Below are 70,966 nucleotides of genomic sequence, written 5' to 3' on the forward strand. Positions count from 1 at the left end.
CAGGACAATGGCTTGAACCTGGGAGGCAGAGGCTCCAGTGAGCCGAGATGGCGCCACTATACTGCACCCTGGGTGACAGAGCAAGACTCTGTCTCAAAAGAAGAAAAAAAAAAAAGAAGCATTCTCTTTAACAAGAAAAGAGACAGAGACAAACAGAGACCAAAAAAAAAAAAAAAAGTGAATGGGAGGTATTGTCACCATGTGGACCACTGAGCCACGTTACACCAAGAAACACACTTGCCCACAATGTCCAACAATGGCCAGAGAAATTTCTTCCTCAGAAGAAGAGTTTCAGAGAGAATTAAAATAGTCATTTGAAACATTGAGTGTATAAATCAGGAATGGGGAGACATAAACATGAATGGCGGGCTTATACACCTTCATGAGTGTGCTCGCACTTGACATGAGTGTGGACAAAGGAGTGTCCCCACTAGAGAGTGTCCTCTTTTTCCCTGCTGGATCAGGAAAAGGTGCTGGTGTGATTCTGCATACAATCCTTCACCAAAAAATAAAAAATAAATAAATAAATAAATAAATAAATAAAAACAATCCTTCCCAAGGCCAGAAGACACTAGAATGATGACTATACTTTACCTCAACTTGCTTTTCTCAAACCTGATGCAGTGGTCTCAGGACTAGGGATGCAAATAAAAGTCCAGACACAGGAATTATTCCTAAGCAAGAAACCGTTAACATATTTAAAAACCATTATGCACGACTTCCTAAGGGCCTGGAGTAGATGTGCCTTCACTGCATCTGGCAAAGTTGGAGCTAACATTGAATGCAGCTGTATTGCCTGGAAGCCAGATAGCCAACCAGTTCTCTGCCTGCGTAACCCTAACCGCTATGAACTGGAATGGACTGATGGGAGACACTCGCTGTTACTAGCATGGTATAGCTCCCCGCAGGCTAGGCCAGCACAGCAGGAAAACCTAATGTCCCTTCCAAAATGAGAAATATTTGGTATAAATGCAGAAGAAGAAGAATAGTAGCTGAGGTGAAATGAATGAATAAATGGGGTATGTAATGAGGAAAATCCAATATAACATGAACTCCTCAAAAGAGGTATAAACGAATGATGATATTGTCTTTTATCTCATTTTTACCAGCTGTCTGAAAGGTTGCAGCCATATGTTGCTGAGACCATTGCTATTTTTGGACTGCAATGGGTGAATTAATAATGACTAAACAGGACTCTGGTAATGCGCCAGTATCTTTTTACTGTTATGATTCTTCTGCTATAGGAGATCTGTGGTTGGCCAAGCAAAGGGGCTCACATTTATAATTTCACCACTTAAAGAGGCTATGGTAGGAAGATTGCTTTTGAGGCCAAGAGTTGCAGAACAGTCTGGGGCACATAATGAGACTGCATTTCTACAAAATATTTAAAAATTAGTCAGGCATGGTGGTGTGCACCTGTAGTGCCAGCTACTCAGGAGACTGAGGCGGAAGAATCACTTGAGTCCAAGAATTTGAGGTTACAGTGAGTTATGATTGTGCCACTGCATTCTACCCTGGGCAACAGAGCAAGACATTGTCTCTAAAATAAAATAATAAATAAATAAATAGAAATTATAAGAAGAAATAATGTGGTTAAAGATCAGGAAGTGATCTGTGGTCCAATAAATATATTTGGTCTTTGCCCCTAGTCCCTGACAGGCAGGTCCTAAAACCCTTGCAGTCTCTCAGTGATAAGCATGACTTTAATATGGCAATGAGATGACTATGGGGTGAGGGGCTCATAGATAGTTTCACGATGGAGGCTTCTTCCCAGAAACACCAGCTGTGATTAGAGGATTGGAACTTTCACTGCCATCCCCATCCTCTGGGGAAGAAAAGGGGGCTGGAAGTTGAGCTCAGTCATCAATGGCCAATGATTTAATCAATCTTGCCTACACAATGAAACTTCCATAGACACCTCTAGACAGTGGGTTTTGGAGAGCTTCCCAATTGGTGAGCACCTCCGCATGTCCACGTGCTGGGAGGACGGTGCACCCCATCTCCATAAAGACAGAGGCTTCTGTGCTTATCTCTTTCTATAAGGCAGAAACCCTTGTTTCTAGGAGGGACCTAGGGTGGACTGTGGATTCTTTCTCTGGGGCAAATAAAAATGTAGAATCAGAAAATTCAGGCACTTTGCACTCCTCATGGGACACTCCAGCAGCACTCATGTGACCATCCTGAGAATGGACAGGACACCTGAGGTGGGGAAGGGAGCACAGAACCCAGACACCAGCCTGGACACAGGCACCTGGGATAATCTCCTATTCCTTGAAAAGTTCTAGTCTCTGAGGGAGGAACAGTGACTTCTGGTCCTGACCTGAGTGGAGACCGAGGGACTCAGAAGAGCTGGAATCAGACCCCCACACACACTGAGTGTGAGTCAGAGAACAAGGCCTGAGAGAAAAAGTCACAGTGCCCAAGACTGCTGCAGGGGTCAAAGGGGACTGCTGATCAGTATTCCAGGGATTTGCTCCAGATTAATCTGAGTCATGGAAAAACTGCCTTTCTTTGTTTCTAAACAAATACCTGCAAAGACAAAAGACCACATAAATCCCCAGGTGCACAACTTTTTCAGATTTAAAGAAAAAACAACCCCTGTCTTTGCACCTCCATTCCCAGGACAAGCTCACTCTGTGGCATCAAGCTGCCTGGGTGAGCTCTCTTCTAGAAGAGTCCAGGGGGACAGGCAAGGAGTGGGAGGCAGGAAGTCCAGTTCAGGGAGGGGGATTCTGGGATGAAAAGTGAAGAGAGAGGGACTGAGCCCATGCCGAGGGTTTTTCCCTGGTTTCTCAGACAGCTCCGGGGCCAAGATTCGGGGAGACATTGAGACAGAGCGTTTGATATAAAAGAAGCGGGGTAAGAGCCAGGTCCCAGGGCCCGGGTCTTGGCTCTCTGAGCTTCAGGCCCCGAGGGCGGTGTCTGGGGCGGGGCGGCTCAGCTTTGGTGTTTCCCGAGCTCCGCTCTCTTTCTTCCACCTTTCCCAACCTGTGTCAGGTCCTTTTACCTGGATACTCATGATGCGGCCACAGTTCTCACTTCCATTGGGTGTCGGGTTCCTAGATCAGCCAATCAGCGTCGCCGCGGTTCCTGGTTCTAAAGTCCTCGCCGGCCCACCGGGACTCAGATTCTCCCCAGACGCCAAGGATGCGGGTCATGGCGTCCCGAACCCTCCTCCTGCTGCTCTCGGGAGCCGTGGTCCTGATCCAGACCTGGGCAGGTGAGTGCGGGGTCTGGAGGGAAACGGCCTCTGCGGGAAGGAGCGAGGGGCCCGCCCGGAGGGGTAAATCTGCACATATATTTAATTACAGATTACAATTACAATCAAGGCAGAAATGATCTCATTTTTACACAAATGATTCTCCATCAAGAGATGGAGATACAAGAGATCAAGGCAGAGACGGGACCTTGTGCTGTAGTTGGCACAAAACAGCATTTGGCCTGAGGCTATGTTAATAAAGCTATTGCCTTTAGAATAGGGAGGGACTCTACACTGACCATTCATTCAACTGACCTTTGTTGTCTGACAGACATACGACAGAGTGGTTCTGCATCTGGGGAACATAAATGAAGTAAAATCAGAAAAATCTTTGGCCTTGTGGAGCACGTGTTCCAGTGGGAAGAGGCAGACGATAGATACACCATAAGCAGATTAAGGAAGGAAAGTGCTAGAAGGTAGCAAGTGTTGTGGGGCAGGTGATCCCCATAAGTTTTATGGCAGAGTTGGAATGTTTCTGTGGGGAGGTGAGTTTATCTTGGGACAGACATCTTCCAGGCTGGCCGGAGGGGCCAGCTTCTCGATGAAGCTAGCATGTCTCTGGTCAGGGAGGAGTTTGGAATGTTTCTGGTTGGAGATGTTATTTGTGGCTTTTGGTCGTGCTGACCTTAGCCATTAGGCTGATGCCCTTTGGATTTAGGCGGTTTTTTACTGAGGTGAACTTTGGAATGAGGGGCTTATCAGAGATGGTGATGCTCCTGCTCTGTCACAGAGTGTGTTACTTCTTCATGTAAAACAGTCCAGTGGCTCCATCTCAGTCTTGTGAAGCTTCCAGAATGTCACGCACATGAGCATATGAGGGCGCACTTGGTTCATCATAGTCACTAATTTAATTTTTGTTGATTGAATCAATGAAATATGAATGTATTAAAATTTAACTGCATCACCAAAAATTATAAAAATTAAAAGTTTTACCTGTAAAATTTTACATTTTTTATTTGCCCCAGAGACAGAATCCACAGTCCACCCTAGGTCCCTCTTAGAAACAACCGCCCCTGCTGCTAAGCACAGATACCGCTGCTCACACCTCTGAAACCCTGGTGCTGGACACTGGACCCTGAGGCTAGGACAGATGTCACTGCTGCACCTGGCAACTGGACATCACCACTGCCACTCAGCCATCTTTACCAAAATGCATTCTGCACAGTCACGGCCTCATCCTGGGTCAGGGTCCCACAGGTGGTCGTCTGACTGGTGGAGCCTAAGACTCACGTCCATGACCAACTGCCGGAGTGACTGGAGCATTGTCCTGTTCCAGGGAGGGAGGTGGTTTCTGTCTCCTCTCAAGACTCTAAGTGTCGTAAAACAAAAGTAAACTTCAAAGAGCCCCAACCCAACCCCAAACATCTTAATGGACACCATCCTGACCCGGGCACTCAAAATTTAACCAGAAAGACAGATTCAGGCCGTGATGGCAAGGGGGCATTGAATATTCCTCATTATGGTCTCTTCCCTTTCAGAATAATTCTCTCTGAAGCTTGCCACCTGGAGGCATCATCGGCATGATAAACTTTGGTCTCCACAACCTCTTATCATAACCCAGACATTCCTTTCTATTGATAACAGCCAATTGCCAATCAGAACATTTTAAAATCTGCCTAAAACCTAGACACTCCCCACCCCCAACCCTGATTCAAGTTGTGCTGTTTTTCTGAACCAAGCCAATGTATACCTTAAATGTATTTGATTGATGTCTCATATTTTCCTAAAATGTATAAAACCAACCTCCACCCCAACCACCTTGGGCACATGTTCTCAGGGTCTCCTGAGGGCTGTGTCATGGGCTGTGGTCACTCATATTTGGCTCAGAATAAATCTCTTCAAATATGTTACCGAGTTTGACTCTTTTTATCAGCAGTGTGGAAGTCTGATGTAGTAAGAGGGTTCAAGTGCTGGAGTGTGAGGGGTGGGAAAAGAATGACAAATTTTAGTTCTTGGAGCAGTGATCCAAGATGAGAACTTTATCTGGTACCTGGTAGACAGTCAGAGTGGCTGAATGTACCAGGGACTAATAAATAACATCTTTCTACCCATTCCCTTGAGAGTATGATGTTACGTGAAGCTTTTATCTCTCCCTGTTCATACTCTAGATTATTGGAGTGGCATTGTGTGATGGTGAAATGATTATTCACACATCTTCCCTTGGCATTGTCTCTTACTGGGATTAAAACACCCAGGTTTATAAGATCTCAGAGGATCTGGGTGCACACTGATGTTTTCTATTAATATTTATATTTTCTTGTGTTTGGAAATATTTCTGGGGAGAGAATCTCTAACATTTACTAGTTTTTGTGCAACTCCCTCAATACGTGCTTCTAATTTTTTTTTTAAGCAGCCCTATTGTGTTTTCCAGTCATATTTGCTGTTCCATCACTGGTTATTCCTATATAACCTTTTTCTGTTTTAATTTTTTTGACCAACCATGTGCATTTCCAATTCTGTAAAAGTTTAATTTGGGTGTATATGTGGTAATATGTAACACATCAAATCCTTTGCAAGATGAAATTGCCTTGCACATCAGATTGAACATTGTATACCAGAAAATCTAGAGAGATGCCAGTGAGCCAAGAATCAAATGACTTATTTCTAGCCAAGGCCATTTTCATGAAATCCTGGTCCTCTCTGGCACATGCCTCCTTACTATTGGCTATGACTTTGTTCCAATTAAGAAGTCTTAATCAAGTAACTAACTAGGCACCCAGCACTGGCATAAGACACAGAACCTGCGAGACCACCCTGGGCTGCTGCCCAATTTCATCCCCCAGAAAGAGCCCCCGTCCTAAGTCTTGTGATTATTATTTCTTTGTATTTTTATAGAGATTTCTACAATAAGTATATATATCCCCAAACCAAATATGAGTGAGTTTTGCCAGTTTTTGAGCTTCCTGTACAGTAAACTGGTACTGCATTTGTTTCCATGTTGCACGTTCTGTGCAGGCGTCATCTTTGGTGTGGGAGGCTGTCATCCATTCATTTTTAGACTGCTGAAGCTTTACATTTTATTGTTATACTACAGTTTTGCTGCTTTTCTATTCATGTATATGTGGTTGACTCCAGTTTTTGTCATAAACATTAGTGTGCATGTCTCCTGGGCACAAAGGCAGGAAGGTCCCCAGAATATATGATCAGGAGTGGGATGGTTGGATGATATGTTGCATGGGCTTTACCCATAGTAGAAAATAAAAATTTGATTTTTAAAGTGATTGTACCAACTTAAACTTTTACAATGAAACTTTTACATCAGTGGAAGAGCTGATGTTGATGATGTCTTCTGAAAACACTGGGTTAAAGGTGAGGAATTAAGAGTTAAAAGCCACTGCCTTGACTGCAGAATTACAACAGGTATTTTTTATTCAGACTCTGTTAATAACATCCTGCTCTTTACTGGTATCCCATATACACCCGTATACAGTGGCATTATACTTGTAACATAGATTCAGAAAATGCTTCCTTATAGCATTACCACATAGAGTTATTTTATATCTTAGGAATGTTTCATAATAAAAAGGAAAAATGGAGGGAGTGAGGGAGGATGGAAGGAAGGAAGGAAGGAAGGAAGGACGGGAAGGAAGGAGGGAGGGAGGATGAAAATAGAGAAGAGAGAGGGAGAAGGACAGAAGAAAAAAGAAAGGGAAGGAAAAGAAGCAACAAAGAGGAAAAGACAAACAAATCAAGAAAAGGATAGATGTAGAGGAACTGGAAACACCATGTATGCTAGTATTATCAAAATAGAAGGAAATAAAACACACGTAGATAGTCACTCTAGAATCACCGAGACATAAGAGAGCTATATTAGTTATCTGTTGCTATGTAACAGACTTCCCCCAAGTTTAGTGACTTAAAACAACTTAAATGTAAAACAACTTAAAACTGGAGCCACTGCAGGTAGAAGTTATATAAACAAAAGGATTTTACAATTTGGAATAAGTAAGAGGTCACCAGTGTGCAGATGGAAAGCATTTTGTTGGTCCAAGTCCTCCAAGAAGCAGATGCCACCATGGGAAGAAAGCTGCAGCATTTCATTAGGAGAGGCACCTGTTAGACAATGTGGGAAGGGAGCCAGGAAACTCTGGAAAAGGCAGTAGACTGAGATGCAGGTGTGACCCCAAGTGATGGGCAGAAGGAGGGAAGGTGTTTTGGATGCATTCTAGAACACAGGTAATCTAAGGAGAGTTGATCAAGGCCGTGGAAGAGTCCTCCAGCCACCATTGGCCATCAAAGGAGTGCTCTGTGTCCCAGGAATGGTCCTGCTTTGGTGTCCCTGGTGTGACCCATCACCCGTTGGGAACAGCCTGGGGGAAGTAGGGCCTCTGCACCAATGCTGCTGAGGATGTCGGAGCACAGGAATGAGGCCTCAGGAAATTAACTGGAAATACGACTGAAATCTTCCTTCCTGAGGGGTCTGGGCTCTTGGAAATCAAACCCTCTCAGGTTGGGTTGCTGGACGATTCTCCTCACACTTACAATGGGATAAGGGGAATCAGGAGGCCCCCAAGGGGATCCCTGGGTTCCACATGAACTCCTCCTACCCTCATTGTGTGACAGCAGCCATGCCTCCTCCTGGGGATCAGGATCTATTACCTGTGCCTGGAGAGGAGGGGACTCCTCTTCTCACCTGCTGGTCTCTGGGCACATACTGTCCAAAGTTCCCCTGTGACAGCTGTAATGTGTAGTTCAGTGGGCACTCATTTGTCCCCTTTTAAGGGTACCATCCTTTAGAATCCAGGACCTTCTACCCTGCAGAGCGTGGTTTTGGGAGAGGAGAAGTGCAAAATCCCACGACAGGTGAGTTGAAGGAATGGGATATGGAGGCACATCCACTTCCACCCCTTGGTATCTGGACCCGCGTGTTCTTCCTACTGAGATTACAGAACTGTAGAGATGTCTTTGATATTTAAAATGCACCATGTCCTGAAAGATGGCACCCTCCCACCCGCAGAGTGCTTCCTGCAAGCTGGCATTGAGCTGTGCCTATAGAAGCTCTTTTCAGCATTCTTTACGGCCAGCAGCCCTTGGTTGGTGCAGATGGTGATAGGACCAGTGGGTCCCACAGCCATTGCCACACTGCACCTCCTTCCCTGTCAAGTGCGTCCCCCATGAAGATACTGCATGGAGAGCACTGCCAAGCCTGTGGATCAGGAATATCAACAGCCCCCAGAGAGTGGTGCTGGCTGAGGGTCTGAGAGCAGGACAGGAAAACCCACCTATGGAATAGGTGCCTATCCCTGTGAAGATGAACCTCTGGCCTTTCCAGGATGGAAGGAGTGCAATGTAGTCAACTCCTCACTTAGGGTATGATTGGTCACCTAAAGAAATAGAGCCCTACCAGGTAACATCATTGGGTTCAAATGCTGATGAGTAGGACATTTAGAGGTGGCAGCATCTGGATCTACCTTGGTAGCAGGGAGTCAGTACTGTTGGACCCATAGGTAGCCTCATCCCTGACACTGTGTTTGCTCCATTTATGTACCCATCCTACCCGACCTGGGCTGACCCATGGGGAAGGCTGGCTAATTTCAATGCTTCTGCTTCGTTTTTCAGGGCCATTTCAGGTTTGGGTGTTTTCTGGGGATGTTAACATGGGATTCAGGCTCAACTCACATGAAACATTTCCATCTCAAGATGGATGCTGTTGGGCATGTCCAATGTATGACTTCATGAGTTACACAGATGCTAATTCGTAGGGGCACTTGGAATCACATGGTTGTTTTGTGTCCCATGGTCAAGCATTCTATCTTATCAGGGCCAGGAACATGCCAAAAGTTGCTTCCAACATATTTCTCTGCTTTGGATGGGGCATATTTCTCTGCTGTGGATGACATGGCCTTACTCCAGAATCCCAGGCCCTCCATTGTGACTCTCCTACTGGTGCTTGGTTCAGCTCCATCCCAAATCTTACCCCACCACTGGCACTTTCAGCACCAGGGGGTCTGAAGGATGGTGACTGCGCCATGGCCTGGATCTGCTGCAGTGTCCTTTCCTGTGGAGGCTCCACTCAAAGCTGGCATCCTCCTATGTCACCTTGAGTGTGGGCCAAAGCAATATACCTACATGTAGAATGTGATGTCAGAACTCAAACAGGTTCACCAGGCAGTGTGCTTCCTTCCTTGCATGAGAATGCAAGATGCAACAGTTTATTTTTCACATTGGAAGGGACACCCCTGGATGCCCCTAACCACTGGACCTGTAAAACTTCTCTGCAGTGGCCATTTCTGAATCTCTGTAAGGTTTATCTTCATCCTCTCTAGAGAAGATGTTTTACCAAAGCCTCCAGTGTACTTTCCTCCTCTTGCTCATCCATCCCGGTCAACATGATGTTGTCAATGAAATAAAGGAATTTAATATTCTATAGGATATCCAGGTTCTCCAGATCTCTTAAGACTGTACTATAGAGGGCTGGGGAATTATAATAGCCCTGAGGCAAACTATAAATTAAAGTGTTGTGAATCCCACATGAATCACTTTATATCCCCGCCCCCCCCCCCTTTTTTTTTTTTTTGAGACAGAGTCTTACTCTGTCACCCAGGCTGGATTACAGGCGCACACCACCATGCCCGGCTAATGTTTTGTTTTTGGTTTTGTTTTTGTTTTGTTTTGTTTTTGGACAGAGTTTCGCTCTTTTTGCCCAGGCTGGAGTGCAATGGCATGATCTCAGCTCACTGCAATGTCCGCCTCCCAGGTTCAAGTGATTCTCTTGCCTCAGTCTCCCGAGTAGCTGAGATTACAGGCATGCGCCACCACGCCCAGCTAATTTTGTATTTTTAGTAGAGACGGGTTTTCTACATGTTGGTCAGGCTGGTCTCGAACTCCCAGCCTCAGGTGATCCGCCCTCCTCTGCCTCCCAAAGTGCTGGGATTACAGGCATGAGCCACCACACCCGGGCTATATCCACTTCTGATTGGAATGGAAAGGAATGCACTCACCACAACCACAGCTGCACTGTGTGCCTGAGGCCTTATTAATCTGCTCTACCAGATATATCCAGCCAGCATGCTAGCTGCAATCACGACTCCTACTTGGTGACGTCTGGAGTAATCCCATTCATTCCTTAGTAATCCCATTCATTCCTTAGGCCCCATCAGGCTTATTTGCTAGATTACACAGAGATAATAGGCAACCCCAACACCACCCCACATCCTCCAGCTCTCTAATGTTGGTGCTACCCACATAGCAATTGCAGTGCCTTCCACAAGATTCACCCTGGAACATACGATCATTTTTGATTTGGCCAGAATGGAGGCAGTTTCAGAGGTTTCCCTTTGGCCTTCAGCACAATGAGAGCCCTTACTCCACAGACTAGGGACGCAGTGTGGGGGTGACTCCAGTTGCCAGGGCATCAGTGTCAATTATGCACTAGGAGAATGGGGAGATAACCAGGGCTGGGTCTGTGGACTCAGTGATCCCATGATGAGCCGTGTTGTGTCCAGGTTTATTTCGTGGTCTCTGTAATCCCCAGTGTGATGGGGTCATGATGATGCTGTGGGCCTCTGGGCATCAATGTCATCTCACACCCAAAGTCAGTACTCCCCCAAGTTCTCCCTATTCCCTTTCCCAGGGTACAGTCTCTAAAGTAAGTGGCTGTAGGTCCCTTTGCACAATGGCTCAGGGAATTGACCCAGCATACACTTGCCACAGGGTTGCAGGGTCCTCCCTCCTAGGAATACGGACACCTCCTCCGTCACTGGGTTCTGAATCTGAAGCTTGGCCGAGATCTAGGCATTGAGAATGGATCATGATTTTGTATTGGGTCAAACACCCTCAGCCTCCTGCTCCTCAATTCTTGCTTTTTTATCACAGGTATCAAGCAGCGCCCTTGCTGGCTGCCTTTCTGTTCTGACCCTGGAACACCACGCTCTATTAACCTTACCCACAACTGCAGGCAGGTCAAGCTCCCTCGGCTGCTCCTCTGGGGTTGCCATGGTAACCGTATCCTCTGGCTTTTGCAGGTCACTGCAACCACTTGTTCTCTATCTCTTCAGGGCCACACCCTGTCCGTGGATATTAATGAGCCCAACTCTGGGACAACTTTTCCTACCATCACCCCCAGCCTTCAGAGAACAACACAACGAAACTTCTTAGTGATGTAGATCCCTGTTGCCAGCACATTCCTGAGGCTCTGGTGGAAGGTGGGCCGTCTGGGTCCTCTTATAAAGCACGGTTCCGGTGGGCTTTCTGACCTCACATAATGTCTCCATCCCACATGCCAAATTCCCTCAGCCTCATTATTCCATCCTCTGCATGTTCCGGGGCAACCAAGTCAGGTCCAGCTTGTGAGAGTCCGGTGTCATTTTTTCCCAGTCTACATGGATCACCCCAGCAGTGGGTTTGCCCCATGCCCTGGTGTCTTTGAAAAACCCATATGATATGGTTGGCTGTGTCCCCACCCAAATCTCATCTTGAATTTCCATGTGTTGTGGGAGGGACCCAGAGGGAGGCAATTAAATCATGGGGGCAGGTCTTTCCCATGCTATTCTCATGATAGTGAATAAATCTCACAAGATCTGATGGTTTTATAAGGAGAAATCCCTTTCGCTTGATTCTCATTCTTCTCTTATCTGCTGCCACGTGAGACATGGCTTTCACCTTCTGCCATGATTCTGAGGCCTCCCTAGCCACACGGAACTGTGAGTCCATTAAACCTCTTTTGGTAAATTGCCCATTCTGGGGTATGTCTTTATCAGCAACATGAAAATGGACTAATACATCATGCCTTGAGAAAGTGTTCCCAAGTCAAAGGATTTTTATTTATCTAACTTGAAATTCTGTCCCTTTGATCAAATGCCCTCAAATTCTAATCCCAGAAGTGTTCCCCAGGATCCTATGTGGACATGCCAGCTAGTTCCTGCAAAGCTCCTGAGTGGAATTCCCGCTGCATTATAAGGGTGAGGCTTCTGCAGCATCTTCCAGCATAGGAAGTTGGAACCATTACTGGAAAAGGCGAGCCTTCTCTGCATGCCCAGAGGGTACTGCAGGGTACCCATCTGATAATGCTGTCCTAGTTTGCAGAATCTCACGTTTCCCCACCAGGGCCCTGACTTTCCACAACAGGCCTGCCTTAGCTGAATGTCAAACATCTCTGGAGGTCTGTAACCCTCCCAATGATGTCTTCAGCTACCATTCCACACTGTCTACCCTTTCTCTACAGGAAATAAGGGCCTCTCCATGAGACACTGCAGAGGCCCACACATGTAGCCAGTGACAGCTGTTAGAATCCCTCAGATTCTCATTCATCTTTTATAGGTCATCAACACAGCCGAGCAGTAACCAGCCAGCTTCCCTGTTGTAGGTTTTCCCTCCCACCCCGTCATTATTGTGTAGAGGCTTCTATAACCCCACCTGCCATAGCACCCGGTAACCAGGGCATCTTCTCAGGTCAGTGCTGGGGAGATCCACAGCAGCTCAGCTGCACCTTGTGCCATGGACTTTCTGTGTCCCCAACCAACGTGGATGGCATCCTCGGCCTGCCAGGCAGTGGGCAAGCTCAGCCCCAATCCCCGTTTTTGTCTATGTCTGTGGACCACACCTGAAGCCACTTGTTTTGCTTAGCATCCCCTGAGGAGCAGACTGCAATACAGAATTAAATGTGCCAAGATTTATTAGGGGAAATAGCCATGAAAGAAATTGGGGAGCAAGACAGAAAAGACTGGGAAAGCCATAAGACTGTGACGCAAGTGGCTTTTTTATTTTTATTTTTTGAGCAATCTCAGCTCACTGCAACCTCCACCTCCCAGGTGCAAGTGATTCTCATGCCTCAGCCTCCCAAGTAGCTGGGATTACACGCATACACCACCAAACCTGGCAAATTTTTGTCTTTGTAGTAGAGGCGAGTTTTCACCATGTTAGCTAGGCTGGTCTCAAACTCCTGACCTCACGTGATCTGCCCACCTCGGCCTCCCAAAGTGCTGGGATTACAGGCGTGAGCCACTGTGCCCAATCAGACTGCAATGCAAGTTTAAACCCCAGTGAAGGAAAGAGGGAATGAAGTTTGGCTGGAAGTATCCTAGACCCAGTGCAGGTTAAGAGAAGTTCAGTAAGGGTGAGCCCTGGAGCCTCAGTGGGCCTTTAAAGGAGGGAAAATCCTGTCTTTGTTTCTCCTCTTCTCTCAATTATTGAATCGAAGAAGCCAATGGCAAGTATGGTCTGAGAGCAAATGTAGCAATAGATTTCAGGCGGCAGCAGCTGGAGCATCATCAGCTGTGCTTCCTCTAGCTGAGGGGCTGGGATATGCATTCTCAAGACTGTCACAACGATCCAGTGGGGAGAAAGGACAAAGGGTAATGACAAAAGAGAAAAAAAAGTATGAACTGATGAACTGATACCTTTAAGTAGATGAGAAGGGATGATGTTTGGGACACCAGTAGAGGGACTGGCTCTGGCTGGGAGCGGGAAGGTTAACCCACAACAACCATCCATGTGGTAGAAGGTCCAGCATGCAGTGCAGCTGCAAACGCATGAGCAGATGGAATCTGTGAAATTGTCTTCTAATGTGTTCAGTTTTCTCAGTGAAGTAGGAAGCAAGGTCATCAGCTGAAGTAAGAATGCAGATAGAGGGTTGGATGTGTGAGCAGAGAGAAGGTGTGTGAGAGTCACCCAGACCAGTAGGAGGCGAGAGTGAGCCATGCTTGGAGAGGGTGGTTGCTGGCCGTGGTGGGGAGTCCCCATGAGGTTTGGGTAATGAAGTTAGAGAGAGCAGTCAGCGTGCTGTGTGCTGCTTTCCAGCCTCCTTCAGCTCATGGGGGCAGGTGCAGCGTAGGCAGAGGTGGAATCCACCAGCTATGTAGTTTTGCTAAACAAGTATGGCAATGCAAGGGAGGGGCAAGGGAGGGATGGAAATTATTTACAATAGAATTCAAAATGGTTGAAGAGGGAGGAGAGGACATCAAGGGTGAGGGACAGTGAGTAGATGGCACGATCACTGGATTGGGAGTCCCAGGGTGGGTGGAAGGATTGTTGGAATTGATGTACTACAGGGCAGACTCCAAGCCTGGCAAGCGGGCGCATAGGCAATGAGTGGTTCACTGATATTACATCATAGCATATGATAAAATGATAGCATAAGTATCCTCAGAGCCTGTGGCCTCCATGCAAGGGGATGAGTGGAAAGATGGTCAGAGAATGGGAAGTGTGAGATAGACAGTATGGAAGGGCTGGGGTTCTTGGCCATGATGAGACCTAGGGCTCTTTAGGGGAGAACAACAACAAAGCAACAGGATCCTGGTGTCAGGGACACACCATGGCCACAGCGGGATGATAGCAGCTCTCCTGCGAAATAATGCTTATATGACAAGGGCATGAGATTCAGGCAGAGAGAGGAGAAGATCATGGAGGAGAGGAGTCCCAGCATCTGAGAAGCCAGAGGGCAATGCATCCTCTCTGCTCTATGGGTGTTTATTGCTGCCATAAAAATTAACACAAAACAAGTGGCTTTAAACAGCATCTCTTTATCATGTCACAGTCATGTGTGTGACAAGTGTGTTACAAGTTCAACAGTCTCATGGGGCTAAAATCAAGGTAAGGGGAGGTCTGTGTTCCTTCTGACTCTGAGGAAAAATCTACTCTCAAGATCATTCAGGTTCTTGTCTGAATTCACTTCCTTGCAGATAGGACTGAGATCCCCACTTCCTTGCTGGCTCCTGTCCAGGGGCCACCCTTAGCTCCTAGAGCCCTCTCTCAGTTCCTCACACATATCCCTTACAACATATCCAATCCTTCTGCTTGGAACCTCTGACCTCCCCCTTCTGCAGTGTCTCCTCTGCCTTCCTCCTCTGCAGCATCTGACTCCAGCCAGAGCAGCTTCTCTGCTTTTAATGGCTTGTGAGATTTGATCAGGCCCACACAGATAGTCCAAAATAATCTTGCAATTTTAAGGTCCTTAATCTTCATCACATCAGTATTGTCCCTTTTGCCATGTAATGCAACCTGCTCGTGGATGCCCAGGATTGAGATTGGACATCTTTGGGAACCATTACTGAGCCCATCACATCTGAGTATGTTGAAGTCACCGAGGATCAAGGAGACAGCACTGCTGGAGAAGGCGACAGTGAACCAGGAGCTACAAGAGTCAAGACTGAGAGGAACGGCCTGGGGCCCACAGGGAATGGCTGCAATGAGGGGAGTGGGGCCTGAATCTGATGACAGCTTTGGGGGCTTAGGGAGGAAGGAGGCAGAAAGGTCTGAGAACCACAGTGAGGACTGAGGATGCCACCCCACCTCTGGGCCAAGGGTACAAGGTCCCTGTGCAAACTCCTCCATGTGGGAGGACTTTGGAAGGGGCCACATACTCTGGGAGACACAGACATCACTGGAGCTGCGAGGTGCAGGAACATCCTGAGACAGGATGTGGAGGTTTTGCTGATCACGGGCTGAGAATTCCAGGGGGCACAGCAGGAAGATTTCGGGATTTGGGGAGAGTGTATGGGGAGACAAAATGGGGGTGTACAGAGCCTTGTGAAGATGCGAGTGCAGGGTGTGTGGGGGACCCAGTGTGACTGACACAAACAGAGAAAGGGCATGAGGAGCTCAGTCCTGGTGGACTCGAGGGAGACAATGGTGCTGAGGCTGTGGGAAATGAGGGAGGAGGAGCAGGGGTGGCTCTCACCTGGGCTCTGTCCACGGAGGTGAGGACAGTGAGATAGTCGGGCCTTAGTGCTGTGTGGACCCTTTCTTGCCTCCCTGATGACTGGATGGAGGGCCTGGAGGAAGAGGGGTCTTAGAGGATTCACTCTTGTCCCTGGGGGAGGGGGGTGACTCACTCCAGGTCTCAGGTCTGCACTGACGCATTTGTTTGTGGCTTGGGGCTGCCTACTATAAATTACTGGGGGTTAGTACATTTTGGAGTTATAACCTAAAGCAGAAACTCAGATGGTTCAAATGTCCTTTTCATGAAGCAATGTTATTAGCATGTCATTTAGATTGTCTTGCAAGAGTCTCATTTGTTGTTTTGCTAAATGCCTGTCAATATTGTTTTAAAATTTACAAATGTGATAAATGTATCTTCAATGTTAATTGGTTGCAGGTTGTTTAACCTTATATGTACAGTTTCACATATGTATAACAACAGTAGTTAGGGCCTCTTATATTCTAATAATTAAGACTTTAAGCTGTGTCCACATTGCAATGCAAGTATGAGTCATGCATAATCCTAGCACTAAGAGACAAGAGGGAAAGTCCCGCTCCCCTAAAATTTTACAAAGTTTCTGGGTTCTTTTTCCACTGAGTGGGAACAAGTCAGCTAGTGAGGAACATGAGGCCTTTGGCCTTATCTAAAGATGCTTCAGCTACCAACTGTGAGAAGCACTGACCACCAGGAAGGCCTCCCTGCCTGGTTCCTGGACCTCTATACCATGGCAGAGGCCATCTTCCCTCCCAGTGCAGAGTGATGTCCCGGATAGTGAGCTGGCTAGCAGCTGTCCACTCTTGGGCAGTTTTGCCTTCTAAGACATGGGTTTTTGTCTGAGGACCTTCCTGTTTTCAGATGATCAAAACTGGGGCCATCCACTCCCTTCTGAACCACCTCTGCCCAGTGGCCTGTGGCTATGCCCCCAGTCACAACAGGACACCCCTTCAGAACACGCTGCAGGAAGCCGACATCTCTACAAAGGCTCACACATGCACAGTGTGTGCACGGAGCTTTGGTTCTAGTTCAGGAAGAATGGGAGGAGGCTCACTAGTCCAACAGAGCTTGAGCCCTGTACCAGTGTCATATTCCAGGAGCCAGAGTTACAAGGGATACAAAGTGCCCAGACCTACCAGAGAAGGCAAACCCCGGCAGCATGCAGGGCTAGCCAAGGGCAAGAAACAAGGTCTTTCTGGGCCAGCAAGAAGAGGGAAAGGGAAATTACAGTCATACTTCAGATATATTGCAGGTTTGGTTCCAGACCATGGCAACAAAGCAAGTCACACAAATTTTTCAGTTTCCCAGTGCATATAAAAGTTATATTTACACTTGACTGTAGTCTCTTAAGTGTACAATAGCATTAAGTACAAAATGAACTATGTACATACCTTAATGTAAAACTACTTTATTGCTAAAAAATGCTAACAATCACCTGAGGCTTCAGCTAATCCTAACCTTTTTGCTGTGGAGGGTCTTGCCTCAATGTTAATAATTGCTGACTGATGAGAAGGATGGTTGCAGAAATCGCTGTGGCAATTTCTTAAAATAACACAACAAAGTTTGCAGCAAGATTATTCTCCTCACTCGGACACTTAGAGGCCATTGTAGGGTTACTAATTGGCCTACCTTCAATATTTTTGTGTCTCATAGAATAGGGAAGGCCGGGAGAAAGAGAGATAGTCAAGAAACCAGCCAGCTGGTGGAGAAGTCAGAACATACACAACATTTATCAATAAGGTTCACCATTTTATAAGGGTGTGGGTCATGGTGTCCCAAAACAATTACAAGAGTAACTTCAAAGATCACTGAACACAGGTCACCATACAGGTATAATAATGAACAAGGTTGAAATACTTCAAGAATTACCAAAATGTGACACAGAGACATGAAGTGAGAACGTGTTATTGGAAAAATGGTGCCAAATAGACCGGCTTGACACAGGGTTGCCACAAACATTCGGTCTATAAATAAAAATAAAAAAAAGAAAAGAAAAAAGAAAGAAAGATGGAAAGAAAGAAAAAGCAAAGGAAAAAATTCAGTGTCAGCAAACAGTAATAAAGGAAAGCACAGTGGAAGGTGCACCTGCTAAGGGGAAATCAGCACTGAAGCAAAGTCAGGAAAAGCTTTCAAGTCAGGTGAGCCTGGACCTGGGCATGAACCCTCCAGGTCCTCCCACCAGCCAGCTGTAGAGGCCTGAGCACATCTGGCCCAGAGCTGGCCCCGACAGACACTTGTCCAGTGAGTGAATGCTGAATGAAACCATCTGAGCCAGTTTCCACATCTGTAAACCGTGACATAATTCCTGCCTTGCAGAGTTTCAGAAGAATAAGTAAGAAAAGACACAGTGCCAAGAGAAACAGATACAAGACCTGTGGTGGGCTGGACCAGGGCTCTAAAGCAAGTTCTGTCTAACCTGGCAAGAACATTTTTCAGGTCAGGAACAGGCGTTGTTCTGGATTCTGTCTGGGGTCAGTCTAGGAGGGAGCTGGGGGTGGCAGAGTAGGATGGGGGCAAGGGCTGTGGCAGGGCCTGGCACTGAAGGGAGGCCAAAGCCTGGAGAGAGTGGCTCCTGGTGGCTGTTGGGCAGCTCACGCAGCTCCCTGCCTCACCCACTGTATGAGTCAGGGTTCTCTAGAGGGGCAAAACTAATAGGATGTATGTACATATGTAAGGGAGTTTATTAAGGAGAATTGACTCATATGATCACAAGGTGAAGTCCCACGACAGACCGTCTGCAAGTTGAGGTGCAAGAAAGCCAATGATGGATCAGTCCAAGTCCCAAAACCTCAAAAGTAGGGAAGCTGACAGTGCAGCCTTCAGTCTGTGGCCAAAGGTGTTTGGCTGCAGATTCCAGGACAGGACCTTCTTGTCCTCTGCAGTGACCCCCCACCTCGCCTGACTATATCTGTCCAACTTGACGGTGCCACCGAGGGCTCTGATGCAGGGAAGGAGCTGTGTGCTCTGTGTGGGGGGATGCCTTCTGCCTTTCTAGCTGGGCCTCATGTCAGGGCTATGAGCCTGAGCTGGGAGAGGAGATGGAAGGGAGATGGCCTTGGAGCAAACGTCTGCCCCTGCCAGTGCATCTCGTAGGTATCATCCCATCCGCCAGTGCCTTGGTGGGACCCCACTCACTCAACCCTCCCCCTGGGGGTATTTCCTGGTGGTGCCTCCTCAGGACCTCCTGCCTCCAGCTGCACAAATCCCCGAGAATGGCACGTGGGTACGAGGGTGTCGGGAACTGTCATCCTCCACTGCTGACTTGAGTGTGTGTGTGGCTGCACACCTGTGTGCATGTGTGCACAAGTGGGAATTGGAGTGCGTGTGTACACGTGTGTAAGTGTGAGTGTGAGAGTGGAGCACAAGTGTGTGGGTGCCCACAGGCAGCAGTTGGGGTGCCAGTGTCCTGACTCCTGCCTGCTTTCCTTTCTCTCCAAAACGTGACCATACAGCAGCTTAGTGACCATCTAGGTTTAGGTATATCAAAGAGAAGGGAAATACAACTAGGATTCCTGTAGTGTAGGGAAGGGAAATGCCTAGCCCAGCTCTCTGATTCCTCTTTTAATGGATTTGAGCTGGAATGTGGGTGCAGAAGAGCCTCCCACAGTGCCACTGGTGGTGGAGGAAATAGCCCCTCCCATTGGCCCATTTTCACGCTGCTGTTAAAGACATACTGGGAAGAAAAAGAGGTTTAATTGGACTTACAGTTCCACGTGGCTTAGGAGGCCTCCGAATCATGGCGGCAGGTGAAAGGCACTTCTTACATGGCAGCAGCAAGAGAAAATGAGGAGGAAGCAAAAGCGGAAACCCCTGATAAACCCATCAGATCTCGTGAGACTTACTCACTATCACAAAATACCACGGGAAAGACTGGCCCCCATGATTCAGTTACCTCCCCCTGGGTCCCTCCCACAACATGTGGGAATTCTAGGAGGTACCATTCAAGCTGAGATTCGACTGGGGACACAGCCAAACCGTATCACTGGATGACAGCAATTAGATTGATGTCATGATGTATATGGGTCCATGGGAACTTGAAAGACTCTTCTCCTTCCGCCTACTTGAACAAGATAAACAGAGGAAAGGAACTTCCCTTAAGGGAAGATATTGACTCTATCCCTGAAATTAAATCACAAGAAAATAAGAAATGCATGAGATCTAAACTAAGCCATTTGAGTAAACTGTCTCAGAATTTAAAGCATCAGCAGTCACAAGATACCAGGATCAGTGGCGATTCTTTCACTCCGTGGTCTAGTCTGGTGAGACTGGTCAGGGCTTGCCACCTGCTCCTCGGTGCTATCCTGGTACTTTGAAAGTATCTGTGATTCTGTGAACTGCACCCCCAGCTGCCCAACAACTTCCCTTTGCTGATCTGAGCCAGACTCTGCTTTTATGGCTTACACCCAAATAATTCAAGTTATTTTAAAAAATAATAATAAATCAAGTTATTCATTTATGAGTTATACAGTCCCATGTGGGGAAAGGGAAGGAGAGTGAGGTAATACTCAATTTTACTACCTGCTAAGCATTTATAAGTGAGATGCTTCTTTTTAAAGTCATACTTTCGGATTAAAGCAAACTCTGGTATATTTAAGTAAATTCCCTGAAGAATGTGAACACCGTAAGCAGGTGAGTGCATTATTCTCTGCTTCCCCTCCACAGAGCTGTGGTTCACTCTCCTCCACCCTGCCCCCTGCACTGGGAGGCGATCACACAGACAGCACGGCCTGTGCTCCGGCACCACCAGGCTTCTGCTTGGGTGTGGATGATAACAGGCACCTGCAGGAGATGGGAGCGTGGGGGGAGAAGTAACTCAGGGTTTTCACTTCCCTCACTCCCTCTGGACAGCTCTGTGGTTCTGTAATCATTGCTGTCCTCTACCTACAGCCACAGGCCTGCGGGGCTTCCCCTAGTGAAAGCTACAGATTTCCGTGAGTTCTGGAAACTGCTCCCTCTTCCTTGTTCTTTCAACCTCAGAGATGGAAACGGTTTCCTGCCACTGATCATCCCAGGGAGCTTCAGCGCCCCTTGTGGCTTTCTTAGTCCTGCCAGCACCTCTGTAATGTGTGTCTTCCTTCTTTGTCATCTCTTTCCTGCCAGGACCCTGACAGTCCCACAGAAGAAGTGACAAGAATTTATTTATGACATGGCAATAACACATGTATTCATGGTGTTAATTCCATTTGTTTCATAGAGACAGGGTCTTGCTATGTTGCCCAGGCTGGTCTTCAACTCCTGGCCTCAAGCAATCCCCCGACTTGGCCTTCCAAAGTGCTAGCATTACAAGTGTAAGCCATTGTGTCCAGCCCTTAACTTGAAAATCTGACTTAGTATAATAAAAGAAAAAAATAGAAGTATTCTGGAAATGGAACAGGAAAGAAGGCTAAGGTGGAAACCATCAATCTGTGTCATCTGAGAAGCCCCACGTGCAGAGGCTATCCCGGGTCTTTAGGGGACAACAAAAACAAAGCACACAGGATCCTGGTGTCAGGGACAGAGCATGGCCACGGCGGGATGATAGCGGCTCTCCTACGAAATAGTGCTCATAAACATCCCCTCTGAGAAGGATCAGATCAACATATAAAAATATGCCAAATAAAGTGAAATTCAAGGCAGGAGTGGGACTGGCCATTCTCAGCCCGTGACCTCCATGGACTTGGAGAAAGGCTCAGCCTGGTGATGTGTGAGGCCTCCGACCAGGAGCAGCACCTGCCCCTAAAGACCAGGCACAAATCCCAGCACACGGAGGGATCCAGAAAAATACACAAGAAATGACCACAGCAGAAGCTTTACTGAGCACAGAGCGAGGCCGCACACCACTCAGCACCTACCCCTCCACCTGCCCTTCTCTCCCCACCTGCCCCTGCCCCAGCACAGTTGATCCTCAGAATCCAAAAAGAGAACCTAACTTCCATGTTTTATTAATGGTTTCTAATATTTTATCGCATCTTCAGAAAACACCATGCAGAAGATAACTGTAGAGCAAGACATCTATTTAGGGTGAGTGAGTCACAGTGAAGATCTGGGAGGGAGACCCTGTAACCCTTTAATTCCAAGAAAAGAAAGGTTGATCCAAAGAAGGGGACCCCAGGCCTGGATAATGGGATTACATGGAAGGGGTTCTGGGGGCATCAGGGGAATGGGTCCCTCTCCCTTCATCCTCCTGGGGCTGTGCTTGGGAGGACAACAGCTGGGGGAAGAAAAGTCAGGGTCCACAGAGATATAAGGGGGCTGAGAACTATCTGTGTCTTGCTGGTCTGCACAAGGCAGCTCTCAAACTGTGGAGAACATGGTAATGTCCAGATTCAGCTCAGCCACTCTCAGCCTTTACACCCAGAGCATTATGGCTGTCCATCACCATCCTCTACCTTCAAATCCAAAGATCCCTACAGCCCAAAGCTGCTCCCTGGCCTCAACTCCTGTTGTCATCAGGCCCCAAGGAAGCTGTGAGCATGTCTGTCTGGGACCCTGTTGCCATCTGGAGAATGATGGTAAAGAGGACCCTGCAGCCTGCAGGAGGAGATTGTATTTGAGGCAGGACCATGGGATGGGTGAGGCACAGGACTGTGGCTCCATCCTCTCTATTCGAGGGGTTAGAGATGAGCTGCCTCTGCCACCCCTTCCATGGTGATATTTCTAGAATATGCCCCTGTGCTGGAATTCTTATGAGGAAAGAGACCTGATGAGATGCTATGGTGAAGAGGGGCCACAAGGGTCTTGAATACCAAGTTAATATTGCTACCAGCTGAGATTAGGAAGTGAAACCCAGGACCCAGGAGAGAAGGAGGAAGAGATAGCACAGGACCCTGTGATCACTCTCCTGTCCATCTGTGTACAGTGAGATGCTTCCCTTGGGGGTTGGGAGCACCCAGTATCATGGTCCTGAGTGTTGCTACCCTGCTGTTCTCATCTGTGAATGTGGCCAGACCACTTTCTTCCCCTGATATAAATAACTTGGAGGATCTGTCACCAGACACCTCATATCTACATATTAATAAATTCTGTACAGTGGTTTTGTTTAATGTTTTATATGTTAAAAGAAATAAGCAAAACATACGGATGATATTTTTAGTAAAGGTATTTCAGGGTATATGAGAATCAGATTCCTAGGGCCCTGGGTACCTCATCTTGCTGTTTAAAGTCCTCATGGAGGATCAGTGGAGTGCAGAGCCCAGAAATCATCCTGAAGGCTGAAGCTCCCTGGTGAAAAGGACCCTCTCCTGCACCCTGGGGCTCAGAGGGAACAACAAAGCTCCCTCCCAGGGTCTCCAGCCTCTGGCCTATACTGTCAGCCTGCACTTTCTTGGCCTTCCTGGCTGCTAATATTCTGGTTCCCAGCAGCCTCCTCTCTCACTCTTCACCTCTTCTGACTGGGTGCGAATGGTAACTAGACCGGGCAGTGCCCTCCCTCTCAGTCTGCCTGTCTGCCTGGTTCCCTCTCAGAGTTTGTGTCTTCACTCGGTTCATCATCCCCAGCCCCAGCAGGAACAGGGAGAAGTGACTTGGCAAATGCCCCACTCAAAATGGGATCCCTCAACCAGAGACCACGTGTGAAAGTCAGTTTTCCCTGACTAAAGAAACAGGACATTTACCCTGTTAGAAGTTGATGTCTGCCAGAGACCTCCACCTGGGAAATGCTGGTTCATGGCAGGGTCTCTTTTTTAGTAAAGGGAACAATTCCTGGCTAATTGAGAGCTAATAAGTCATTTAGAATCCAGTTCATGTAAAAAGATTACCTACTTAAAGGATTAACTCCATTATAATAAGGACACACATCCCACACCGCACATCCAATGCCATTTGTGAGATTTCTTTGATTCGCTCATGTAGAAAGTTACTCTGCTGCTTTGCAAAGAGGCTTGCCACACATTTCAAATCTCTGCTCCTCATTTCACACCATCTGGCTCATGAGGTGAAGGTGATGAGAAGTGTCTTCAGACAATACTCCAAGGTTTGTCTATCAGAGTCATAGTCATATATTACATATAGAGATTATTTTCTTAGAAGTTGTAATTTATTGATATGTATTTTACTCATGGCATAGCTAGATACTATCCAACAATTTGTTTTTATTACCTCTACATTACACTGCTTAGGTAGCCACTACTGGTACCTCTGCATTTTCTTTCTTGTATGTGACATTAACGTATAAGATTGTATGTACACGGTGGCTTGGTTTCCAGGAATTGCTGATTAGGTAATTTAGACCATTCCTTCCACTGAGTACAATGGGAAAAGGAGGAAAACATAAATATTTGAAAAATCTGGTTGAGCAAATGGATGGGCTAACAAAGCAGTGAAGATTTGCCTGGCCAGGAACCAGGAGAGGGCAGAAATCCAGAAGAGCAACTTGAGCTGTGGGGCTGCTTTTGTGGATCAGAGGCAGTAACACCTGCTCCCTGGCCAGAAGCCAGCTTCCAGGATTCAGGACTCAGGATTCAGAACTTAGACAGTCCCTTGGTCTCTCTAGAATTCAGTGCTCATTTAGCCAGGGCTAAGACCCTCACACTCAATGGCTGGAGGATCCAAGCTTATGGTATGACTGCCTCTGGAGCATTTCATGCTAGAGAGATCCCAACACGTGTAGGTAAACGGTCTAGAGGGCACTAGCCAGCCTTCCATGGAACTCTGTGTAAGGCACTTCTCTGTGTTGTTACTCATGTTGGCCATGTCCTCAGGAATTTAGTGGAATGGGCATGTAGTCTCTGGGTAGAAGTGAGGACGGTGAGGGGGTCCCTGGGCAGTCAGAGATTTTGTGTCTCTGCGTCCTTTCCTTTCATCTCAACCAGAGACCACTTGTGAAAGCCCAAGAACAAATGTCATTAAATGTCCAAGGCGAATCCAAGACCACCGATCCATTGTGCCCAGGAGCCTTGGGCCATGTAGCCCAGCAGTAATGAAGTCTGTGAGGCCTTGGTCACCCCCAAATTGTTGCCCCAAGAGCAGCTGCCGCTCGTTGCCATCAGGCACCCCAGGAGCTGGAATCATTGTAATTTCTGATGAGGAACTAGAGAGGACCCATACCATATAGATCTTGATCAAATTGGGTCATGGTGGAGTCAGGCAAAACTCTTCAATGACTCACCGGTAACTAAGTATAAAATAAAGTCTCAACTCAGAGCATCCATCAGAGCTTCAGGCTCAGTAATCATTCCTTTATGCTGTTGCTGTGTTTGTACTGTGATAACTGGTGCTTGAAGGGAGGACATATAGTTAGTTACATGTTGCAGGAAAACACATGTCATTAGAAAACTTGGCATGATTCAGGGAGTGGGAGGGACCATGGTCTTTTCCGTGGTAGATGTGGGACTCTCTGTCATCTTCATCCTGTTGTTCCAAGTGCAGAAGAGAAAGCTTCTTCCTGCTTTCAGCTGCGTGACTGACAACAGAAGCTGGAATTCAGAGAATCAGTGGCAGCCTCTCTCTCTCCAGGCCCCAACCCTGTAGGTTTAAGGAATGGACTTAGGTCTCTGGCACTTTGTTCTCAACATGCATTTTCCTTCACTCATTCAGAAAAAAAAAAAAAAGGAAAATGAACCAAATGCTGCAATTCTCATGGCACCTAGAGAACTGGAGTATGGACCAAGGTTGCCATGTGCTTGTCATTGCTCCACCACACTCGGTTGCTGTGTGACCTCAGGAGAAGCTCTCTACCACTAGGGACTTTTAAACTCATCTGTGAATCCTGGATAAAAACAGACATTCCAGTAATCTTACTGAAATGAAGGGAGGACCAATGGGTTGACAGGCAGAGAAAAATTTAAGTGATGGTCTTTACTCCTAGACAGGGCTTTTTAGGAACATGCACCTTAAAAGTAGGAGGAAAACATAATGCCAGCAACGCCCTGCCTAAAAGCCCCTTTAGTGATGATAATTATCATTCATCTTTCTATAGAAGTACAGCAAGACTTTCTCCCTCAATATCTCAAACCAGTTAAATATATCTTCTGATCATGTACCAGTGTGGACCAACATGTTTTGCTCCGAGTGAAAATGAAAAGGAATGAGAACATTTCCACCTTCGTGTGGTGACCATGGAACCACGGAGGCTTGGAAACCAGCCTACATCTGCCCAAACTCTACATCACCTGCCGTTGTCAATTTTCAATCTATCCGTTCTATGCTTTGGAATCCTACATAATTCATACTCTTGAAAAATCTCATTTTCATATGTAGGGCAGGGTGGAAAATGTGATATCTCTGTTTTAATTTGCTAAGACTTCCGTAATAAAGTGGCACAGACTGGATAAGTTAAACAGTAGAAACGTATTATCTCCCAGTTCTGGAGGCTACAGGTCCACGACGGAATGTATTGCGGGCTGATTGCTCCTGAGGCCTCTCTTTTGGCTTACAGATGGCCATCTTCTCCCTCTATCTTGTCAACATTGGCCTCAAAATATGTGTAGAGGGACACAGTTTGGCCCATAAGAGTCTGCGCCATCCTTGGCGGTGCATATTGTAAGAAATAAAAGAGAATACAACCCTTTGGCTGGACTCTGTTGATATTTTGAAATGTTGGTCTTGCAATAAGAACACCACCAAAGGCCGGGCACAGTGGCTCACACCTGTAATCCCAGCACTTTGGGAGGCCGAGGCGGGTGGATCACAAGGTCAGGAGATCGAGACTACCCTGGCTAACATGGTGAAACCCTGTCTCTACTAAAAATACAAAAGGAAAAATTAGCCGGGCATGGTGGTGGGCACCTGTAGTCCCAGCTGCTCAGGAGGCTGAGGCAGGAGAATGACGTGAACCCAGAAGGCGGAGCTTGCAGTGAGCCAAGATTGCGCCACTGCACTCCAGCCTGGACGACAGACCAAGACTCCATCTCAAAAAAAAAAAAAACAAAACACCACCAAAACAAGGGAGCCAAAGTTTAGTTTTCCCTGAAAGGTGAGCCCTCCCTGAGCCTGGTCACCCCACGGCAGCAAGACCCAGTGCTATGTAGTTCTCCAAAGTCCTATTTACTGTAGTGATTCTGATTCTGTATTTTTAACTGGGAAAAGGATTCTCTCTCAGGAAAGCAACCACTTCTGATGCTATGTAGGTATTATTCTCCTTATAGGAGAAAAAATTGATGTTAATAAACAGGAAATGTTTGCCAAATTATCACACAAATAATTTTTGTATCATTTTAAAATACCTGTTATTGTACTGAGCTTGTTGGTTTTTTAATAAAAATTACTGGCACATAATATTTGTACATATTTTGGGGTACACATAATATTTTCATACATGTGTAGAATGTGAAATGATCGAGTCAGGATATTTAGGATATTCATCACCTCAAGCATGTATCATTTCTTTCTGTTGGGTGAATTTCAAATCCACTCTTCTAGCTATTGTGAAATATACAATATATTGTTGTTAACTATAGCCAGCCTGCTGTGCTATCAAATATTAAAATGTATTCCTTCTATTTAAGTATATCTTTGTACCCATTAAGCTACCTCGTTTTATCTCCCAGGTCCCCCACACACCCTTCCCAGCCTCTGGTAACTATTATTCTACTCTCCACCTCCATAATATCAACTTTTTTTCAGTTCTCACATGTCAGTGAGAACATGTGATATTTGTCTTTCTTTGCCTGGTCTATTTCACTTAACATACTGACCTCCAGTTCCATCCATGTTGCTGCTAGTTATTATGAGGTAGTTCTAGCTGGAAGAATAGAGAATTAAAAGAAATCTTTGTGAAGCCCCTACCCAGGTTTGTCAATTTGTAACATTTTAATATTATTGGCTATATGTAGTATACATAGAAAATAATAGAAATATATGCCGATAGCCCTGATTCTCCACAGTTCTGTTATGTATGTGTTTCAGTTGATACTGTACTGAGTACTGGACTGCCAGTGGGGAGTGGCAGATGTCTTGAATTTGGTGAATGCCTTTATATTGTTACAAAGTGTTTTTTTTGTTTGTTTGTTTGTTTTGAGACAGAGTCTCTCTCTGTTGCCCGGGCTGGAGTGCAGTGGCACGATCTCGGCTCACTGCAAGCTCCGCCTCCCGGGTTCACGCCATTCTCCTGCCTCAGCCTCCCGGGTAGCTGGGACTACAGGCGCCCACCACCACGCCCGGCTAATTTTTTTGTATTTTTAGTAGAGACGGGGTTTCACTCTGTTAGACAGGGTGGTCTCGGTCTCCTGACCTCATGATCCGCCCGCCTCGGCCTCCCACAGTGCTGGGATTACAGGCGTGAGCCACCAAGCCCGGCCTACAAAGTTTTTTAAATCCCTTTGTTTGACATGATTTTAGATTTTGTATAAATTGTTTTTTGTTGAATGTATCATTCTGTGGCTTGCTTTATCATTTAATATGGTCTATGAGGTGAACTCACACCCATAGAAACAGTTCATTTGTTTTCAGTGCTGGATAGTATTTATGAGAGGAATATCTCACAATTTATCTCTTCTCCTGTCTGCAGACCTTTAGCTTGTTTCTGTTACAGACACTGCCACAATGAACATCCTGGGTCATCTGTCTCTGGTCCCCTGTGTGAGTTCTCCAAGATATGGATGTAGGAATGGGATTACTGTGCTTTAACCATGTGATGTTATAGGATGTCAAATTGTTCTCTGAAGAGGTTGTATCAACTCCCGCCCTTTAAAATCTTCTTTGACATTTTACAGGTCAAGTTATCTCCCTCCCCAACTAGCTGCTCCTCCTCAGTCCCCCTTCATTGGCTCCTTTTGCTGTAGATGCTGGAGCACTGTGGGGCTTTACTGCCTCCCAATCACTCTAGTGTCCTCCACTCCCAGGATTTTAAATATCATCTAGACACAGATGGCTCCCAAATATATATCTCTACATATTTCTATAATCAAAAAACTAATGGTACCAAAACAGGTACTCTGATATATTGCAGATGGGCCTGCATACTGGAAATGTTTTCAGGAAAGGCAGTATGGCAATTTCTGTCTAAATTAAAAAGGCATACACCCAGCAGTCCCACTTCTAGAAATGTGTCCAAAAATACACCTGCATTCCTGAAAAATGACTGTATTCAGAATTATATGTTGCAACCCTGCTTGTAAAATCAAAAAGGAAAGAAGAAAGAAAATGAAAGATAAAAGAAAAAATAATCCAAATGTCTGTCACTAGGGGACTAGTTAAAAAAGCATTGCAAGCTGGGCACAGTAGCATTCACCTGTGAATAGCCACTCTACTCCACTCTGGGTAACATAAGGAGGCCTCCCTACCTTCCTAAGAAAACCAAAACAAGCACTGCTTATCTACACGGTGGAGTCTACAAACATTTAACACAAAAGAAAAAAGACATAGGAAACTCTTGATATTCCCTCATGGGATGGTCTCCATGATACATTGTTAAGAAGAAGTACAAGGAGGAACTGGTACCATTCCTTCTGAAACTATTCCAATCAATAGAAAAAGAGGGAACCCTCCCTAACTCATTTTATGAGGCCAGCATCATCCTGATACCAAAGCTGGGCAGAGACACAACCAAAAAAGAGAATTTTAGACCAATATCCTTGATGAACATTGATGCAAAAATCCTCAATAAAATACTGGCAAACCGAATCCAGCAGCACATCAAAAAGCTTATCCACCATGATCAAGTGGGCTTCATCCCTGGGATGCAAGACTGCTTCAATATATGCAAATCAATAAATGTAATCCAGCATATAAACAGAACCAAAGACAAAAACCACATGATTATCTCAATAGATGCAGAAAAGGCCTTTGACAAAATTCAACAACTCTTCATGCTAAAAACTCTCAATAAATTAGGTATTGATGGGACGTATCTCCAAATAATAAGAGCTATCTATGACAAACCCACAGCCAATATCATACTGAATGGGCAAAAACTGGAAGCATTCCCTTTGAAAACTGGCACAAGACAGGGATGCCCTCTCTCACCGCTCCTATTCAAAATAGTGTTGGAATTTCTGGCCAGGGCAGTTAGGCAGGAGAAGGAAATAAAGAGTATTCGATTAGGAAAAGAGGAAGTCAAATTGTCCCTGTTTGCAGATGACATGATTGTATATCTAGAAAACCCCATCGTCTCAGCCCAAAATCTCCTTAAGCTGATAAACAACTTCAGCAAAGTCTCAGGATACAAAATCAATGTACAAAAATCACAAGCATTCTTATACACCAATAACAGACAAACAGAGAGCCAAATCATGAGTGAACTCCCATTCACAATTGCTTCAAAGAGAATAAAATACTTAGGCATCCAACTTACAAGGGACGTGAAGGACCTCTTCAAGGAGAACTACAAACCACTGCTCAATGAAATAAAAGAGGATACAAACAAATGGAAGAACATTCAATGCTCATGGGTAGGAAGAATCAATATCGTGAAAATGGCCATACTGCCCAAGGTAATTTATAGATTCAATGCCATCCCCATCAAGCTACCAATGACTTTCTTCACAGAATTGGAAAAAACTACTTTAAAGTTCATATAGAACCAAAAAAGAGCTCTCATTGCCAAGTCAATCCTAAGCCAAAAGAGCAAAGCTGGAGGCATCACGCTACCTGACTTCAAACTATACTACAAGGCTACAGTAACCAAAACAGCATGGTACTGGTACCAAAACAGAGATATAGATCAATGGAACAGAACAGAGCCCTCAGAAATAATGCCACATATCTACAACTATCTGATCTTTGACAAACCTGAGAAAAACAAGCAATGGGGAAAGGATTCCCTATTTAATAAACAGTGCTGGGAAAAATGGCTAGCCATATGCAGAAAGCTGAAACTGGATCCCTTCCTTACACCTTATACAAAAATTAATTCAAGATGAATTGAAGACTTAAACGTTAGACCTAAAACCATAAAAACCCTAGAAGAAAACCTAGGCAATACCATTCAGGACATAGGCATGGGCAAGGACTTCATGTCTAAAACACCAAAAGCAATGGCAACAAAAGCCAAAATTGACAAATGGGATCTAATTAAACTAAAGAGCTTCTGCACAGCAAAAGAAACTACCATCAGAGTGAACAGGCAACCTACAAAATGGGAGAAAATTTTCGCAACCTACTCATCTGACAAAGGGCTAATATCCAGAATCTACAATGAACTCCAACAAATTTACAAGAAAAAAACAAACAACCCCATCAAAAGTGGGCAAAGGATATGAGTAGACACTTCTCAAAAGAAGACATTTATGCAGCCAAAAGACACATGAAAAAACGCTCATCATCACTGGCCATCAGAGAAATGCAAATCAAAACCACAATGAGATACCATCTCACACCAGTTAGAATGGCAATCATTAAAAAGTCAGGAAACAACAGGTGCTGGAGAGGATGTGGAGAAAGAGGAACACTTTTACACTGTTGGTGGGACTGTAAACTACTTCAACCATTGTGGAAGTCAGTGTGGCAACTCCTCAAGGATCTAGAACTAGAAATACCATTTGACCCAGCCATCCCATTACTGGTTATATACCCAAAGGACTATAAATCATGCTACTATAAAGATACATGCACATGTATGTTTATTGAGGCACTATTCACAATAGCAAAGACTTGGAACCAACCCAAATGTCCAACAATGATAGACTGGATTAAGAAAATATGGCATATATACCATGGAATACTATGCAGCCATAAAAAATGATGAGTTCATGTCCTTTGTAGGGACATGGATGAAATTGGAAATCATCATTCTCAGTAAACTATCGCAAGGACAAAAAACCAAACACTGCATGTTCTCACTCATAGATGGGAATTGAACAATGAGAACACATGGACACAGGAAGGGGAACATCACACTCTGGGGACTGTTGTGGGGTGGGGGGGGGGGGGGATAGCATTAGGAGATATACCTAATGCTAAATGATGAGTTAATGGGTGCAGCACACCAGCATGGCACATGTATACATATGTAACTAACCTGCACATTGTGCACATGTACCCTAAAACTTAAAGTATAATAATAATAATTAAAAAAAGAAGAAGAAATAAAGTAAGGTGTAGAATAACATATAGAGTCTGCTAAAATTTGTGTGAAAAGGGACAAAGAGATATATATATACACATTTATATTTGCTTGCATACGCATAAAATATATGTGGAAGAATAAGCAAGAAGATCTCCCTGGTTGCCTGTTGGGGATGAGACAGGGTAAGAGAGAGACATTTTACCTTTTGAACATTTTGAATTTTGAATTTTGAACTATATCAAGAAATAAAAGATAATTCCTAGGGAGACCAAACAAACCCCAAAAAAAATCAAAATGAAAAACCTTTTAAAAACGAATAGAATTTTTTTACCTTTATTAAAATAAATTTTAAAAATTTTCTAAATATTATATTATTCCTTTAACAAGGAGGTTTACTACCATTTTAATTCAGTACGTTGTTTCTTTTTAATTGCATTATCTTTCTTTACATCTGTCTTTTTTCATTACCAGGTAAAATAACAGCATGATTAATTAAATGCAATTTGTTTGGTGAAGGAAATTTTGTTCAAATCTTGGTCTAAGTGGGAAAGGGATTCTAGGGGATCCAGTGCAACAATTATGGCTTCAGTATGCTCAGACGTCCTCTAGTGTTTGTGTGGGCTCATGGATGCGATATCTAGAAAACACTGGAATTCTCAAGGACACATGACTGAAGCCATTGTGCCAAATGTTCAAGGTCCTATTAATGGCCCATCTGAGTACTTGTCATACGAGGTCACCCTATCTTTGAATCAGAAGGTACACTCAGAGCTCATAGGGTCACATCCCAGGCCCAACCTGCTGAGAGCAGTCGAGGAAGGTCTGGAGGTCAGTGTTGTGAGGGGTGGGAAGACTGAGGGTGTGGGGGCCAGTTGTGGAGTGGCGGGAGCCCCAGGTGCTGTATGAAGGCGAGCCTCTGGATCACCCTGTGACCCCACAGTTGGTCCCTTCCTGGGTGTCTGCCATTCCTGGGACTCCAAGGAAATCAAAGTCTGCAAGCTTGGGATGGGGAGCTGTCCAGGATGGGTCAGTTGTGGTCTCATTGATCCTACACTTCTGCCTCCCAGCCCACTCCCAGCCCTCTTCTGATGTTAGAAATCAACATGGATTGCCTTAGGGTGGTGGTTCTCAAAGTGTAGTCCTGGGGGAAGCAGCATTGGCATCACCTGGGAACTTAGAAGTGCAATCATCAGGGCCCAACCTGGAGCTACTGTATCAGAAACTCTGCATTTAACAAGCCCCCACCAGAATTCTGCTTTTCAAATCAGATCTCTCTCTCTCTCTCTCTCTTTCCCTCTCTCTCTCTCTCTCCCTCTCTCTCCCCCTTTCTCTCTCTGTTTCAAGTCTCAATATTGAGTAGCTGTGACTTCTGGATAGTCAGGTGTCAGACACCCTTTCTGCCAGGAAGCACCAGGCTCCTCAATCAGCTTAGTCTCATTCTTGGCCTGACCCAGGGAAAGATGTTCACTTCCTGGATTCTGAGCAAAGCTCTCCCATCCTGCGTGCCTGTGGAGCTCCCACTTACACCACAAAACAAAGCTCAAATAATATTCTTTTCTTTTTAGAGATTTTTTGTATTCCTTCATTAGAGCTGAAGGTCTACATATATGTCTACCAAGCAAGTGTGCATGTCCCACTAGCCAGTTTGTTAGTCTTGCCAATGCACCACAAGGTAACAGTCTCTCAGTCTCTCCTTGTGAGGTGTTACCTGGAGTTCTTTGTCTCACCACCGAGAGATTTAAGGAGCGTGGATACAAAGGGTGAGGTTGGAGCAAAAATGTAATAAGCGAAAGAAGAAAGCTCTCCCCCATGGAGAGGGGGCTTGGAAGAGCATTGCCATTTTTACAGCTGAATGCAAAGGCTTTTATAAGAAACTGATGAGAGCTGGGTGTCTCATTTGCATAAGGCACGAATTTGCGGTAGTTCCACTCCATCCTCCTAGAGCCCATGTGGGCCCTTAGCTTGAGTTACTCCATATTGCTTTGTTTCCCTTACTGCGCATGTATCAGGGGACAGAATTTTTCATTGCGGACATGTCTGGGCAAGTCTCCTGTGTAACCTTTCTTATTTGTGCAGCTGTGGGCATGTCTTAGGCAAGGCCCCCTGTGCAAGTGCTCTTCTCTGTGCCTGCAGGCTGTTCTTTTGTTTGAAATAATTCAACTGAGGACCCACCATAACTGCCCACCTGACCAGTTTCTTCCTTTTTCCTCTCTCAATTTGTGTTATAATTTCCTTACTGATCTCTGCCTGAGCAAGACTGGGCACACCTTGAGAGCAAGGAGGTTTATTTCCTCTTACCTCAGTCCCAGCTCGTCTTAAAACAATGCCCCACACACAGTAGGTATTTGATAAATGTTTACCAAATGAAGGGATTGCCTTCAATGGCTTGGCAGACAGGAAAGCAGAATGAAAACCCACAGGCCAAAAGTGGCTGGGAAGACATTTTCCAAATCCTAGTGCTGGGCACAGAGCCCACTAAAGTTCACTTTTGGAACCTTCCCATCTGTCTTGTTCTCCTCTCATCAGGGACATCCATGCCCCTCAAAGCCCACCTAGTCACACACTACCTTTCAGGACCACCTTCCAGATCAGCCAGGTACAAACCCCACAGACTTCCTGCCTGTGGCTCAGATGCTCAGCTGAAATTCTGAGGCTAATTTCAGTGGAGTTAGAGGCTTGTCCCTTAGGAGTGGCAATGGCTGGCTTTAAGATTCAAGAAGTAGTGTTTACATCTCAAAAGAGAAGACCACTCCACCAGAAATGCAGAGTTTTTGTATGTGCAGGTCCGGGGTCTTCAGGAGATAAAGAATGATAGCTCCAGGAGCACTGGGACCCACGTGCAGCCCACCTGTCACCACAGCCTAGGCAGGAGTTGGGCTCTCACCTCGGCCCCTCCTCTGCATGCCCTGGATATGGATGGTCCCTGAGTCTGAACTCGCCTGGGCTCTGACCCTGGGTGCTCTTCCCGCTGTTGTGGAGCCTCTGTGGGTGTGGTGCATGCACAGGGGGCTTCACAGGAGACCCAGGGCCATTTAGAGTCTCAAGGCCAACATTCTTGGAGAATCCATGTCAGGCATTCAGGCTCTCAGGGACTCAGATGCCCAAACTATGAAAATGAGAGACTCTATCCCACTCTCTCAGGTGTGGTGAGATGCATATTATATGACAATCGGTCGTCTATACATTGATCGTACTCTCAGTGTTGCCTTTATCAGTTGGCCAATGCCTAAAACCCAAAGATGCATTAGGCATTGTGGAGGAAGAGTTCCTTTCTTACCTTCTGAAGGTGCCATCAACAGGAATTTCTACCCTGTGGAGTCTAGAGGAGACTTTCCTTGAAGCTGAGTTAGGAATGGACATTTGGACTTTTTTTTTTAAGAGTTAGTAACTCCATGGAGAACCACACATTTATTTGCTTACTTTAATTCTACAGCAACATTCAAGGTGGCTTGCTGCAACAAACCCAGTGTAATAAATACATATGAATTATTTTAAAATCAACACCAAGGAAAATATACATTTTAAAATATTAAGGTTGGGGTAAAGCTAGAACATTACTAGGCAAGAAGGAACATCTGAAACATTTGCTGAAATGGAGTTGACCCTTTACCTGGCCATAGATTTGTTGCCTCACGATTTCATTGCATCTGAGCACCATGAAGGGGGTGGCAGTTCAGGTCACCAGTCCCTTGTTTCCTGCTTCAGGAACAGCGTCCTATTCTGCACTTACAGTCAAAGCAAATAACATCATTATAAGATGTTTAATGATGAAGTCAAAGTCCACAGAGTCAGCAAGTAAGTGTAAAAACCTCAGGAGTCCAAGGACAGTCTACGTTTCTCCCCAGAAATGGCCTCACTATGCACTGTTGAAGGGAGAGGGTCCTTTCAAGGGGCCCCAAGATGCAGGAGCAATTGGACTGCAGCTCTAAATAAAGATGTCCTTTCTACCTGCAATTTCCACAAAACTTCACAGGCAACTTTGGTGATCTCACCTGAGCTAGGAATTCGGTTTTTTGATGTTGGTTCTCTTTGAGCCATTGTGTGAGCTTTAAAATGTGACATGGAGATTTTGCTATACTGGTGTTTCCTTGCTGGAATTTGACATCCACGGCGGCTCTGGCTTCCCTGTCTTGTCCCAGGAGGAAATGGAGTGTCCTGCACTTTTTTTCAGCATTGCTTTGTGTAGGAAGGATCAGGAGACTTGGAGTCAGGGGCTCCTCCAATCTCACTCTCCTCCATAAAACAGTGTCCCTTAAGCTTTCTGGGGGTGAGGGCCTTGACACTGTGCTGTTCTGATGAATATAATTGTCCCAGCTCCTGAAATAAAAGCACAGGTGCACAAAATACCAACCCTTGCAAGCAATGCCAAGATGGGGATGTTTCCTAGGCGCCAGGTTTAGCACTTTGACTTCGTATGTACACACACAGGGGCCAAGCGTTGTGGTTTATGCCTGTAATCTCAGCACGTTGGGAGGCTGAGGCATGAGAATTGCTTGAAGCCAGAAGTTCAAGACCAGCATAGGTAACAAAGCAAGACCCAGTCTCTACAAAAAAAAAGAAAAGAAAAAATACACACATACACACACACACACACACACACACACACACACACACACTGGGTGTGGTGGCTCCAGTCTGTAGTCCCAGCTACTCGAGAAGCTGAGGCGGGAGGATTGCCTGAATCCAGGAGTTGGAGCCTGCAATGAGCTGTGATCGGGCCACTGCTCTAGCTTGACCATCAGAGTGAGACCCTGTCTCAAAAACAAACAAACAAAACAAAACAAAACAAAATACATATACACACACAGCCAGAGCCAGGGCTGAGGGAGAGGCTGACCTCAGGGGTGGGGTCACAGGCGTTTCTCAGGTCCCTCTCAGTGGTCTTTGTCTCTTTTTCCTGGAGGTGGAGGAGTCTGTACTTCATGAGGAGAAGTCCTCTGAAGAAGGCGGGAGATACTCAGGAGCGGGGTCTGGAGAGGGAAAAGGATGAGGAAGTGGAGACAAAGTGGAGGGGGCAGGGCAAGAAGGGAGCATGTGAGGAATGGGAGAGGGAGGACCTTCCAGCTGTCGGAAAGGTCACACGCAGAATTTGGCTCTTGGTTTTTCTGCTTCATCAGGATGGATTTGGGGAACCAGCCGGAGTGGGAGATAAGGAGTCTACTTTGCAAAGGACACGTGTGAGTCTCCGCCTAGTTTGAACTCATCAGTAGCAGCTGACAGCCAGGACCCTTGTGTGGGGCACGTGACACCCCTTTGCAACCAAGGCGTTTTCTGCACCCCACCGGCCACCCTTCCTGGGACCATGCTGGTTCCCTCCAACCCTAACAGGGAGAGAAGGAAGGAGAGGTCTGGAGGGTTTGGGTCCTCCCTTGTGCTCCTTCTTCCTCTGCCATTTATTCCCTGAGTGTCCTTGCCTTTCCTCCGCTACCCGGACCCCACTACAGCAAAGCACATCCTGCACACTGGCCTGGACTCCCTTTGTAACCGCCCAGTGGGTTCACCTTGCTGACTGCCTAGACAAAGCCGATTTATCAAGGCAGGGGAATTACAATAGAGAAAGAGTAATTCATGCAGAGCCGGCCGTGCAGGAGACCAGAGTTTTATTACTCAAATCAGTCTCCCCGAAAACTCTGATCAGTTTTTAAGGATAATTTGGTGGATAGCGGGGCCAGTGAATCGGGAGTGCTGATTGGTTGGCTCCGGTATGAAATCGTAGTGAGTGGAGGCTGTTCTCTTAGGCTGAGTCAGTTCCTGAGTGGGGGCCACAGGACTGGTTGGCAGGTCCAGATGGGGCCCTCCAGTTGTTAGAAACGCAAAAACCTGGCCAAGCGTGGTGGCTTACCCCTGTAATCCCAGCACTTTGGGAGGCCGAGGAGGGTGGATCACGAGGTAAGGAGATCGAGACCATCCTTGCTAACACGGTGAAACCCTGTCTCTACTAAAAATACAAAAAATTAGCCGGGCATGGTGGCGGGAGCCTGTAGTCCCAGCTACTCGGGAGGCTGAGGAAGGAGAATGGCGTGAACCCGGGAGGCGGAGCTTGCAGTGAGCCGAGATCGCGCCACTGCACTCCAGCCTGGGCGACAGAGCGAGACTCCGTCTCAAAAAAAAAAAAGAAAGAAAGAAAAAGAAAAAAGAAATGCAAAAACCTGAAAAGACATCTCAAAAGGCCGCTCTGAGGTTCACAGTAGTGATGTTACCTTCAAGAGTAACTGGGGAAGTTGCAAATCTTATGACCTCCGGAATAATGGCTGGTAATATTCAGAATTCCAGCCCCTCTCATCCTAACTTAATGGCTGGTGGCCTTTCATTCGTTTTACAAGAACAATTTCCCTTTAAACTATGAATTCCTTCCCAAGGCTAGTTCGGCCTATGCCCAGAAATGAACAAGGGCAGGTTAGCGGTTAGAAGCAAGATGGGGTGAGTTAGGTTTGATGTCTTTCGCTGTCATCATTTCCTTAGTTATAATTTTGCAAAGGCGATTTCACCTTGGCTTCAGACCCACCCATGCAGTATCACTGTGCCCTGTCCTTCCAACCACTGCCACTAGGTGGAAGCAGAGAGAGCATCGCCCAGACGGGCTAGATTCTTCTCACAGGCTCACTGCTAGAACGAATATTCTTGAGACTTTAGCTTTAAGTCAGCCGGATTTCTGAAAGCCTTGGACCGTTTCCAAAATCAAATCAATACTCCAGGAACAAGATCTGCCTCGACTTTGTCTCCACCCAAGGACGCTATGGCAACGCAGTTTTCAAACGTGCTTTGAGAATAAATGGAACAGGGTCCCCTGTGTCCCCACTCATTTGCGTTTTCCTTTTTATTACAGTCAACCCCTTTTGTAAATACTGTTACATATCTCTCTATTCCACTGAAGACATCTCTTTCAAAGGCACTTTAAGAAAGATTCAATGACATGAAAATATGAAGGATCCTCTTGAAAGAGTTTCTGGTGCTGGGTTTTAAAGAATATTTTGGTTTTTAAAACTCTGTAACCATTTCGGTGTGGGGCTTAGCTTCGTATTTTCAAATTGAAATATTCTCTTCCTTAACCTCCGCATAAATCCAAGTTCACAATTTTTATTATTTTAAAATTTTATTTATTTTTCTGTTTTGAGGACAGGGTCTCCTCCTGTCACCCAGGCTGGATTGCAATGGCACAATCATAGCTCACTGCAGCCTGGAACTCCCCGGCTCAAGCGATCCTCCTGCCTCCGATTCCCAAAGAGCTGAGATTATAGGCATGAACCACTGCAACTCACCCAAATCCAAGTTTATACTAAAAGATAAAATTCCAACATTTCAGAGAAAATGAAAGTCACAAAGTTATCCCAGTCTCCGGAGTCACTGTCAAAACTTTGGTGAGGAACCTTCCAGGTTTTCCCCTACTTAAAATATATATTAATATTATGTAAGTAATATTAGCACCATTTTCACCCAGGCTGGAGTGCAGTGGCACGATCTCAGCTCACTGCAACCTCCGCCTCCCGGGTTCAAGCAATCCTCCTGCCTCAGCCTCGCAAGTAGCTGGGACTACAGGCGCCGGCCACCACGCCTGGCTAATTTTTGTATTTTCAGTGGAGACAGGGTTTCAACCATGTTGACCAGGCTGATCTCGAACTCCTGACCTCAGGTGATCTGCCCGCCTTGGCCTTCCAAAGTGCTGGGATTACAGGCATGAGCCACTGGACCCAGCCTCCTTAACCTTTTAAACAAGGTTAGAAATATGCTGGGCACTTCTTTTCATAGCAATACTTAAAAGCGATCTTACTCTTTTTAATGATTGTATAGAATTTTATAATGTAACTCTTCTTTGGGAGACAATTGAAATGTTCTTTATCTTCACTGTGGTAGTGGAGATGTGCGTGTGTACAACAGCTAAAATTCAACAAGTTGAACACTTTAAATAGATGCAGTTCATTGCATGCAAAATATGTCCCAATATGATGATTTAAAAATATTATCCTCTTTGAGATTTGTACTTTGCTTATGTGAAACAAAACAAAACAAAAACCTTGTTCTTCTGTCCAGGAGACACACCCTGACTCATCTGGAGGTAGAGGGTCATGCTGTCTGCAACTTACCCTCACAGACTCTGAAATAACAATAATAGCAGTATATTTACAGATTCAGAAAGAGAGAAAGCTATAGTAAAAATGTTCATAAGTAAAACTAAAGGGCAAAAATAAATAATAAAACTACGTCTTTTAAATTTTATCTCTCCTTTACTTTTTCTCTCCCCTTTTCTTCCTATCTCTTCCCTCCTTTCTTAACACGTCCCCCTATCCTTCCCTCCTTTCACCACTCTGCGCTTGATCCCCGGTGTATTCCAGCCTCCAGGACAACACACGTCACCGCGTCCGCCTGGGGCAGGTCAGAGAAGGGACGCGAGGCGGCGCTGTCACAGCATTCTATGCGCCCCAGCGCCCTGGGCTCCGCCGGTCTTGTATCATTTCAGTGAAGGTCACTCCCGTCTTTGACGGGGCCACACTCGGGGTGTAAATTAGGATCCTCACTGAAGCGGCGGGACCCTGAGAGGCTTTTTCCTGGCCCCTTAGTTGTGGGTTTTCCTGCGGGCGGTGGAGCCCGTTTCCATCAGAACCGCCCAGAGGCGGGCGCTGCTTTCCAGGGGTGAAGCGTTTTCGGACCCTGGAATCTGTGGGCGGCCCGTGCGAGGGGCTGAGGCGCAGTTCCCTACTCACCCAGATCCGAATCCACCGCGGTGCTGTTTCAAGCGAGTCAGATTCCATATCGCGCTCCAGCCTGGACTCGGAATTCCTGCCCCGCGGGTCTGCATTTTCACAGCGGGCAGGTGTGAGTGCCCTGCAGCTGGAGACCAGAAGGCTGAAGGCAGCTCGGCCCTCCCCAGCCCAAAGTGCCGTTATTCCGTTTCTGTATCAGTAAACACGTTTCATTTTCCGTAGACCAGGGAAGGGTGACGGGTGATCCCAGTCCTCGCAGTGAATTCCGGGCCACAAAATTCAAAACGCTTGCGGGCAAAGCCGTGCGCGGTGGCTCAAGCCTGTAATCCCAGCACTTTGGGAGGCCGAGGCGGGCGGATCACCTAAGGTCGGGATTTCCAGACCAGCCTGACCAACATGGAGAAACCCCGCCTCTACTAAAAATACAAAATTAGCCGGGCATGGTGGCTCATGCCTGTAATCCCAGCTAGTCCGGAGGCTGAGGCAGGAGACTCACTCGAACCCGGGAGGCGGAGGTTGCTGTGAGCCGAGATCGCGCCACTGCACTCCAGCCTGGGCAACAAGAGCGAAACTCCGTTTCAAAAAAAAACAGAAAACAAAAAGCTTTCGGGCGCCGAGCGCAGCCCCGCCCTGAATTTTGTGAGCGACCGCGCTGGGCCGTTTCTCTTTCTTTTCTGGACCCTGCAGTGGCGCCTTAAGTCTGCGAGGAAGAAGTCGCCTCTGTGCTCGTGAGTCCAGGGATCTAAGGCAAGTGCTGAGGGAGAAAACATAGATGATGGGGCAGAGCAGAGAGGGCTGGAGGTGAGGTGGAGGGGGAGGGCTTTGAACAGAAGACCTGGGAGGCTTGGTCGGGGAGGGGACCCAAGCCTCGGCGCTGAGAAGTAACTCCCCTGGAGCTCAAGACCATCTCGGCCTCCCCTAGCCCAGGAGAGGACTGGCTTCATGTCTCCCTGAAACCGCTTCTAAATGCCTTAGAACAAACCTTAAATATTCATTATTATTATTGAACTATTAAAAGTCTTTTTTGGCGGTGAGCTGAATGAGACCCTTTGCTGGAGCTGGCACACGGAGCAAGTCCTGGAGGGAGGGTAGACACCGTGGAGGGAAGGGCTTGGGACCTGTGTCAGGAGAGCTGGGTCCATCTCCCTTTCTGTCTCAAACTACGCTTATGATATTTAGCTGTGAAAATAATCTCTCTAAGGTGGGGACAGGACCCCAGTCCCTGCTGTGCTCAATAAATTATGAGGATCAAAATAAATTATCAGTGAATGTGTATGGGAAGACTAAGAAATTGTTTAAATTCTCGAATACATTACATTTTCATCCACAGAAAAGTGTAGGCTAGGGATCATAGGGGAATAGTTAGTAATGACAGGGATAGTTGAACTTAAAAAAAAAAGGTTGTGAGGCTAACAAAAAAGAAATGCACACAGTTCCTGATCCTGGAGGGTTCATAGTCTAATGGGGGAGGAGGATAGAAGATGGTAGGTGACGGCTGGGTGTGGTGGCACTCGCCTGTAGTCCCAGCTACTCAAGAGGCTGTGGTGGGAGGGATTGCTTGAGCCCAGGCATTGGAGGCTGCAGTAAGCTATAATCACGCCACTGCATTCCAACTGAGTGACACAGCAAGACTCCTCTCTTAAAAAAATAAAATAAAATAAATGAAAAAAAATAAGATTCAAGACAGGGCACAGTCGGTACCATCAGGAAGGTTCAAACCATGGACCAGATCCGTAGTTCTAAAACTTGACTACACATCGGAATCACATAAGGAGCTTTAAAAGATACTAAGGTTTAGGTCCAACCTAGGTTTACTGATTTAACTGGTTGTGGCTGTGGCCTGGGAACATGGATATTAAAAACTCTCCAGGTAGTTCTACACAGTGGCTAGGTTTGAAGACCACTGCCTAGATGTCCCAACAACTAAAAATGTGCGCTGGGGACAAGCCAATTCTCTTAGTAGAAAGAGGCTTTCCAGACAGAATTCTTATTATTGAGAATTGAGAATTCATATGCCACACATAATTTATCGTTTTAAAGTGTACAGATCAGTGACTTTTAGCATAATCACAAGGTTGTGCCACCATCACCACTATCTACTTGGGAAGATTTTCTTCCTTTTTTTCTTTTCTTTTTTGAGGCGGAGACTTGCTCTGTTGCCCAGGCTGGAGTGCAGTGGCGCAATCTCAGCTCACTGCAAGCTCCGCCTCCCGGGTTGACCCCATTCTCCTGCCTCAGTCTCCTGAGCAGCTGGGACTACAGGTGCCCGCCACCACGCCCAGCTAAGTTTTTTGTATTTTTAGTAGAGACGGGGTTTCACTGTGTTAGCAGGATGGTCTGGATCTCCTGACCTCGTGATCTGCCCACCTCGACCTCCCAAAGTGCTGGGATTACAGGCGTGAGCCACCGCACCCGGACCCTTTTTCCTTTTTTTTTTTTTTAAAGGCTAGTCAAGTGAAACAGCGGGAGTGAAGATGAAACAAAAACATCTATAACTGGTTGTGATCAATTAGTTGTAAACACCACTGCACTCAGACCAGCCTAATTGGGAAGATTTTAAGGATATGGTGTGGTCTGATGGGTTCCAAGGCAGAGGTGACAGTAACCTGGAAGAGGGAGACTGCTTAGGCAGTGGCATCCTGGTGGGATAGGGTGAGGAGATCCCAGAGCCCACGTTTACTGCAACCCTGGGGAGGTGTCACCAGAGAAATGGGGGTGGTGCCAGACAGCAGATTGTGGGAGCTATGGTTTCCATGGTAGAGTACAAGCATCCATCATGTGTGACATTCAGCAGATGGGGCGCTGTGGGTGGCTTGGAGCACTCTGGTTGTAACTGAGGCAGGCACAGTGTTTAGGAAGCCTGTGCAGTAATCTAGGCTGAAAGGAGGGGAAAGCCTAGACTAAGATTGTGGCTGTGGGATTGAAATAGGGTTGGAGGAGCTGACTTTGACTCCCGGAGATGAGGGGGAAAGAGGAAATCAGAAGGGACCAAGGATGGTGAAGTTCTTAAGAGAAACTGAGGAGGAGGAGAGGATGATGTGGTGGGAGACGTGTAGAGAGTCCTTGTAGATCTGTCACATTGAAGGGGACTATGTTCCCAGAGGAACAGATGTCCCAAAACAGGCTGGAAAAGGGAATCTGGAGAGAGCTTGGTGTTGTAGTGAACCATGGGGAGCCGCCTCGTTGGCCCTGTGATCACCCAGGGACTGAATAGAGAGGGGGCCCTGGGAGACCTCAGACACTTCGAGGATATAAGGGGGTGAAAGGGGGGCCTGGCTTTGAGTCGAAGGGAGGAGAAGGACATTATAAAGCTGAAACGCCTAAGAGAATTTGTGGTCTGAGCGTTTCTACTGGGGCAAGTGCTTCTGAAAGGCAGAGGTGGAAACAGGTGTGAAAATCTGGTCACTGGTCTCATTGCCAGTAACGCTGTGCGCTGTTGAGGGAGTGTATTGGGAGAAAAATCACGCGTTGTCTGTCCCGGAAGGAACAAGCCAGTGAGAGCCGGCCTGGTGGGAGGACCGACGAAAGGGGCTTGGTGAAGCCCGCGCTCCTTGGGGGTGGGAATGCGGGGATGGGGTGGTCGCGATGCAGGGAGGGCGACAGGGTCCAGGCCGTGCTCATAAGGTTGGAGCTGTACTCTCAGCTACTCGGGGCTGGTCCTTGATTTTGGCTGCGCTCGCGCACGCTCCCCCTTTTCTGGCCGCCAGGTCCCGCCTTCTAAATTTCCCCAGGTCTCCAGGCCGCTAGAACTTTCTCTTCCGAACGTGGCCCCGCCCTCTCCACACATGATTGACCCTAAGTTCCGGGCCTCAGTTTTCATTGGATAAGCGGTCGCTGCGCGGGGCGCAGGTGACTAAATTTCGACGGGGTCTTCTCACTGGCTTCGTTCAGTTGGCCACTGCTGAGCTGCTGAGAAGGTGGCGACGTAGGGGCCATGGGGCTGGGCCGGGTCCTGCTGTTTCTGGCCGTCGCCTTCCCTTTTGCAGCCCCGGCAGCTGCCGCTGGTGAGTGGGGTTCCTGGCGGTCCCCGGCGGAGCGGGAGCGGCGGGGCGTTTCCGGAGGTCCAGGTGGATTGCGGCGAGCGCCGTGCGGTCAGGGCGGGGCTCAGGTGCGCTGTCGGGGGTGCAGGGAGCTGGACGCCGCCTGTTCCCGCCACACCTCAGCCCTGCTTTCCCATCTCTCGTCTCTTTTTTTTTTTTTTTTAATGAGACGGAGTCTCTCTCGCCCAGGCTAGAGTGCAGTGGCCGGGTCTTGGCTCACTGCAAGCTTCGCCTCCCGGGTTCAGCCATTCTCCTGCCTCAGCCTCCCTAGTAGCTGGGACTACAGGCGCCCGCCACCACGCCCGGCTAATTTTTTGTATTTTTAGTAGAGATGGGGTTTCACCGTGTTAGTCAGGATGGTCTCGATCTCCTGATCTCGTGATCCGCCCGCCTCGGCCTCCCAAAGTTCTGGGATTACAGGCTTGAGCCACCGCGCCCGACCTCTCGTCTCTTTTCAGTCCTCCTCGGGATCGCGCATCACCCGCATTTTCTGATCTCCTCCTGTACTTGCTCTCCTCGCCTCTCCGCCTCCTCTCACTTTTCGGACAAACCAGACCTTCTGAGGCCCCTGGGTTCTCGCGCTGCTCCTGTGAATGGCATTCGAAGGCCGTTCCAGAGCGGCCGCTGAGGCAGCCACTTCCCCCGGTGCTCGGGGCGGATCTCAGGTCCCTGAAGTCCTGTCCTCTCCCGGAGCCGACCTGTTCTCAGCTCCCGGGCCGCAGCTCCTGGAGTTGGGGCCCTCCTTTCTCGGGACCCGGAGCTGGTGCTTCCTGCTGCTGTGGGGACTGTGGGGGTTCCTGACTCTCAAGCTGAGGGGTTGGAGCCTTCAAGCTCCGGGCGGAGGATTCTTCCTGCGACTTCTCTCATCCCCAGCTCATTCTCCCCTCGCCTCCGGCTCCGGGGGTCCTCTCCTCTCTCGCATCCCACCCCTACTAATGACCAATGATGTAAGGACACCAGATTCCCTCTCACCTCCTCCCCTGCCCATCTTAGGGCGCCCTGGGCCCTGTTGCTCTCCCAGCTCCCTGCTACCCCTTCCTGTGTGCTGTTCTCTGATCCATTTCTAGGGTGTCCTCTGCCTTCATCCCCCGCCCCCGCCACTGAAGGTCCCTCTTGCCTCCCTTATGGGCCTTTCCTACAAGCAGCCTTCACCCAGTGCTGCCCCTATGCCTCCCCCTTCCCAAATGTCCCTGACTCTAACTTTCTGGTGCTGCCTTTTGTCCGGGGGGTCTTCCCTCCATCCCTCTCTCCTCCAGACCCCCAAGGGGAGCCCTGATGCTAATGGCAGTTGGGCCTTAGGCAGGGCACAGGGCAGCGCAGATGCCCCGTCCCCTCCAGTGCAGGTGCCTGCTCTGGGCCCTGCCTCATTGTGGCCCCTTCCCCACTCCTTCATCCTCAGCCTCACCCTCTTGAGGACCCCACCCTCCAGCCCACAGGTGCTGGACCATCCCTCCCTGGTCCCTCCGCCTCTCTCCACCTTGGGACCTTGTGCTGCTCCTATCTCTTGCCCAGCTGCCTGGGGCCCTCAGCAAGTTCTCATCTTCCAGTGGGAAAGTGGGAGTGCTGGAGCATATGACAGTGCTGAGCATCCTTCCAAGCCCCACCCTCCCCCAGAGCACCCTCCCCTCCTGTCCTCACCCTACCCCAAGTTCTCCCACAGTCACTCCTGCCCCATGCTCATGCCACCCTCCAGTTCTTGCTCTGCCCATCTCCCCTCCCCAACCCAGACCTAAAACAGGCTGTTGGGCCAACTGTTCCTTGACCTTCATTCTTTTCTTTTGGTTCCTTGACCCCAGTGGGCTCTCACTCCCCACACTCCATATCTAAAATCTGTTTTGCCTGCTCTTGGGGTGCCACTGCTCCCCCTCCAGCAGTACTCCTTTTGGCAGGTCCTTCCTCAGGCTGAGAATCTCCCCCTCTACCTTGGTTTTCTCTCTCTGGCCAGCACCCCTACCCCTTGCTTTGTTTTTAATTTTTAACTTTTGTTTTGGGTATGTAATAGATATATATGTATATATTTACCGGGTACATGGGATATTTTGACACAGGCCTACAATATGTAATAATCACATCAGGGTAAATGGGATCTCTATCACAACAGGCATTTATCCTTTCTTTGTGCTGCAAACAATCCCATTATGTTCTTTCAGTTATTTTTAAATGTACAATAAATTATTGTTGACTGTACCCACCCTGCTGTGCTATCTACTAGATCTTATTCATTCTAACTATATTTTTGTACCCATTAACCATCCCCGCTCCCCCACTCCCCACTACCCTTCTCAGCCTCTGGTAATCATCATTCTATTGTCTCTCCCCATGAGGTCAATTGTTTTAATTTTTGGCTGCCACAAATAAGTGAGAACATGCAAAGTTTGTCTGTCTGGGCCTGGGGCTTATTTCACTTCACAGGATGACCTCCAGTTCTTTGCAAATGACACGATGGCTGAATAGTACTCCACACACACATGTGCACCACATTTTCTTTATCCATTCTTCTGTTGATGGAGACTTAGGTCGCCTGCAGATCTTGGCTATTTTGAATAGTGCTGCAATAAACATGGAAATGTAGATAGCTCTTTAATATACCAATTTCCTTTCTTTTGGGTATATGCCTAACAGTGGGAGTGCTGGAGCATATGACAGCTCTATTATATTTTTAGTTTTTGGAAGAACCTCCACATTATTTCCCACAGTGGTTGTACTAGTTTACGTTCCCACCAACAGTGTACAAGGGTTCCCTTTTGCTACATCCTCGCCAGCATTCCTTATTGCCTGTCTTCTGGATAGAAGCCAGTTTATCTGGGGTGGGATGATATCTCATAGGAGTTTTGATTTGCCTTCATCTGATGACGAATGATGTTGAGCACCTTTTCATATACCTGTTTGCCATTTATATGTCTTCTTTTGAGAAATGACTATTCAGATCTTTTGCTCATTTTTAAATTGGATTATTAGATATTCTTCCTATAGAGTTGTTTGAGCTCCTTATATGTTTTGGTTACTAATCCTTTGTCAGATGAATAGTTTGAAAATGTTTTCTCCCATTCTTGGATGGTCTCTTCACTTTGTTTATTGTTTCCTTTGCTGTGCAGAAGCTTTTTAACTTGATATGATCCCATTTATGCATTTTTACTTTGGTTGCCTGTGCTTGTGGGGTATTGCTTAAAAAATCTTTGCCAGTCCAATATCTTAGAGAGTTTCCCCAATGTTTTCTTTTATAGTTTTCATAGTTTGAGGTCATAGATTTACAACTTTAATCCTTTTTGGTTGGATTTTTGTATGTGGTGAGAGATAGGGTCCAGTTTCATTCTTCTGCATAAGGATATCTAGTTTCCCCAGCACCATTTATTGAAGAGACACTTTCCTTTGCCCTGTATGTGTTCTTGGTACCTTGTTAGAAATAACTTCACTGTAGATGTATGGATTTGTTTCTGGGTTCTCTATTCTGTTTCATTGGTCCGTGTGTCTGTTTTTATGCCACTACCATGCTGTTTTGATTACTCTAGCTCTGTAGTATAATTTGAAGTCAGATAATGTGATTCCTCTAGTTTTGTTCTTTTTGCTCAGGGTAGCTTTATCTATTCTGGGTTTTTTTGTGATTCCATATACATTTTAGGATTGTTTTTCTATTTCTGTGAAGAATGTCATTGGTGTTTTGATAGCAATTGCATTGAATTTGTAGATTGCTTTGGATAGGATGGATACTTTAACAAAATTGATTCTTCCGGCTGGGCACGGTGGCTCACTCCTGTAATCCCAGCACTTTGGGAGGCCGAGTCGGGTGGATCACTTGAGATCAGGAGTTCAAGACCAGCCTGATCAACATGGAGAAACCCCGCCTCTACTAAAAATACAGAATTAGCCAGGCTTGGTGGCACATGCTTGTAATCCCAGCTACTCAGGAAAGCTGAGGCAGGAGAATCACTTGAACCCAGGAGGCAGAGGTTGTGGTGAGCTGAGATTGCGCCATTGCACTCCAGCCTAGGCAACGGGAGCAAAACTCCATCTCAGAAAATAAAAATAAAAATAAACATTGATTCTTCCAGTCCATGAACATGGAATGCCTTTTCCATTTTTTGTGTCCTCTTCAATGTTTTGCATCAGTGCTTTATAGTTTTTATTGGAGAGATCTTTCACTTCTTCAGTTAAATCTATTCCTAGGTATTTTATTTTATTTGTAGCTAATGAAAATGGGATTCGTTTCTTGATTTCTTTTTCAGATTATTTGCTGTTAGCATTTAGAAATGCTATTGATTTTTGCATGTTGATTTTGTATCCTGCAACTTTACTGAATTTGTTCTTCAGTTCTAATAGTTTTTGGTGGAGTCTTTAGGTTTTCCAAATATCAGACCACATGATGTGCAAACAAGGATAATTTGACTTCTTCTTTTCCAATTTTGATGCCCTTTATTTCCTTCTCCTGTCTGATTGCTCTAGCTAGGACTTTCAGTATTGTGTTGAATAACTGTAGTGAAAGTAGTCATCCTTGTCTTGTTCCAGATCTTAAAGAAAAGGCTTTCAGTTTTCCCTCATTCAGTATGTTACTAGCTGTGAGTTGCCATATATGGTTTTTATTATATTGAGGTCTGTTCCTTGTATACTCAGTTTTTTTAGAGTTTTTATCATGAAGGGATGTTAAACTTATCAAATGCTCTTTCAGTATCAATTGAAATGGTGATATGGCTTTTGTCCCTTATTCTGTTGATACGATGTATTACATTGATTGATTTGTGTATGCATACCTGGAATACATTCCACTTGGTCATGAAGAATGATCTTTTTAATATATTGTTGAATGTGGTTTGCTAGTATTTCATTGACGATATTTGCCTCAATGTTCATCAGGGATATAGGCCTGTAGTTTTCTTTTTTTGATGTGTCTTTGCCTGGTTTTGGTATCAGGATATTCCTGGCTTTGTAAAATGAGTTTGGAAGTATTCCCTCCTCCTCTGTTTTTCAGAACAGTTTGAATAGGACTGATATTTCTTGTTCTTTAAACGTTTAATTATGGTAAATTATACATTACCTAAATTTTACTGTTTCAACTGCTTTTAAGTGTATACTCGGTGGCATTAGATACATTCACATTTTTGTGCAACCCAAAACTCTGTACCCATTAATCGGTAACTCCCCATTCCTCCCTACCTCTGGCCCCTGGTAACCATCATCCTACTTTTTGTTTCTATGAATTTGACCACTCTAGGTACCTCATTTAAGTAGAATCATGTAATGTTTGTCTTTTTGATTCTGGCTTATTTCACTTATAGTGTTTCGAGGTTCATCCAGGTTGTAGTATGGGTCAGAATTTCATTCCTTTTAATGATGAATAATACTCATTATAAGTATGTACCACATCTTGGTTATCCATTCCTCAGACAGTGGACACTTGGGTTACTTCTACCTTTTGGATATTGGCAATATTTCATTTCTCTTGGGTATACATTTATTTCTTTTGGGTATTTCTTTTGGGTATATATCCAGAAATAGAATTGTTGGATCATACGGTATTTCATTTTTTAATTTTTAGAGGAATCACCATAGTGTTTTCCATTGCAGGCGTGCCATTTTGTATTTCTAGAAGCAGTACACAGGGGCTTCAGTTTCTCTACCTCCTTGCCAAACTTGCTGTGTGTGTGTGTGTGTGTGTGTGTGTGTGTGTGTGTGTGTGTGATAATAGCCATCCTGATTGGTTTGAAGTGGTATCTTCTTGTGGTTTGGATTTGCATTTTCCTAATGAGTACTGATATCGAGCATCTTTTCATGTGTTTATTGATCATTTGCATATTTTCTTTGAAGAATTGGCCATTGAAGTCTTGCCCATTTTTTTCCCCCACATAGCTTCTCATGGCTACTTTGCCCATTTTCGAGTGGGTTGACTGTTTTGTTGTTTTTGTCAAACTTTTTTGTATATTCTGGAAAATAATCTCTCTCTTTTTCTTTTTTTTTTTTTGAGATGGGGTCTTGCTCTGTCGCCCAGGCTGGAGTGCAGTGGTGCGATCTCGGCTCACTGCAAGCTCCGCCCACTAGCTTCACACCAGTCTCCCGCCTCAGCCTCCTGAGTAGCTGGGACTACAGGCGCCCGCCACCACACCTGGCTAATTTTTTGTGTTTTTAGTAGAGATGGGGTTTTACCGTGTTAGCCAGAATGGCCTAAGTGCTGGAATTACAGGCTTGAGCCACCACGCCTGGCCTTCTGGAAACTAATCTCTTATCAGATATATGACTTGCAATATTTATTTCATTTCAGGGGTTGATTGCTTTCTCACTCTGATTGTGCCCTTTGATGCACAGATGTTTTGAATTTTCATGAGTCCAGTTTGTCAGTTCTTTCTATTCTATCTGTGCTTTGGCGTCATATCCATGAAACCACTGTCAAACCCTATGTCATGAAGATTATACCCAATGTTTTTTTCTAAGATATTTTTAGGTTTTAGTTCTTGAGTTTAGAGTTTAGGTCTTTGATTGATTTTGAGTTAATTTTAGTATATAGTACAAATTAAGGGTCCAATTTTATATTATTTGAACATCCAGTTCCCCCAGCACTATTTGCTGAAAAGATGGAATGACTCTTTGAGACCCTGTCACCTGCCCACCCCAGTGGACGCTAGCTGGTCCATCCAATTGCTGTCCTGGGGGCTTGTCATGCCACTCTTCCACTTTGAACCCAAGCCCACATCATTGCTCCCCTCTGGGATACTGACCCCACTATAAACTTCTCTGGGGCTACAACCTTCCTACCCCTTGTGCCTCATGACCACCCCCTCCCTTGCCCCCGCCATGCCCATGATGAGTCTCTTCTTGAGGCAGCTCCCCTTGCCTCCATCTCACCCTCACCTGTGCACCACAGCCACACTGGACATGGATCCCTCTGAGCCTGAGTCCCTTCCCATTCCCACTGTCCCCTCCAGCAAGACCTTCCTTCCACCACTGCCTTCATGCTCCTCCCTTGCCCCTGCAGGGCAGCCTCTCCCCTTGGCCCCTATTCCCTTAGGGGGCTTGTGGCCACCCAGTCCTGGCACCTGGCCTACAAGTTTGCCATCTTCATTCCCCCTTCTTCTGTTGATCAGCCCCCTCCTCTATCCTCCCACCCTCACAGTTTTCCTTGTATATGAAATCCTCGTTCTTGTCCCTTTGCCCGTGTGCATTTCCTGCCTCCTCAGGAAGGTCGGGACAGCAGACCTGTGTGTTAAACATCAATGTGAAGTAATTCCAGGAAGAAGTTTCACCTGTGATTTCCTCTTCCCCAGAGCCCCACAGTCTTCGTTACAACCTCACGGTGCTGTCCCAGGATGGATCTGTGCAGTCAGAGTTTCTCGCTGAAGGACATCTGGATGGTCAGCCCTTCCTGCACTATGACAGGCAGAAACACAGGGCAAAGCCCCTGGGACAGTGGGCAGAAAATGTCCTGGGAGCTAAGACCTGGGACACAGAGACCGAGGACTTGACAGAGAATGGGCGGGACCTCAGGAGGACCCTGACTCATATCAAGGACCAGAAAGGAGGTGATAGTCGGCAGGGGAAAGAGTAATGGGAGGCCTTCTCCAGGAGACTTGGAGGCAGAGAGCAGGGACCTGTCTCTTCCCACTGGATCTGGCTGGGGGTGGGGGTTAGGAGTAGGGTCAGCGAGGCTCTGCAGGGTGGTGAGCCGGAACTCAGCCCACACAGGGAGGCATGGAGGAGGGCCAGGGAGGGGTCGCCGCTGGGCTGAGTTCCTCACTTGGGTGGAAAGGTGTCGGGTTTGGGAATGGAGAAGTCACTGCTGGGTGGGGGCAGGCTTGCATTCCCTCCAGGAGATTAAGGTCTGTGAGATCCATGAAGACCGCAGCACCAGGGGCTCGTGGCATTTCTACTATGATGGGGAGCTCTTCCTCTCCCAAAACCTGGAGACTCAGGAATGGACAGTGCCCCAGTCCTCCAGAGCTCAGACCTTGGCTATCAACATCATGAATTTCTGGAAGGAAGATGCCATGAAGACCAAGACACACTATCGCGCTGTGCAGGCAGACTGCCTGCAGAAACTACAGCGATATCTAGAATCCGGCATAGTCCTGAGGAGAATAGGTACCGACCCTGGCCAGGGGCTCTCCTCTCCCTCCAATTCTGCTAGAGTTGCCTCACCTCCCAGCTCTGTCCAGGGAAACCCTCCCTGTGCTATGGATACAGGCGTTTCCTGTTGGCATATTGTGTCCTGATTTGCCTCTCCTGTTAGAGCCACTGAATAAAGACATTGGGTCTGGGACTGAACCGTCCAGTGTTGTAATCTAGGAAAGCAGTGGGCCCTCCAACAGAAGCCTGAGCCTGGGGTGGGAGTTAGGTAGGAGAGGAAGCCCTCAGGGCCAGGGCTGCCCCCTCTGCCTCCCAGCCTGCCCATCCTGGAGAGTTCCCTCCTGGCCCCACGACCCAGGAGTCCACCCCTGACATCCCCCTCCTCAGCATCAATGTGGGGATCCCAGAGCCTGAGGCCACAGTCCCAAGGCCCATCCTCCTGCCACCCCGGAGGAATTAGGCCCCAGGGTGAGGACAGACTTACAGAAGGTCCGAGATCTGTGAGGGATTCAGCCAGAGTGAGAACAGTGGAGAGGAGCAGCCCCGTTCCCTGCATCTCCCTTAGAGGGGAGCAGGGCTTCACTGGTTCTGCCGTTTCTTCTCCAGTGCCCCCCATGGTGAATGTCACCTGCAGCGAGGCCTCAGCGGGCAACATCACCATGACATGCAGGGCTTCCAGCTTCTATCCCTGGAATATCACACTGACCTGGCGTCAGGATGGGATATCTTTGAGCCACGACGCCCAGCAGTGGGGGGATGTCCTGCCTGATAGGAATGGAACCTACCAGACCTGGGTGGCCACCAGGATTCGCCAAGGAGAGGAGCAGAGGTTCACCTGCTACATGGAACACAGCGGGAATCACGGCACTCACCCTGTGCCCTCTGGTGAGCCTGGGGTGACCCTGGAGAGGGTCAGGCCAGGGTAGGGACAGCAGGGATGGCTGTGGCTCTCTGCCCAGTGTATAACAAGTCCCTTTTTTTCAGGGAAGGCGCTGGTGCTTCAGAGTCAATGGACAGACTTTCCATATGTTTCTGCTGCTATGCCATGTTTTGTTATTATTATTATTCTCTGCGTCCCTTGTTGCAAGAAGAAAATATCAGTGGCAGAGGGTCCAGGTGAGAAAAGGGGGCAGTTTCTGGAGATGGGAAAGCTCCTGTCTGGGCAATAGGGTCTCCTCATTGCTCCTGCCCAGATAAGATGTAGGTGACAAGGCTTCTGGAACTGGGGATGGAAGCTGGGGTATTTGGGAGGGGAATGGGAGCAACATCTCCATCTACATCCATAAGTGCTTCCCAAGTCAGGGCTGGGGCAAGGCCTTCGAATATCCAGCTGTGGCCTCCTCCTGCTGCAGGTGAGGAGTGGGCAGCAGGGAGGGCTGTGGCACCTGCTCTGTCCCCATCCCAGCCTCTCTGTCTCTTGGGCTCACTAGGGTGCGTCCAGGTGGGGTGAGCTGGGAATCATGTGCTGATTGCTGAGGGCCTGGATGATCATGGCCTCAGAGGGAGGAAATAGTAAAGGTGGCTGTGATCTGGCGAGGGCCAGAAACTGGAGAGGAATCCGAGGAGAGGCGGTGCCCCTCCATGTGCCTCCTCCAGGAGGCACTTTCCAGGTTCCCACCACCTGGCCTCCCTGAGTTTCCTTGCAGATGACACGGATGAGTAGATAAGCAGATGTCCCTGGGCCATTTGAGGAGCGGGGTCCAGCCCCTCATCAGGGCAGTTGTGGTCCCTGTTTTCATCCTACCTCCACGTGTTTTCTTCTGCAGTCCCTGAGGGACACAGTCCCCAGGCGCCATCTTTTTGGGGCTTTGTTCTGTGCTCTGTGGCCTCACCTTGCCCTCCCTGAGCCAATTTCCCTTTCTCAAGGTGGTCACTGCCTGGTAAGTTTGGAGTAAGGGACGGTCAGAATCATTTCCTCCACAGTCAGGTTGTTTGATGGGAGATGAAAAGAGACAGCAGAAGTTTTGTGTTTCTGCAAATGCAGAGGCAGTGCAGGGGACAGTGAGAGGCTGGGGTGTCCAGGAGACCTGAGTCTGGCGGTAGGGGCGCTGGTTTCTCATCCTTGAACCTAATTGCACTGTCAGTCGGCCCCTCGGGGCAGATGGGAACCTTCGTCCCCTCCCCTGCAGCAAGAGGGCCCCGTCCAGGAGGCACTCCGTCCAGGGCAGTGCAGGTCTGTGGTCGCTCCTGCTCTCACCCGCGGCGTCTCCCGTAGAGGGATTGTCAGTTCTGCTTCCCTGTGGGCAGGAATGCTTTCCTCGTAGGTCACTGGGGTTTTGGCCAGGAAAAGAGTATGAAGTTCATGTGCCAGTTTCTCAAAATTCCTGCTTTCAATGTTGATGTCCAATAAAGATGTTCATAATTTCAGCTCTATAATCTTAATAGGATTTCCTCTAATACTGCTGTTGTAAAGCATATTAAATAAAACAGGAACTCAAATTTGGAGCCCCCTCTCCAGGAGGATCTGTGTGGAGATGGTGGCTGTGGCAGTGGCAGTTCCCAGGTGCAGAGGGTGGGCAGAGGCAGCCTCAGGCTAAGGGGTCTCCCCTACTCCACATGGAGAAAATCCCTTGTAGGTTGCAAGGGCAGTGGCCTGGGTGGAATCCCTGCTAGGGACAGAGCAGGAAGGCCTCACAGCCTCACCAAGCAGCAGCCCTGGGGTGGAGCTGCGTTTCCAGGGTTAAGTGGACCAGGCAGGAGCAGTGGTTACTCAAGAGCAGGCCACAGGCTTGGGTTGGTGCTGAGGGTCAGGAGAGGCCAGGCCTCCTCGAGCAAGGTGGGGGTCCCAGGGTCATGTCAGGTGCAGATCCTGTGGCAGCCACATCTTTCCATGCTGGGCCTGCTGGGCCCCCCAGGCTTCCTGATGGGGTCCCCAGTTAGGAGCTGCCTGCTCAGGGCTGGGAGGGGAGGAGCGCTGAGCTGCAGATAGAGGGCAGAGCCCACAGTGGGCAGGGCCTGCCCTGGTGTGCAGGTGCCTCTGCAGGAGAGGAGGGCCTGGGGACTGAGAGCAAGGGTCAGGGCCTCTCTTTGGGGAAGCCTCTCACGGTAACAGGACTGGTCAGGCCTGAGAGGAGGGGAGGGCACTGGGTTGCCTCTCGGGTCTTGTCCTTTTGTCTTGGGGCCCTTTCACTCCCTGAACAATGAGTGTTGGGCACAGGACAGGGGCTGATGTTGATGGAGTGATGGGAGAGAACTGGCAGGGGCTGGGAACAGCAAGGAGGGAGGAAGAAAAAAGTGGGGGCCTCATCTTCCCTCAGAGAAAGGGTGAATCTGATTTTGGAGCAACTGAAGAGAGAAAAGTCCTTCGGGAATAAACACAACACTGCACCCAGTGGAGCATTTACCCGTTTCCCTCTTCTCCAGAGCTCGTGAGCCTGCAGGCCCTGGATCAACACCCGGTTGGGACAGGAGACCACAGGGATGCCGCACAGCTGGGGTTTCAGACTCTGATGTCAGCTCCTGGGTCCACTGGTTCCACTGAGGGCGCCTAGACTCTACAGCCAGGCGGCCAGGATTCAACTTCCTGCCTGGATCTCACCAGCACTTTCCCTCTGTTTCCTGACCTATGAAACAGAGAAAATAGCATCACTTATTTATTGTTGTTTGATGCTGCAAAGTTTTAGTAGGTATGAGGTGTTTGCTGCTCTGCCACGCAGAGAGCCAGCAAAGGGATCATGACCAACTCAACATTCCATTGGAGGCTATATGATCAAACAGCAAATTGTTTATCATGAATGCAGGATGTGGGCAAACTCACAACTGCTCCTGCCAACAGAAGGTTTGCTGAGGGCATTCACTCCATGGTGCTCATTGAGGTTATCTACTGGGTCATCTAGAGCCTATTGTTTGAGGAATGCAGTCTTACAAGCCTACTGTGGACCCAGCAGCTGACTCCTTCTTCCACCCCTCTTCTCGCTATCTCCTATACCAATAAATACGAAGGGCTGTGGAAGATCAGAGCCCTTGTTCACGAGAAGCAAGAAGCCCCCTGACCCCTTTTTCCAAATATACTCTTTTGTCTTTGTCTTTATTCCCACGTTCATCCTTTGTTCAGTCCAATACAGGGTTGTAGGGCCCTTAACAGTGCCATATTAATTGGTATCATTATTTCTGTTGTTTTTGTATTATTATTTTTTTTTTTTGAGACAGAGTCTCACTCTGTCACCCAGGCTGCAATTCACTGGCATGATCTCAGCTCACTGCAACCTCTGCCTCCCAGGTTCAAGCACTTCTTTTACCTCAGACTCCCGAATAGCTGGGATTACAGACAGGCACCACCACACCCAGCTAATCTTTGTATTTTTTGTACAGACGGGGTTTCGCCAAGTTGGCCAGCCCAGTCTCAAACTCCCGACCTCAGGTGATCTGCCTGTCTTGGCCTCCCAAAGTGCTGGGATTACAAGAATGAGCCACCGTGCCTGGCCTATTTTATTATATTGTAATATATTTTATTATATTAGCCACCATGCCTGGCCTATTTTCTTATGTTTTAATATATTTTAATATATTACATGTGCAGTAATTAGATTATCATGGGTGAGCTTTATGAGTATCTTGGTGACGTCGACTCCTGACCAGCCCAGGACCAGCTTTCTTGTTACCTTGAGGTCCCCTCGCCCCGTCACACCGTTATGCGTTACTCTGTGTCTACTATTATGTGTGCATAATTTATACCGTAAATGTTTACTCTTTAAATAGACATTTCTGGTCTGTGTTTTATTTCATGCGTCTGGGAGCGGATAAAGTGTGAGGTTCGGGGAGAAGGAGAGTTCTGTCTCAATGCCTTGACCCAGCATCAAAGCAATCTCCCCTCCTTGTTCCCTTTCCCTGCTAGTTCCCAATGACTGACAGATTCACAGCAGAACAGAAAGGACTGGGAAGGGATGGAGGTGGGACATCTGGCGCCAGCATTCAGGGGCTGACCCTGTGGGGGAACATCTGCCCTGAAGAGTTGGAGCCTTCTTGTGATGACACAGAGATCTCTGTCACTGTATTCAGGGAAAGGATCAAGCCTCACTCCCCATGCAGGGAGGAGGTTCTGGCTGTGATCTGGCCTGTGGGAGAGGTGAGGACCCGCTCCCTCTACAGTGACAGCCAAGAACCTGCAGGTGACAGAGAAGGCTTCCCCTCAACTGTGTCCTATCATGTTCTTCCAGGCATCAAGGAATAGGCCTGGGACATTGCCTCCAGTGACATGAACACACCCAGAAGTGAGGTGGCCCTGCCAGAAGTGAGGTGGCCCTGCCAGGGGGTCCTGGTGCTGCCACTTGTTTTGGGAGCTCAGTGTCTGGAGAGGGGTGTGGAGAGTAGGCTTTCTGCAAAACAGTAATCATGACCTATAAATTGTTTTATTCTTCATTAGCTTTTTGCTGTAAAATAAAACAGGTACCCAAAAAGAAAAACTGTCTGAAAATGTTGCCTTTTAATAATAATAATAAATAATAATAATAAAAGATAAACACCCTTTAACCACCAGAGATATAGAAGTTTGTCAGCCAGCCCAGAAACCCCACCATTTGCCCCAGCTCAGTGATAAAGGCTTCCCTCCCCTACATAAAATCACAGCCTGACCTTTATGATCATCACTTCTTTGTTCTATTTTATATTTTCATCCTCTGAAATTGTAGTTTAGTTTTACCTTGGGATATATAATTTTTGTTCTCTTTTTTCTTTTTTTTTTAAGACGGAGTCTCACTCTGTCACCCAGGCTGGAGTGCAGTGGCGCGATCTCGGCTCACTGCAAGCTCCGCCTCACGGGTTCATGCTATTCTCCTGCCTCAGCCTCCCGAGTATCTGGGACTACAGGCGCCTGCCACCACGTCCAGCTAATTTTTTTGTATTTTTAGTAGAGATGGGGTTTCACCATGTTAGCCAGGATAGTCTCGATCTGACCTCATGATCTGCCTGCCTCAGCCTCCCAAAGTGCTGGGATTACAGAAGTGAGCCACCGCACCTAGTCTGTTCTCTTTTTTTCTCTATGCTCCTGCTTGAAATTTATATTGTCTGGTTGAGTTTTCATAGTTTGCATTTTGCTGGCTCCACCCCAAGGCATAGTTTAATATGGACCTGTTTTATCTGTACTTTCTATAAATTGGTAGTTGGCTACAGAGATTTGCTTATAGGCTGACTTGATTTTCTTCTTGAATACTTTATTTATGGCACTCCATTGTATTCTTCCATCAGGAGGAATAACTTAGTACTGGTTATTTACTTTTACTCTACTTTTAATTGCCATTGCTTTTCAATGGCTAAATCTGTTAATTTGTTATGGGTTGCAAAAGAATTATAGTCTCAGTCTCTCATTCCTTCCCAATTTACTAGCTGAATAATTTCTAAAATAAGAGATTTACCCTTGGCTGGACGCAGTGACTCACGCCTGTAATCCCAGCACTTTGGGAGGCTGAGGCTGGTGGATCACCTGAGGTCAGGAGTTCAAGACCATCCTGACCAACGTGAAGAAACTGTGTCTCTATTAAAAATACAAGATTAGGCCGGGCGCGGTGGCTCACGCCTGTAATCCCAGCACTTTGGGAGGCCGAGGCAGGTGGATCATGAGGTCAGGAGATCGAGACTATCCTGGCTAACATGGTGAAACCCCGTCTCTACTAAAAATACAAAAAAAAAAAACTAGCCAGATGCAGTGGCAGGAGCCTGTAGTCCCAGCTACTCGGGAGACTGAGGCAGCAGAATGGCGTGAACCCGGGAGGCGGAGCTTTGCAGTGAGCCGAGATCTCGCCACTGCACTCCAGCCTGGATGACAGAGCGAGATTCTGTCTCAATAAATAAATAAATAAATAAATAAAAATACAAAATTAGCTGGGCGTGGTGGCGCATGCCTGTAATCCCAGCTACTCGGGGGCAGAGGTAGGAGAATTGCTTGAACCCGGGAGGCGGAGGTTGCAGTGAGCTGAGATGGTGCCATTGCACTCCAGCCTGGGCATCAAGAGTGAAACTCCGTCTCAAAATAAATAAATAAATAAAGTGGAGCACTCGACGGCCATGGGAGAGAATCGGCTATGACCACACACAGCAAGATGATGAGCCCAACAAAGATGATGAGCCCGACTACATGAAAACAACTTTTAATTTCATTCAATCAGAAGCAACAGATCTACAGTGTTACAAATCAAGACAGTGGCTACTCTAGGGTGGGGGAGGCTGGTTTATGAGTGAGTAGGACTCAACGGTGTTTCTTGGAGGGTGGAAATGATGTTGCTTGATGAAGGTGTTGTTTATCTGAGTTTTTACTTGGTCAAAACCCACTGCCCACCTGTGATTTGTCCACCTTCCTCCATGCATGTTGTCCTTCATTCAAGTTTACATTTCTGGTGTTTTGAAACAATTCTCTCTAAGCTAATATAGAATTTCTCCTACTCCAAGTCCTTAGAAATGCTGCATTGAAAATATCAGTGAATTTTTTTTTAATTCCAGGAAATAAATGCCTGTGGCTCAGATATAAAAAGGAGAATCTACAAGAGCAGTAGGCTTGGGAGCTGACACCAGAACAGCTTTGGAAAGGGCTGTCGAGGCAGGAACTAGGAATCAAAACCCAAACAAGACCACAGGAGGTAGAGGGTAGAAATTATGCCCCAGTAGTGCACGAATGAATGAATCAAGGGCAGTGACTCATGGGTTGCCTGGCCAGTCTGGAACTTGGGGAAAATAAAGTTGGAAAATTGGGGGATGGAAGAGAGAAGTGTGCATTGACCGCTTTCAATGGGAAGAGCATGTGAAGATAGAGGTTGCATGTGGATGCCCACCAGAGGGTCTCCAAGGGGCTGGGGCTCCCTGTAACCAGGTGGGCGAGATGGCTTGATGGATGATGCCACTCAGCCGCACAGGGCTTGCTCATGAGTCCCTGCACAAAGTGGCCGTGGTGGCTGGGATGGACACTGCATGGACAGAGCAATTCACCACTCACCAAGGCTGACCTGGCAGCTGCCACTGCTGAGGACCCAGCCTGCCAAAAGCAGCTGTTTCTTTGAACAGAGAAAAAAAACAGACAATGTTAATTAAGAGCAAGACAGTGTTATGACAGATAAATATGCCACTGCAGCTATAGCAGAGATGTAAACAATCTTGAAATTATAAAAAAAAAAATGTCGATGGAAAAGACTTATTGCAAGTAAAGAAGTTAAAACAGTTGTAAAAATTCTGTCTCTGCCCAACTATATCCAGATTGTTTCACAGGGAAGTCCTACTAAACCTTCAAAGAAGGTTATTGGACTTATTTAAAATATTCAAGAGAATGGGGCAAAATACAGAAAGCTAGACAACTCACTTTATCAGCTATGAATAGTGCTAATTCTAAAGCCAGTTAGGGAACAAATAATAAAGAAACAAGATAGGAAAATCACTATTAATAATTAGATGTAAAATAGATGAGAAAAATAGTAGACTGTGTCCATCAGTGTGCTATAAACAAATTAAATATCTTGACCAAGTTATGAATCCCAAGAATGCAAGAATATTTAAACTTTAAATGTTTTAATGCATTTTAACACTTAATTCAATAATTTAAAAAGAGACAATCATATTTCACTAGATGTAGAAATCACTGTAGATGAAATCCAACACTACAGCTGACCTACATTTCTTCAGTTATCTCCACTTTTAAGAATTCGTGATCAGTGCAGCACTATTCACAATAGCAAAGGCAAGGAATCAACCCAGATGCCCATCAACAGTGGAACGGGTAAAGAAAACTGCGGCACAGGGCCGGGCACGGTGGCTCACGCCTGTAATCTCAGCACTTTGGGAGGCTGAGGCAGGCGGATCACGAGGTCAGGAGTTCGAGATCATCCTGGCTAACACAGTGAAACCCTGTCTCCACTAAAAATACAAAAAATTAGCCGGGTGTGGTGGCGGGCACCTGTGGTCCCAGCTATTCGGGAGGCTGAGGCAGGAGAATGGCATGAACCCAGGAGGTGGAGTTTGCAGTGAGCCGAGATCATGCCACTGCACTCCAGCCTGGGTGACAGAACGAGACTCCGTCTCAAAAAAAAAAAAAAAAGAAAGAAAACTGCGGTACATATACACCATGGTACGCTACCCAGCCAAAAAAACAAGAACGAAATCATGTCCTTCACAGCAACATGGATGGAGCTGGAGACCATTATTCTAAGCAAATTAATGAAGGAACAGAAAGCCAAATACCACATATTCTCACCTGTAAGTGGCAGCTAAACATTGAGTAGACATGGACACAAAGAAGGGAACAATAGACACTGGGGCCTCCTTGAGGGTAGAGGGTGGGAGGAGGGAGAGGATTAAAAAACTACCTATTGGGTACTGTGCGATGACCTGAGTAACAAAATTATCTGCACACCAAACACCCGTGATACACAATTTACCCATGTAACAAACCTGAATATATATCCCTTGAACCTAAAAAGTCGAAAAGAAAAAAGAAAAAAAGAATTCCTGATCAGACTGAGCCCACCTAAATAATCCAGGACAATGGCTGGGCGTGGTGGCTCACGCCTGTAATCCCAGCACTTTGGGAGGCCAAGGCAGGTGGATCACGAAGTCAGGAGATCGAGACCATCCTGGCTAACATGGTGAAACCCCATCTCTACTAAAAATACAAAAAAAATTAGCCGGGCGGGTGGCGGCCGCCTGTAGTCCCAGCTACTCGGGAGGCTGAGGCAGGAGAATGGCGTGAACCCGGGAGATGGAGCTTGCAGTAAGCCGAGATCGCGCCACTGCACTCCAGCCTGGGCGACAGAGCGAGACTCCGTCTCAAAATAATAATAATAATAATCCAGGGCAATCTTCCCTCTCAATGTCCATACCCTTAACCGTATCTGCAGTTCCTTTTGTTGTGTAAGATCACACATCCAAAGATTCTGGAGCTCAGGGTTTGAATATATTTGTGGGGCCATTATTCTGCCTATTACAATTATGTGGTGGCTGAATGAGTTGAACATTAGTGTAATTATACTCCTAGAAGATGAAAGGCGAGTAATTAAAAGGAGGCATCCCATAAGGAGATATGGCAAATAACTAAGTAAAGATATCCACAGCCCCGTGAATGAAAGGAGATCCACATCGACTCAGACCGCACTGGAACTTCAGATGATGAAGACAGTGATCTTAAAAGTAGCCATAGAAGCTGGGTGCAGTGGCTCACGCCTGTGGCAAACTCCCAGCACTTTGGGAGGCCGAGGGAGGCAGATCATGAGGTCAGGAGTTCAAGACCAGCCTGACCCAACATGGTGAAACTCCACCTCCGCTAAAAATACAAAAATTAGCTGGGCTTGGTGGTGCGTGCCTGCAATCCCAGCTACTCAGGAGGCTGAGGCAGGAGAATCACTTGAACCCAGGAGGCGGAGGTTGCAGTAAGCTGAGATCATGCCACTGCACTCCAGCCTGGGAGACAGAGCGAGACTCTGTCACCAAAAAAAAAAAAAAAAGTAGCCATAGAAGAAACACAGATCTGGCCGGGCGTGGTGGCTCACGCCTGTAATCCCAGCACTTTGGGAGGCCGAGGTGGGCAGATCACAAGATCAAGAGATTGAGAACATCCTGGACAACATGATGAAACACTGTCTCTACTAAAAATACAAAAAAATCAGCTGGGCGTGGTGGTGCGCACCTGTAGTCCCAGGCAGGAGAATCGCTTGAACCTGGGAGGCGGAGCTTGCAGTGAGCTGAGATCACGCCACTGCACTCCAGCCTGGGCAACAGAGCAAGACTCCATCTCAAAAAAATAAAAATAAAAATAAAAATAAAAATAAAAGGAAATACAGATCATTTTAAGAGTTTATTTTATTTTATTTTATTTATTTTATTTTATTTTATTTGAGATGGAGTCTCACTCCCAGGCTGGAGTGCAATGGTGCCATCTTGGCTCACTGCAACCTCTGCCTCCCGGGTTCAAGCAATTCTCCGGCCTCAGCCTCCCAAGTAGCCGGGATTACAGGTGCACACCACCATGCCTGGCTAATTTTTGTATTTTTAGTAGAGACAGGGTTTCACCTTGTTGGTCAGACTGGTCTCGAACTCCTGACCTCAGATGATCCACCTGCCTCGGCCTCCCATAGTACTGGGATTACAGGCGTGGGTCACCATGCCCAGCTGACAGATCATTTAAAATGCAACTGGATTGGAATGTAGCTGACGTCTCTCCCTGTCAGCCCCAGTAGCCAGAAGAGACATCGGCATTCATGAGCTGAGGGAAAAATCAATATCAAACTAGGAATTTGTGGCTGACAAACCCACCTTTCGAGGCAGACGGATCATGAGGTCAGGAGTTCAAGACCACCCTTGCCAGCATGGTGAAACCCCATCTCTACTAAAAATAAAAAAATTAGCCAGGCATGTTGGCATGTGCCTGTAGTCCCAGCTCCTCGGTAGGCTTTGGCAGGGGAATTGCTTGAACCCGGGAGGCCGAGGTTTCTGTGAGGTGAGATCACACCACTGCACTCCAGCCTGGGCGACAGAGTGAGACCCTGTCTCGATAAATAAATAAATGAGAAAGAAAGTTAAATAAGGTCACAGGGTGGGGCCCTAATCTGATGGGACTGGTGTTTCTAAGAGGAAAACACAGAGATGTCTCTCTTTCTGCAAGCACACAGAGGAAAGGCCATAGGAGGACATAGTGAGAAGGCGGCCATCTACAAGCCAGGAAGAGAGCCCTCACTAACCAGAAACCAAATTTTCCAGTACTTTGATTTTAAGATTTTGTTATTGAATGAATGTTTGTGTGTCAAATTCGTATGTCAAAGCTCTAATTCCCAGCGTGATGGTATTAAGAGGTGGACCTTTGGGAGGTTATTAGATTCAGATGAGGTCAAGAGATTGACTCCATGATGGGATTAGTGTCCTTGTAAGAAAAGGAAGAGACTGGAGCTCTCATTCTCTTCACCACATGAGGATATGGCAAGAAGGCCGCTGTCTGCCAGGCAGGAAGAGGGACCTCACCCTGAACTGAATCTGCTGGCACCCTGATCTCGGACTTCCAGCCACAAGATTTGTGAGAAACGAATTTATGTTGTTTAAGCCACGCATCTGTGGTGTTTTGTTGTGGCAGCCCTGTGACTGAGTACCCCATTTTCCTTAAAATTATCTTTATTTTTTTTCTTTTTCCCTGTATGTTTGCCTCTTACTTAGCTCTTTAGGGATACAATTATAACCTTAACCTTCTCTCTCCCAGACACTCCCTACACTGCAAGGTTACCTATGTGTGGGCTTAGAAGTTCCAGGGATCTGCCAGGCAAGGTGGCTCACGCCTGCAATCCCATCACTTTGGGAGGCCAAGGCAGGAGGATTACCTGAAGTCAGGCATTCAAGACCAGTCTGGCCAACATGGTGAAACCCCATCTCTACTAAAAATACAAAAATTATCCAGGCGTGGTGGCAGGTGCCGATAATCTCAGCTACTCGGGAGGCTGAGGCAAGAGAATCACTTGAACCTGGGAGGTGAAGATTGTAGTGAGGTGAGACACACCATTGCACTCCAGCCTGGGCAACAAGAGTGAAACTCCGTCTCAGAAAAAAAAAAGAAAAGAAAAGAAAAGAAAAGAAGTTCTAGGGACCAAATCTTAAAACAAACCAAGCACCTCCAGAACTCTCCCCGACCAGGAGATTGCCTTGAGACAATGGTCGATTTACAACCTAGTTCTGCCCACAATGGTGCCAATCAGACCACCGAATAGATAAGCCATCAAACAAGTCTTGTAGACCTCACACCTCCTTACCCCTTCTCCTGCAAGCCAGTCACACCAAGTCCCCCTTTATAAACCCTGGCCTTCTCCCTAGAAATTTGAAGTGGTCACTTTGAATGGGAATTTGGCCACTTCCCCACTACTAGTTTTGGTTAATAAAGTTACTTTCTTACTACCAGACCTCATGCTTGTTATCTGAATTTGCAAGCAGCAAGCAGCCAGACCTGAGTTCAGTTACAGTGCAAGATGACTAAGGCAATCCCCAAAACCAAATAGTAACTCCCCCTCTCCAGTCTCAGACACAGCTTTAAGATCACAGCATTTATTCATCCATTTAACATATATTTAGTGAGTGCCTCTGTGCTAGGCATTGTTCTAGGTCTGGTGATCATTTAATCAATAAAAGACAAACACCGGCTCCCTGATGCTTACAATCTGAAAGACAGACAATAAAGAAAAACATAATAGCAGTAGTGGGTTACATGGATGTGTTCCAGTAACAAAAACATCTTAAAATAAAACAACAGACTTTATATGTTCTCTCTTTCCCTGGGTTGACTGGGCTCAGCCAGACAGCTATTCTGCTCCATGTGACATGGGCAAAAGCTGCCATCATCTGGAGCCCGAGGGGCCCAGAACATTCAAGGGGCTTACTGGGGCTATTAACTCGGTGGTCGAGGTTCTCCTCCACCTGCTGCTTCACGTGGCTAGGCTGCTCCCGGCTCCATACCTGGGCTTCAGAGAGGGTGTTTGAAGATGCCAAGTCAGAACCACAAGGGATCTTATGTAAGAGCCTCAGAAGTCAGGCAGTGTCATGATCCCCATGTTCTAGTCACCAAAACCAGTCTCAGATCCAAGAGTCAGGGAGTAGGGGGATTAGGCTCAGGTCTTGATAGAGGATGGCAAGGTCACATTGCTAAAGAGCGTGTGGGATCGAAGATATTGGGGAAGCCATCTTTGGAAAAAGACATTTTCATACTTAGAAAGAGATAGGAGATAAGAAAAATAATAATACAAAGTAGAGAATCAATGCAAAGTCATACAGGTGGCATTTTTAAATAGGATGGTCAGGGCCGGGCACAGTGGCTCACGCCTGTAATCCCAGCACTTTGGGAGGCCGAGGCGGGCAGATCCCGTGAGGTCAGGAGTTCAAGACCAGCCTGGCCAAGATGGCAAAAGCCCATCTCTACTAAAAATACAAAAATTGGGCCAGTTGCGGTGGCACATACCTGTAATCCTAGCACTTTGGGAGGCCAAGGCAGGTGGATCACGAGGTCAGGAGTTAGAGATCAGCTTGATCAATATGGTGAAACCCCATCTCTTCTAAAAATACAAAAATTAGCTGGGAGTGGTGGTGCACACCTGTAATCCCAGCTACTCAGGAGGCTGAGGCAGGAGAATCGCTTGAACCTGGGAGGCGGAGGTTGCAGTGAGCCGAGATCGCACCACTGCACCCCAGCCTGGGTGACAGAGTGAGACCCTGTCTCAAAAAATAAATAAATAAATAAATAAATATAAGTAGGATGATCAGGATGGGCCTCTTGGAGGGGCCATGTGAGCAGACTTGAGGAGGAGAGAAACAGCCATGCAGATATTTGAAGGAAGAACCTTCCAGTATCCGGCTCTAAGCATACCCAGGACTCTGCTCTGGGGCAGACCCTAGAGCTACAGTGGAAATGGAGGTGGCCACACTCACAGAGACTGTGGCAGAGAGTGATGGGGATTTGGGTCTCCCCTTCCTGCTATGGCTGTTAGAAGTGCTGGAGTTGGGGAGGGAAAGGCACTGGCATGTGGAAGAAGACTAGGAGAGGAGGGGAGGCTGAAGTGTGTCCCACCCTCACTCCACCTCTCTGCTCTCTCTGTCCTGCACCCGGTGCCTCCCCAACTTCCCCAGAGTTGTGGTCCCTGACAAGGAGGACTCTGAGGGCAACCACACCTTGCCACGTAGAGCACCTGGCTTCTCACTTGCCAACCTCACTCTGACCTGGCTGCAGGAAGGGAAGGAGCCAACTCTGGACTCAAGACTCAAGGGGACCAGACCCAGGGAGATGAGACATATCAGGGCTGGGCAGCTGTGGGGGACCCTCCCAGAGAAGGCCTGAGATACATTTGCCTGCAGGTGCCCCTGGGCCTGGAGAAGCCCCTCAGTGTGACTAGGTGAGGTGTTGTCAGAGGACCAGGGGCTGAGGCTGGGGCGTCCCATCCAGATCCTGCCCCCTTCTCTGCCCCAGCACCCAAGGCCCCTTCCTCCCTCCTCTATGGAGATGCTGGGGATGTCCTCATTCTCCCTCTGAGCACTCACATCTCACTCCTCATCTGTCTCTCTAAACTCCTTCCTTCCTGCTGCAGCTTCTGCCCCAGCCCCAGGCTCTGGCCTCTCTCTCCCCAGTTCCACCCTCCAGGGGGTGATGGTTCACTTCCCTCTGAGGAGCCAGCACTAGGTGAGAGGTTAGGAGAAGGAAAATCTCATGGGCCATGGGTTGGGAGGGAGACAGGGCACTGAAATGGAAGGGTAGGGAGACAGAAAAGGCAGGTGTCTCCAAATCACCATTTTTCTGTCATGGTCCAAGGGTGCCGTCCTCCCAGGCCCAGGGATGTGGAAAGAACAGCAGGAATTGGGAAATACTCCACAGGAAAGAACAGTGTGACTCCTCCCTCCACCGGCTTCTTCCTCTTGCCTATTCTGGTCAGTTCTGTAAGTGAATCATGTTACCAAAATGTGAAATGTTTATTTTAGGAAAGTCTCCAAATATTAGGGAATAAAATTACTAGTGTCTAAGCCCTGCATACTGAAAAACAGAAGCTTTAAGAAATAAAGACCTGCATGGAGAATTGGTCATCAAGTTGGGGATGTCAAAGTCTGAGCTGAATCAGCTCTTTTTCTCTTTCCTTTTTTTTTTTTTTTTTTGAGACACAGTCTTGCTCTGTCGCCCAGGCTGGAGTGTGGTGGTGTGATCTCGGCTCACTGCAACCTCCGCCTCCCCCACTCAAGCAATTCCCCTGTCTCAGGCTCCCAAGTAGCTGGGATTACAGGCATGTGCCACCACACCCAGCTAATTTTTGTAGTTTTCAGCAGAGACAAGGTTTCGCCATGTTGGCCAGGCTGGTCTCAAACTCCTGACCTCAGGTGATCCGCCTGCCTCAGCCTCCCAAAGTTCTGGGATTACAGGCATAAACCACCATGCCCAGCTGAATCAGCTCTAAAGTGTCGCTGAAGTGAGAGCCATTTATGTGCCTGTGTGAGCTCAGGCAGGTCTTGAGACCTCTGTGTCCTCCTTAGAAGAGTGAAGTGAGCACCCAGTGCCTAGACCTTGGTCGTGATAAGTCATTCTCTGATAAAAGGATTCAGGGCTCCTTAGAAAAACAGCTGATTCTAGGGCTCGCATAGGAAAAATATAAGATGAGCCTGGAACATCTTGTAATGCCAGAAAGTAACCCCCACCCATCTCCCAACCCTCACCACTGAAAAATAAGGGCATGTCAGAGGGACACAGGAGTCAACCTGAAAGAGCTCCCTATGGACAAAGCTGGAATAATCTGAGCAACAAAGTTACAACAGTATTGGATTATAACCCAAAATATAAATAAATATTCATTCCACACTGATTTATTTAATCAAAAATAATTAAATAAATGAATAGGGAAGAAGGGGCAAATCTTCCTTACAGAAGAATTTCAAAACATATATTACGAGAATCTCTGTTCCAGGAGATTGGAGTTTTATTTCTCTCACCTTGAATATGGGCTGTACTTGCCGACTTGCTTCCAAAGACTAGAGTACGAAAAAGGAAAAATAATAACTTTACAGTGGAGAAATGTAGCAGACACTAACTTAACCAAGCAATCAGAGTCATGTTAACATCTTGCCCCCCAGAAGTGATGTGATGAGGACACTCCCCTCTATGGTATTCTTCCCTTAAGCCCATAACCCCAATCTAATCATAAAGAAGCATCAGACAAACCCAAAGTGAGGGACATTCTACAAATTATCTGTCCAGTATTCTTCAAAACTTTCAAGGTCATGAAAACAGGTAAAGACTGAGAAACTCATGATCAGAAAGACTAGGGAGACCCAAAAGCTAAATGCATTAATGGGCCCTGGAAAAACTGGTGAAATCCAAATAAAGACTACAGTTTAGCGAATAGTATTATAGCAATGTTAATTTCTTAGTTTCTTAGTCTTGACGGAATTTTGTTAGATGTTAACGTTAAGGAAAGCTGGGGTTTATGGAAACTCTGTGTCCTAGCTTTGTAACTCTTTAAATCTATTATTGTTATTGTTATTGTTTTTGTTTGTTTGTTTTGTTTTTGTTTTTTTTGAGATGGAGTCTCGCTCTGTCACCCAGGCTGGAGTGCAATGGCGCAATCTCAGCTCACTGCAACCTCCACCTCCTGGGTTCAAGTAATTGTCCTGCCTCAGCCTCCCCAGTAGCTGGGGTTCCAGGCACCCATCACCACGCTCGGCTAGTTTTTGTATTTTTAGTAGAGATGGGGTTTCGCCATGTTGACCAGGGTGGTCTCGAACTCCAGACCTCAGGTGATCTGCCCGCCTCGGCCTCCCAAAGTTAAATCTATTATTATTCATAACAAATTTAATTAAAAGTGAAATGAAGCTAGGCACAGTAGCTCATGCCTGTAATCCCAGCCCTTTGGGAAGCCAATTTAAGCCCAGGAGTTTGAGAGAAGCCTGGGCAACATAGTGAGACCTTGTCTTATAAAAAAAGTTAATATAAAAAAGAAATGAATAGACATATATTAAATAAATTAAATCGATAATTAACAACATTCAGAAACAGAAAACATCAGCCCCAAATGGGTTTACTGATAAATTCTACCAAACATTTAAGGAAAAATATTATACCAATTTTCTATAATCTCTTCCAGAAGACATACTTTCTTTTGTTGTTGTTGTTATTCAGTTTTAATTTCATGATTATAAACTTAACGCTGCAACCCAGCTAGGCATGGAAGGGAACAAGGAAAACATGAAACCCAAAGGGAACTGCAGTGAGAGCACAAAGATTCTAGGATACTGCGAGCAGATGGATGGAGGGTGCTCTCCTGAGCTACAGAAGCAATGGTCTAGTGGTTAAGATAAAACACAAGTCAGGCCAGGCGCAGTGGCTCACGCCTGTAATTCCAGCACTTTGGGAGGCTGACGCAGGTGAGATCACCTGAGGTCAGGAGTTCGAGACCAGCCTGACCAACACGGAGAAACCCTGTCTCCACTAAAAATACAGAATTAGCCGGGTGTGGTGGTGCATGCCTGTAATCTCAGCTACTCGGGAGGCTGAGGCAGGAGAATTGCCTGAACTCAGGAAGCAGGGGTTGCAGTGAGCCGAGATGGCGCCATTGCACTCCAGCCTGGCAACAAGAGCGAAACTCAGTACCAAAAAAAAAAACAAACACAAGTCAAACCTAGTTGAGTTGTCTACAGTCAGCGATGGTGATCTTCTTGATGGTCTTGCCATTCCCAGACCCAAAGTGCTGCATGGCCTCCACAATATTCATGCCATCTTTCACCTTGCCAAAGACCATGTGCTTGCCATCCAACCACTCAGTCTTGGCAGTGCAGATGAAAAACTGGGAATTGCCCGGACTTGGTGGTTCATGCCGTAATCCCAGCACTTTGGGAGGCTGAGGCGGGCAGATCACCTGAGGTCAGGAGTTCGAGACCAGCCTGACCAACATGGTGAAA

At 47.0% G+C, this 70,966-nt stretch overlaps 2 protein-coding genes and 1 long non-coding RNA gene across 5 annotated transcripts in view; 1 reads left to right on the forward strand and 2 right to left on the reverse strand.

Moving 5' to 3' along the window:
* Positions 1–23,882: 23,882 nt before the first annotated feature.
* Positions 23,883–41,342, reverse strand: LOC103890862 (uncharacterized). Of its 2 annotated transcripts, none has more exons than XR_010140619.1 (4): positions 40,512–41,342; positions 36,650–36,782; positions 35,423–36,129; positions 23,883–25,331 (listed from the first exon to the last, which is right to left on the reverse strand). It is a non-coding gene; the product is annotated as an uncharacterized LOC103890862 (long non-coding RNA). The 2 variants fall into 2 exon arrangements; XR_010140618.1 differs by having other exon boundaries at positions 35,423–36,356; positions 40,512–41,334.
* Positions 41,343–41,418: 76 nt separating this feature from the next.
* On the forward strand, positions 41,419–57,299 carry MICB (MHC class I polypeptide-related sequence B). 2 transcript variants are annotated; one of them, XM_024248230.3, is made up of 6 exons: positions 41,419–44,515; positions 51,802–52,056; positions 52,328–52,615; positions 53,207–53,485; positions 53,585–53,716; positions 55,964–57,299. In XM_024248230.3, exons 1-6 carry the CDS (start codon positions 44,446–44,448, stop codon positions 56,089–56,091), a joined length of 1,152 nt encoding a protein of 383 aa, XP_024103998.2. In that variant the 5' UTR covers positions 41,419–44,445; the 3' UTR covers positions 56,092–57,299. The 2 variants fall into 2 exon arrangements, with proteins under 2 accessions (XP_024103998.2, XP_063581509.1); XM_063725439.1 differs by having other exon boundaries at positions 44,112–44,515; positions 51,802–51,888.
* A 13,387-nt stretch (positions 57,300–70,686) lies between these two features.
* LOC100439093 (peptidyl-prolyl cis-trans isomerase A-like) overlaps positions 70,687–70,966 on the reverse strand; it is an 803-nt gene continuing 523 nt past the window's right edge. Inside the window, exon 2 of the mRNA XM_024248231.2 lies at positions 70,687–70,867. Coding sequence (XP_024103999.2) covers positions 70,687–70,867 — 181 coding nt within the window. The remainder of the gene's footprint in view (positions 70,868–70,966) is intronic.

This window comes from Pongo abelii, chromosome 5 (genome assembly GCF_028885655.2).
Source record: "Pongo abelii isolate AG06213 chromosome 5, NHGRI_mPonAbe1-v2.0_pri, whole genome shotgun sequence".
NCBI lineage: Eukaryota > Metazoa > Chordata > Mammalia > Primates > Hominidae > Pongo > Pongo abelii.

What these genes read in the sequence shown, in the direction of transcription:
- MICB (XM_024248230.3), top strand. Translation starts at nt 44,446, where the DNA reads ATGGGGCTGGGCCGGGTCCTGCTGTTTCTGGCCGTCGCCTTCCCTTTT. An exon ending in CATAGTCCTGAGGAGAATAG is followed by an intron (nt 52,616 to 53,206) that starts GTACCGACCCTG and finishes TTTCTTCTCCAG; the next exon opens with TGCCCCCCATGGTGAATGTC. An exon ending in CACTCACCCTGTGCCCTCTG is followed by an intron (nt 53,486 to 53,584) that starts GTGAGCCTGGGG and finishes CCTTTTTTTCAG; the next exon opens with GGAAGGCGCTGGTGCTTCAG.